Below are 72,089 nucleotides of genomic sequence, written 5' to 3' on the forward strand. Positions count from 1 at the left end.
CCAATGCAACAGTGTGGGAGGTGATGCCTTTTGGGAGGTGCTTGGATCACTAGGGCTCTGCCCTCATGAATGGAATCTTGCCATTGCAAAAAGGGCTTATGGGAATGGGTTCACTCTCTCTTGCCCTTCCGTCTTCCTCCTCTGGCACATGTGGATGAAGTAAGAAGTCCGCACCAGATGCCAGCACCTTGGATCATGGACTTCCCAGTCTCCAGGACTGTGAGAGAATCACTTTCTGTTCTGTATAAATGACCCTGTCTCAGGTATTCTGCTATGGCAGCACGCAACAGACTAAGACACCAGCCCTCCACATGTGTCCACCTGGGCCCCCACCTCACTTGGTGTGACCCAGCTACCTCCCTGGGTGAAGGGCAGCATCTGTAGTAGGGTGGGGGCAGGGAGGGCAAACTGGGCAGGACCAAGGCACCAGGGGAGAAGAACAGATGTCTGAGAAAACATCCTGGGAGTCAGCAGGAGGCAGGAGCACACATGCGTGAGGCTCCACATTCCTGGCAGGCTCCATTGTCTCCTTACACTTCACTTACAGAGCACAAGTTCAAAGGTAAAATTCTGAAGAATTTCAAGAGAGTAATTGTAGAGTGTTAAACCCTAACCTTCTGAGTGCTTGTCCTGTGCAACTGCACTGGCCCTGCATGCCCATGGTACAGGCCCTGCCTCTTCCCTCCTTCCCCTCCTTAACATCCTGCAGTGGCTCATATTCTTTTTCTTTTCCTTTTTTTTTTTTTTTTCAAAAAAGACATCCAACTGCTCTAACCTGGCTTTCACTTTTAGGCCTCCTAACATACTGTTCTCACTGCCTGAACATGTTTACTCCCTCCTCAAATGTCCCTTGGCCTAAGTCTTATTCATCGTTGAGATCTCGATTTCAACACCACTTTCTCCAGGAAACATTCTGCGACTCTTTTGTTTAAATGCCTCACTTATTTGGTCCCACAGCACAAAGATCAAATGCAGAAGGAACTGCACATGGAAAGGCCAGCCACACACATCACAAAAAGAGGACTGAAGTCAGCACACAACTTGAAAGCTGGACTACAGGCCTTTCATCAAGAATGGCTGGAGTGACCCTGGGGACTTGGTAGGATATAGGATGGAAACTTTTGTGATTATGCTGTTATTAATACATACAGAGGTATAATTGCCAATGGTCCACACTTCTGTTTACTTGCCACATGAGCCCTCTAATTATCCTGGGATTTTATCTTCATTACCATGGCACATGCTAAATACTCAGTTCATATTTGCTGCTGAATCAATGAATAAAATAATTATATTTAATAGTTATATGCTCAGGTTATTGTAGCACCCTAAGAATGTCAATTATCCATTCTAATATCAGGGTTTCCTCAAGAAATAGAATTATTCTCTAAAACAGAGGATCTTTACTGGAGTTCCCCAGGGACTCCTAGGGAATCCGTGAATTGGTTTGGGGTAGAAGGACTACAAATCCCAAAGACTGAATACTAAATTTCATGGGTACATGTAGTTTGGGGAGGGAGATGATTAAAGTTTTCAGTATTTTTGAATGTATTTTAACTGGCCAAAGGTAATCCTTTTTTTTTTTTTTTTTTTTTTTTTTTTTTGAGACGGAGTCTCGCTCTGTAGCCCAGGCTGGAGTGCAGTGGCCGGATCTCAGCTCACTGCAAGCTCCGCCTCCCGGGTTCACGCCATTCTCCGGCCTCAGCCTCCCGAGTAGCTGGGACTACAGGCGCTGCCACCTCGCCCGGCTATTTTTTGTATTTCTTAGTAGAGACGGGGTTTCACCGTGTTAGCCAGGATGGTCTCGATCTCCTGACCTCGTGATCCGCCCATCTCGGCCTCCCAAAGTGCTGGGATTACAGGCTTGAGCCACCGCGCCCGGCCTTTTTTTTTAGACAGAGTCTCACCCTGACACCCAGGCTAGAGTGCAGTGGCATAATCTCTGCTCACTGGGTTCAAGCGATTCTCAGCCTCCGGAGTAGCTAGAATTACAGGCACCCGCCACCATGTCTGGCTGACTTTTGTAATTTTAGTAGACATGGGGTTTTGCCATGTTGGCCAGGCTGGTCTTGAATTCTTGACTTCAAGTGATCTGCCTGCCTCAGCCTCCCACAGCGCTGAGATTACAGACCGCCACACCCAATCAACAAATCCTTTTCTTTGTTTTTCTTTTTTAACTTTTATTACAGGTCAAGGGGTACATGTGCAGGTTTGTTATATATGTAGATTGTGTGTCACTGGGGTTTGGTGTACAGATTATTTCATCACCCAAGTGATAAATGTAGTACCCAATAGGTAGTTTTTCAATCCTCACCCTTCTCCCACCCTCTGTCCTCAAGTAGGCCCAGTGTTTATCGTTTCCTTCTTTGGGTCGATGTGTACTCAGTGTTTAGCTCCCACTTACAAATAAGAACATTCAGTATTTGGTTTTCTGTTCTTGCATTGGTTTGCTTAGGATAATGGCCTCCAGCTGCATTCATGTTGCTGCAAAGAACATTCTCTCATGCTGTTTTATGGCTGTGTAGTATTCTATGGTATATATGTACTACCTTTTCTTTATCCAGTCCACCACTGATGGGCCTCTAGGCTGATTCCGTGTCTTTGCTTTTGTGAACAGGGCTGTGATGAACATATGCATGGATGTGTCTTTACAGTAGAACAATTTCTATTCCTTAAGGCATATACCCAGTAATGAGACTGTAGGGTTGAATGGTAGTTCTAAGTTCTTTGAGAAATCACCAGACTGCTTTCCACAATAGCTGAACTAATTTACATTCCCACCGGCAGTGGATAAGGGTTCTCTTTACTCCACAACCTTGCCAGCATGTTATTTTTTTAGTTTAACATTTTTTGATAGTAATCATTCTGACTCGTATGAGATGGCATCGCATTGTGGTTTTGATTTGCATTTCTCTCATGATTAGTGATGTTGAGCATTTTTTCATATGCTTGTTGGCTGCATGTATGTCTTCTTTGGAAAACTGTCTGTTCATATCCTTTAAAATAACAAATCTTCATTCTGAAACAGTAGTTTTTAAAGTGTTCTCCCAGAGGAATAGCATCAGTGTCATTTGGAGACTTTATCAGAAATGCAAATTTTCAGGTCCTACCTCAGACCTGCTAAATCAGAAACTCTGGGTGAAGGGCCCAACGATCTATGTGAAGTCTCCAGTCTTCTGTTGTACTTCCAAGTTTAAGGACCACTAAAGACTGAGAAATAGGCTGTTATGTTTCCAAATGTAGAAGTAAGAAGTGGGGATAAAAAATAAAAGGCAGAGAGAGAGAGAGAAAAGAAAAGACAAAGCATAGCAAATAGAAAACAAAAATAAGGCAGTAGCAATAAGTCAAAATAATCAGTATTCAAAATACTTGTGAGCATACTAAGATCACCAATCAAAAGACAGGGAGGCCTGGATTGATTAAAAGTGGCCCAAAGTAACACATTGTACCTGGTAAATAGATTCCATTTTTATTTGTGGATTAGACCTCAATAAAGCTGGTGGGGGAGAAAGTTTACAGAAACAAAAACACAACCATGAGTAAGTCTAGAAAGGAAAACTTACTAACATTTCCAAAGAGCTCCCACTTCATCGTCATGCAGCTACTAGAGTTTTACAGTTCTGCGAGGTCACGGGCTGGTCTAAGGTCATGAGCTGGTGGGGATCAGAGCAGGAGGAACCCTGGCTCCTTTCCCCCGCTCTGCCCTAAGCAGGGTCAGGTCTCTCTCCACCGTGCGGGTGCATGCAGCTTGGTCCAACCTGCGTGCTTGACTAACATCTCTTACCCTTTACTGCCCCCTAAAAGGAATATTCGTTTTTATGTATGGGTATATATGATCACCAAAGGCATTTGGTTTACTCTAGTAGGTTTTCATATGGCTTCAAACAGTAAGTCTTTTATTTATTTCTTTTCTTTTCTTTTTCTTTATCTTTTTTAGTTTCAACTGCAAGAAACAAGAGGATTGGGGAAAGGTCAAGAGGCCATTTGTCAAACAGCACGAGACAAGCAACAGGATGTGCAAAGTGAGATATGGCGGGGAGAGCCCCCACAGAGCCCAGGGGATGTGTGACATCATAATCACAGTCCTACATCTTCCTTGGTCTCCCCAGCTAGCCTGGCTATCTCTGCAGATAGGAAGAGAGCTGCCAAGTAGGGCTGGAAAGAGACGCTGGGCAGGTAGATCTTGCCGTAACAAGGAGAAGGAAGTCATGGATTTGACCTAAAAGCCGAGAAGGGAACATTCCCAAGAGACTTGGAGGTTCCATCTCTCAAGCGAGCTGAAATTAGCAGGGATTTCTCCTGCGGCTTCGCCGTGGTGTGGGGAAAAGGGAAGTGGTTTTGATGCAAGGGGCGGAGGGAGTGTTGGCGGTGGCGGGGGCAGGGGGGGCGGCAGCTCACTGACAGGTTAAAACCACCCCGGAGAGGCCCAGCTCTCTGAAGTTCGACATCAGAATATACATTCGAGTAAGGGTGGTCAATTATTTAATTTTTTGAGACTCTCTTTCCTTGTCTTTATACATGAGGACTAACAGAATTGTTAAGAAGATGACAGAAAACCACAGAGGAAAAAGCTGTAGTATAGTATAGTGGACACTCCATAAATATTAGTTCCCTTGGCTAGATTCGTCCCTTCTTTTTCCCAAGTGTACAGCAACATGGATTAACATTTATTTTGTGTTTCTAGATCTCCAGCAAATGTATTTAGAACTGTTCTATTAAATTTTCCTAGAAAATAAAGCATCTCTGGCGTTGAGGCTATCTAGGTAATCTACTTCACAGCATCTAAGTCTAGAAATTCAGAAACGTCTGCATGTGCGCCTCTCTCTGTAATGTCCTGATTCTTTTTTTTTTTTCTCATCCACTTTCCCATCAGTGGTTCAGATATTCTCTCTATATTTGTGTTTGCAAAGTTCTATTCCTGAACGGAATTTTCTCCCAGGAATTCCTGACCGAGGCCATCTGCTCTGCAGGCAGAAAGAGAAGCGACCGCAGGCTGATGCAGCCAGGAAGGCAGAGGCCGAGAGGAGGGAGCGTGGCATCAGAACAGAGCCGGCCGGGGTCTGGCTTCCTCCTCCAGGATCAAGGGAAATGTGGGGAGCATGGTGCAGAATCCGGGGCAGCTCATCGCCCTGCTCACTTGCTGGGGAACAGATAAAACGTGAGTAAGGGGGAGATTTTGTGGGCTGACACTCCCCAGAAATGCTGTGTGCACTTGAGCATGGTGGTTGATACTCAGTACTTTGAAGCAAGCACCGTGAGACTACTCAGCATTGGGAGAAGCTGTCCACGTAGACGTCCAGGAAGCAGCCCAGAGGATAGGGTGCCCCAGCAATACTGCAGAAACCCAACTACTGACGAGAATGAGTGAAAGAATGCACAGATTGGACATGTAAATAAACGGGTTTAATACTCTGGCAGCTCTTGAAAACTAATCCCTTTTTCTGAGTCTTCTCAGAAACCTCCGTTCTCATGGTCACTCGGCAACATGCTGCAGAAAAGACTTGGCCTCGGGACAGCCATGCCTGGCTGGGTTCAATCCCAGTCCCAGCTCGTGGCAGCTGGGTGATGGGGCAAATCATCTATCCTTCCTGGGCTTCAACCCTAATCCACAAAATGTAGGGGCTGAGGGAGGAAGGGGATGGGGTGGAGACCATGTGAATTAATGTATGAGGCCAGGTACAGTGGCTCACACCTGTAATCCCAGCACTTTGGGAGGCCAAGGCGGGCAGATCAGGAGGTCAGGAGATCAAGACCATCCTGGCTAACATGGCGAAAACCCATCTCTACTAAAAATACAAAAAATTAGCCAGGTGTGGTGGCACGTGCCTGTAGTCCCAGTTACTTGGGAGGCTGAGGCAGGAGAATTGTTTGAACCCTGGAGGCCAAAGTTGCAGTGAGCCAAGATCGTGCCACTGCACTCCAGTCTGGGCGACAGAGTGAGAATCCATCTCAAAATAATAATAAATGTATAAAAAGTGAAGTCCCTGGTACCTGTTAAATGTTCAATAGGTGGTGATTGTTGTCATTGGGCAAAAAGCACGTTTTGCCCTCTCCCTTGTCCTCTCCCTCTGCATGGAATCAATAGCCAAGTCCTTCCTAACCTCCATTCTCTTTGTTCCTCTCCCTCCCTTCCCTATTTCCTATTAGGCCTTTCTCACCATCCTCACAGGCAACACAGCAATAGCAGCTGTGAGTCTCCTGTCTGCCCAAGAAGGTGCCCCCTCATCAGCAAGCTGGCTCTCCTCATACCAGCTGGCAGGGGCCTCTCCCACCCCTGCGCTCCAAGCACACATTGCTTCCACATTCCTGTGACACCTGCCACAGTCCGCCTGGCATCGCGGTGTCTGAGCACCTGTCGTTGCATCTGTGCTGAATCAGGCACTGTGAGAGCAAGACCAGGCCCCGTGGACTTGGGTTCCCACTGGCACCTGGCAGGTTGCCCTGCATTGGGAAGTGCTCGTTCCAGCCTGAATGTGGACTTCAGGAAAGGGCAGCCCAACATAAGCTGCTTTCTTTGCACTTAGGACACCTGGAGAACAGCAAAGGCAGCAGGGAGCTCTCTCCGGTCCCTTTATCTGCCTAAAGACAGAGCCTCCGAAAGAGCCTCACCGGGGTTTCTCACCAACCAGGGAAGATTGAACATAAATCACAGGAGTGGTGTCTGGAGGCCACACTATGCCCAGACATAGACTGGTCACAGGCTGTGCCCTCTTCTTCCGAGGCCCTGTTCATCTTCCCCAGAATCATTTACTCTCCCCCAAGTTTCCTACATTCCCCCTCCACTCTCCCCTGTGAAGCAGGTATCTAAACACCTAGATCTCGCTGGGCTTGGGGGTGCTCACTTTTCCTTCCTGTGATGCCCGTGTGCACATAATACATTTGTCTCTCTTTTCTCCTGTTAATCTGTCTGCTGTCTATTTATTTCACAGACTCAGATCTCCGACTCTCAAGGGTAAAGGGAAAGTTCTCCCTCTCCTACAAATGTAATGACAAAAACAGCATGTACTGAATGGGTTAACAAATGAATGAAAAATTTTTATCCTACATAGTTCCTCCTATTAAGCCACCAAGAGGTGGGTGAATAAAGGCTACCTAAGCCCATTTCCTATGGGGCATATCCTCAAATAGCACATATCTATTGGTAAGTGTCCATGTCACCCTCTGAGCAGGACACCAAAACCACATTTTGTGATCTCTAGTTTTCTGGGATTTATAATATAAAAAGAAACCCGATGCCACATTCCAGGGCTATTACAAGTCAAATTCCAATGCTACAAACTCTAAAAGATCATAAAATACATCATAACAAAGATTACTTCCAATAAGAGAGTCTGGCTGGCTAAGGCTTTAAAATCTCTTGGTCTGTCAAATAGACACTTTGTTATAATTTGATTTCACTTGTGGCATTACTAGCAAACTTTGTAAATCCCAAGTATACTTTGGCAGGGGAGATGGATGGAATTGTTGGGAAAGCCGTAGGGTGGAAAACATTAACTAGAGCTTAAGAAAAAATGTACAAAGGAAATGAGGAAAGGATAGGCAAGATGGGGAATTCAGTGAGGTTTTGGTGGAATGGTGCTCGGTCCTGTGCCTGAGATCTTCCTCTTGGTGTGCTGCAGAACATTGACAACCCCCAAGATAATAGGGAGATCTGCGAAATCTAAGAAGCAAGGCAGGTTACTGGGGGAAATATTTGTGGACTGCCTTCTTCTAAGGTTATTCCTATTTTAAAGGACTTGAAAAAATACTAAATATGGGTTAACATCACAAAAGAATTTTCCTTTCCTCCCAATCTCTACTAATCTCAATCTCAATACCTACAATTGATTCCCTTCCTTCCAATCTCTAGTAATGATTGGCACAGAGTAGTTGCTCAACAAAATACTTTCAAACTGATTAAAGTTATATAAGATTACTTATAACTTCAGTGCTAATTCTTGCCACATGTATTTGTGTTTTACACATTTCAAAGTGAGATTAGTTTCACTTTCAAGATTGTGACACAAGGCAAAGGGCAGCTCTGTCTGACGTGATCATGTCAGGGGATCAGACAACCAGCTTTATGATGGATTTCCAACAGATCATTGTGAATCTCTTTCAGACACCCTGCCACACAGCTGCTGAAAAAGAAATATGAGCTGACAAAACATTCCTCACTTTACTTAAACAAGAAAAGGAAAGAGGCCACCATACACCAGGGCACAGTTGACAGACAATAAAATAGCAAAGGCCAGTTAATTATGGGGATTGGGTTTTTGCTGGGATGCAGATGGGAACGTGGTCACACCCAATAAACAGAGGCCTATGGTCTGGATTCTACAGGTAATTCTACAGAAAAGAAGATGAAAGGACCATCGACAGTTAATCAGTGTTGTGATTAAGAAAATGTAGACTTCCAGCCTGGGCAGCATAGACAGACCCTGTCTCTACAAAAAAAAAAAAAAAAAAAAAAATTTTAGGTTAGCCAGGCACCATGATGTGTGCTTGTAGTCCCAGTACTTGGGAGGCTGAGGTAGGAGGATCGTGTGAACCCAGGAGTTGGAGGCTGCAGTGAGCAAAGATTGCAGCACAGCGCTCCAGCCTGGGAGATAGACTGAGACTGTGTCTCTAAAACAACTAACTAAATAAAAGTAGATCCGCTACAAAGACTTGCTTTCTGAAGCTCAGTTAAAGCTTTGTAGGCACACATACACAAATCCTATGACACTCCTAAAACAGCGGTGTGCCCTAGGTATGTTAATAGAATAGTTAGGGTAAAGATTTACGTAGGAATATTTGCACAAATTAACTTCAGCTTCTGTTTAAACATATTCTTATTCAAATTTTCATATTGTGTACTTACGCTGCACCATATTCATAAAACGTCAAGGATTCTTACTCAATACTTCACGAAGGGCACTATATCTGGCACAAGACTCTGCCCCAAGGTGTTTTCACACAGCTGGAAACTGTGTTTCCTCTATGTACTAGGCTCCATATTGCTGAGGCTTTTGAAGCCGCCAGGGTTTTTGCCACAGGGGAGTCCCTGCTGAGCACCTGGGGATTCCCTGGGACAGTGAGAGTGCCAGGGAGCAGGAGACAATTAGAGCCGGACTCAGCGTAATAATCCCTCTTGGGGCCTTTGCTGTTTATTTTCTCACATTCCTCCTGCCGGCCACCTCATAGCTCACCTTCCCCCCAAGTCTCTGATACTCTTGACACAGAGCAGAACCAGCAGAACTGAATGGAAGGATGCAAATGAAACAGGCTGGAGGGGTTTGGGAATAGGCCCTGGGCAAGGCTGAAAGGTGGGATGGCTGAGAAGGGATTTAACGACAGTTCCAAGAGCTCCAAATGGGGCAGGGGAGGTGGTGTCCACAGGGAAGGAAATGAGAGGAACAGGTTTACATTCCAAGAGGACTGGATCAAGGAACGGCTTCCAGTCTTCTGGAACTTTTTGACAAAAGATGAGTGAGAGGGTCTGGTAGTCATGCTACACTGAGAGGCAGCCTCAGCTGTCTGAAGACAATCTTGAAAGTGAAACTAATCTCACTTTGAAATGTATAAAACACAAATATATGTGACAAGAATTAGCACAGAAGTTATAAGTAATCTTATATAACTTTAATCAGTTTGAAAGTATTTTATTGAGCAACTACTCTGTGCCAATCATTACTAGAGATTGGAAGGAAGGGAATCAATAGTAGGTATTGAGATTGAGATTAGTAGAGATTGGGAGGAAAGGACATCCAAATACTCATTTGGAGATGGAAGGTATTTGATGTACTTTCTCCCTCCCTACACTGAATGTTCCTTACTGCCAATCTCTCTCCACAGGGCTCACCTCCTATTGCATTTCTGGCCCTTGATTCTTTTTTTTTTTTTTTTTTTTTTTTTTTTTTTTGAGACAAGGTCTTTGCTGTGTCACCCAGGCTAGAGTGCAGTGTCACGATCACAGCTCACTGCAGCCTCAAACTCCCTGGTTCAAGTGATCTTCCCATCTCAGCCTCCTGAGTAGCTGGGAGTAGCTGAGTAGCTACAGGTGCTTGCTACCACATCTGGCTAATTTTTAAATTTTTAGTAGAGATGGAGTCTCACTATGTTGGCCAGGCTGATCTAAAACTCCTGGCCTCAAGCAATCCTGCCTCCTCAGCCTCCCAAAGTGCTGGGATTATAGGCATGAGCCACCATGTCTAGCTGCATTACTGGCTCTATGAGAGAGAAGGCAGAAGAAGACTGCCCTCTGAGAAAAAAAGTGAATAAAACACTTTTTAAATTTTTTAAAAGTTTTTAATGCCTGTTGTTTTACCATTATAGCTTCATTTATTCCCACCTTTAAAAGTTCCTGAAGTTTAAATACCCATAGATCAGAGGCAGTGTCCATTAGTAAGAATAAATGGCAGTTGGTTGCCATAGAAATATTTAGTTGAAATCATCTGAACACTTCAGATGCTCTAGCCTGGCCTTATGTTGTTCAGGGCCCGAGACTGGCTAGGCTGGGGCTTAGATTTCACTGAGAGGAACTTTCCCTTCTGGCTGGCTTAGCTTCCAGAACATGAGCCTGGCTAGGGATTTATACTGCCCTAGATCCAAAAACAAAATTAAAGGACAACAAACATATCGGGAAAATATTTGCAATCTGTGACAAAGGCAAATCACCTTAATATAAAAATAGCTTTGACAAATCAATAAAAGATGAATACCACAGAGAAAACCAACAATAACAATTTAAAAATAAAGCCAACAGAAACATAAAGAGATAATTTGTAAGCGAGGAAATACAACATGATAAAATTGCAAACGATAAAAACACTTCACATTCACAAGTAATTAAAGAAAAGCAAAATAAAGCAATCATGAGATCCTTTTTCACTTATCAAATTAGCAAACATTTTGTTTCCTTTTTTTTAGTGATGAAATTCAGTATTGGCAGGAGTTCAGAAAATGAATCTCTTTTATACATTGGTAGGAGTGTAAACTGGCAAAGCCTTTCTGGAGGGACATTTGGAATATTTATTAGTGGCTCTTCAAAGCAGTATTTCTCATTACATACACCACAGAGAATTGGTCAGGTAAGCTGTGGTGCATCCACATGGCACCATTAAAACGTTGCAGAAGAAAGATTCAGTGATGTTGAGAAAAGTAGATTACAAGTTCATATATTCAGTATGAGTATAGTTTTTGTTTTTGTTTTTTTAATGTATAGAAGGACGTGAAGAACCAGATTCTTAGTCATATAAAATTACTATTTGAAATTTACTTTGCTTCCATGAATGAACCTACTTAAAAATTTATTTATTTATTTATTGAGATGGAGTTTCACTCTTGTTGCCCAGGACGGAGTGCAATGGCGCGATCTTGGTTCACTGCAACCTCCATCTCCCAGGTTCAAGTGATTCTTCTGCCTCAGCCTCCGGAGTAGCTGGGATTACAGGTATGAGCCACCACACCTGGCTAATTTTGTATTTTTAGTAGAGACGGGATTTCTCCATGTTTGTCAGGCTGGTCTCGAACTCCCGACCTCAGATGATTCGCCTGCCTCGGCCTCCCAAAGTGCTAGGATTACAGGAGCGAGCCACTGTGCCAGCTTAAAAATTTAATAGGAAGACTTTCCCTAGTGGTAATGACTTTGTTCTATGAATTTTCTTTTCTTTTTTCTTTTCTTTTTTTTTTTTTTTTGATGGAATCTCACTCTGTCGCCAGGCTGGAGTGCAGTGGCATGACCTTGGCTCACTGCAACCTCCGCCTCCCAGGTTCAAGCGATTCTCTTGCCTCAGCCTCCCAAGTAGCTGGGAACACAGGTGCGCACAACCACGCCCAGCTAATTTTTGTATGTTTTTAGTAGAAACAGTGTTTCACCACCTTGGCCAGGCTGGTCTCTGTCTCTTGACCTCATGCTGCGCCCACGTCAGCCTCCCAAAGTGCTGGGATTACAGGCGTGAGTCACCGCGCCAGGCCCTATGAATACTTATTAAACTCCTCCTACAAGCCAGGCGCCACTCTAGGTGAAAGAGACAGAAGTGAATAAGGCAAACATCTAGCTTTTATGTCCCTTTTTGTAGGGAACACAAGAATAAGTAAAACCAACAGAAATAAGAGGGTGACAGTTTCATGAAGAAAATACAGTAAATTTACTGGGATAGAGATGGTAAGGAGGTCGGGGGCAACATCAGGTACAATGATGGATCTGACGAAATGATATTTGAGTTGGGCCAGAGTGAGAAGGATTCCAGGCAGACGGGAGAACAGGGGCCAAAGCCCTGGGGTGGGAAGAGCATTGAAATACTTATGGAGCAGAAATAAGTTCAGTGTGGTGAGAGTCTGTGTGTGAAGACAGCAAGAGGGGAAGAAATGGAGTCAGAGTTCGGCAGGCCCCACATCACCTACGCTCTTAAGTCAAGGGAAGGCAATGGGAAACCATTGGAGGACTTTACTAAAATTCGATAAAATGCATTCTTAAGGATACAACACAAAATCCAAACTTTCGGTAATAATTTATGGCTAAAAGTTAACTTTAGGTATATAATCTTCTTTTACAAAACAATTCTGTGGGACAGAGCTGCTACCGAGGCTCAGAGAAATTGAGTGGCCTGACCACAGTCACACAGCTGACAGGTAGCAGGATTGGGACTAGAGCCTGGAGCTCCTGCACCCTACGTCAGTTACTAGGAATGACTAGAAAAGCCGCACTGCCACACTGAGTGTAAGCCGACATGGCAGCTCAAATGCACACATTAGCATTACCGAATGAGTGAGCCAATGGAGCCAGTGAGTTCTCCCATCACCACCTCCCCTTAGCATTGGCTTTGAAGATGGTAACCGAGAAACTCAGACTGGGTTGCCCCATGTTATTGCACCAGGACAAGAGACTCTGAGACACTGGTTGCAACATTTGGCGTCTGCTTCGGATGTCTGTAAGCCTTTTGAGAGATGAGCCTGGGTGTGCGGTGGCAGGCTGCCTTTTGAAAGAGCCACACGGTCCTGCCTCCCCAGACACCTTCCTGGAGGAGGATTGAGCATTATCCCAAAAATGAAGGGTGGCCTTGAGCTGTCCCATCAGGCCCCAGCAATACCCAGCTCCTCATCAGGATGGGTGCAAGTGTTTGTTTTCGACTTTAACCTTCTCTTTCACCCTTTGCTCTTTGTTTCCAGGGCGAAGCCAGTCAAGCTGAGCCATCTCAGCAGAGCCTTTTCCAGTGGCTGCAGAAGCCACCTCACAACAGCCACTGGCCGGTGCTTCTTCCTCTCTGCGTGGGATGTTGCCTCTTACTCCTCTCGCAGTCCACCTGGCTCTCCTCAGCTTGGGCAGCCACGCTGGGGCAGCATCGCATACCCTCAGTGGTCAGTTTTATCTCTCAGTTCCCAAAACGCTGCTCTTGGTTAGCTGGACCTTTCCCAGTCTGGGCTTTGCAGCATGGACTTACATTTTCTCTGGACAGTCCAACTGTTCTTCCGCAGGGTCCTTCATACACGTGGCTCTTTGAGATTTGAGTTTGATTCTTTTTTTTTTTCTAAAGATGGGGTTTCAATCTATCACCCAGGCTAGAGTGCAGTGGCACGGTCATAGCTCGCTGCAGCCGCCAACTCATGGGTTCAAGCAATCCTCCCATTTCAACCTCCTGAGTAGCTGGGACTATAAGTAGGTGCCATCTCACCCAGCTAATTTAAAAACTCTTTTTGTTTTTTTGTAGAATGAGGTTTTGCTTTGTTGCCCAAGCTGCTCTCAAACTCCTGGCCTCAAGCGAACTCCTGCCTCAGCCTCCCAAAGTACTGGGATTATAGGTGTGAGCCACTGCAGCCAGCTTCCAGACTCCTTCAATGAGGAGGTAAGTTATGTGAGGTACCTGGAGTAGTCAAACGTATCAAGACGGAAAGTTGAATGGTGGTTGTTGGGGCTCAGGGGAAGGGGGAATGGGGAGTTGTTGTTTAATGGGTATAGAATTTCAGTTTTGCAAAGTGAAAAAAAGTTCTGGAGATCCATGGAACAATAAGGTGAATATACTTAGTGAACACTACTGAACTGGACACTTAAAAAATAGTTAAACCAACCTGGCCGACGTGGCGAAACCCCATCTTTACTAAAAAGACAAAAAACTTTAGCCAGGCACAGTGGCTCACACCTGTAATCCCAGCTACTCAGGAGGCTGAGGTGGGAGAATCGCTTGAACCCAGGAGGCAGAGGTTGCAGTGAGCCGAGATTACACTATTGCACTCCAGCCTGGGTGACAGGGTAAGACCCTGTCTCAAAAAAAAAAAAAAGAAAAAAATAAGAGGTTAAGATGACCAATTTTTTGTTACGTGTTTTTTTAAACTATGGTTTTGAAAAAAAGCAGATAAAGAGTAGGCCTGATCTGCCCACAGTTTGCTGCCCTCCTCTCTGCCCACCTTCCCGCTTGAACACATGGAGCTCTCCTTCCCTGTGTGTAAGATTGTTATTTGGTAATGAGACGCCTTACCTGCCACTTAATGTCATCAGATAACTGAGAGTCCACTACCTTGAAGTCTCCATGAAGACACAGTCCATCTCCTCAACACACTCCACTGATGCCTCCAACCCCACTGACCTTGGAAACCCTTCCTGTCAAAGTCACAGATGACTTCCACTTTGCCAAATACAATGGTTGTTTTCTGGTCTTTCTCTCAACTTCTCTCTTGGACACAGTTGACTTCCTTCTTGAAATATACTCTTGTTTTGGTTTCAGAACCACCTCAATGTCCTGGTTTTTGCCTAACTTAATAAACGTTTGGATCCCTCTGCTCGTTCCACTTCTTCTCAAATGACTAACTGTTGATGTAGCCCAAGGCTCTATCCTTGGCCTGCTTCTCTTTTCCCTCAGCATTTTCTCTCTAGAGCATCTCATCTATCCCTGAGACTTACAGATAAGTCAACAAGATATTTCCCAGATCTGTGCTTTCAGCCTGGATCTTCCCACTGAGTTCTAAATTATGCCTCCAACTGCCTTCTTGACCTCTCCACTTGGATGTCTGTATCAACCCATTAAGAATTTTCAATTCATTGGGGGTATAAACATGAAATTGGTTCATGTTTTTCCATAAATGCCCTGATTATGCTAGTCTCAATACTCAAGAATCTTGGGATAGTTCAGTCCAATTCCACAATGTTACTGAGGATTATTATTATTGAGATTATTATTATTATTATTGTTATTGTTATTATTGAGACGGAGTCTTGCTTAGCTGTCCAGGCTGGAGTGCAGTGGTGTGATCTCGACTCACTGCAACCACCGTCTCCCAGGTTCAAGCAATTCTCCTATCTCAGCCTCCCAAGTAGCTGGGATTATAGGCACCCGTCATCATGCCTAGCTAATTGTTGTATTTTAGTAGAGATGGGGTTTCACCATGTTGGCCAGGCTGGTCTTGAACTCCTGACCTCAGGTAATCCACCCGCCTTGGCCTCCCAAAGTGCTAGAATTATAGGTGTGAGCCACTGCACCCAGCCAATGTTGAGATTATTACAGTAGTCTCATTCTATATTTTAAAATCTCAGTACTATTTATACTTAAATATTATCTCAATGGTCAATTCTTTGTCTAGGACAGGAAATTGTCAAATAGGCCTAAAACACCTTGATATATCAGAAAGCAAGGAATCGATCAAAAAATCTTAGGGCCATGCCAAAAGAATCCAGGAGCCAACATGAAGTCTCCCTTTGTCTAAAGATGGAAATGTTTGAACAATAAAAATAACAACTGCTGTGGATTAAACACATTAAACTCCTTAAATGTTTACGTTCACAATGAAACTTTAAAAAACTCTCTCATTTGTCCTCTTTTAAGGATGACTAGGCAACCAATACATTATTTTGAAAACTTGTAAACAAAAGGAAAAAATAAATGTTTCCAGTATAAAATGAGCCCCAGGACAACCCAGTGAAGAGGGAAATGTATCTTTACAGAAGTATTTCAGCTAATAAAGGAAGAAGGATTAAATTGGAATATCACATTTTTTGGAACCTCTGGTGAAATCATTGTTCTTGGCAATAATCACCAATAATGGCTAAAAAGACAACTGTAGAAAAAAGCATAAGGGGAGAGCTTCACAATATTGGATTTATCAAGGATTTCCTCAGTATGATACCAAAAGAACAGTCAACAAAAGTAAAAATAGACAAATGGGACTACATCAAAATTAAAAGCTTCTGTGTATCAAAAGACAATCAACAGAATGAAAAAATAACCCACAGAATGGTAGAACATATTTGCAATTCATACAAGGGTTATAAGGGGTTAGGATCCAGAATACATAAAGAATTCCTACAACTCAACAAAAACAAAAAGTTCAATTAAAAAAATGGGCAAAAGACTCAGACATTTCTCTAAATATGATATACAAATGGCCAACAAGCATATGAAAGACGCTCAGCGTCACCGTCACTGATCATTAGGAAAATGCAAATCAAAACCACAATAAAATATAACCTCACACCTGGGAGGATGGCTAATCAAAAAACAAAAAATGTGTAGCAATTAAACAAAAATAAAACAAGTGTTGGAGCAGAGGCAGAGAAATTGGAACGCTTGCACGTTGCTGGTGGAATTGTAAAATGGTGCAGCTGCTGTGGAACACAGTTTGAAGTTTCCTCAAAATATGAGAAATAGAATGACCTTAGGATCCAGTCCTTTGATTTCTAGGTATATACCCACAAGAATTAAATGAACGATCTTGAAGCGATATTTGCACACCCATGTTTATAGCAGCATTATAGTCAAAAGGTGTAAACGGCCAAAGACTGGGCAGATTGATGGATGAATGGATAAACAAACCTGGTACACGCATACAATGGAGGCCCTGAAAGTGAAGGGAATTCTGATGCATGCTACGACATGAACCCTGAGAACACTATGATAGTGGAACAAACCAGTCACCAAAAGACAAATATTGTGTGATTCCACTTACATGAAGTACCTAGAGTAGTCCGATTCATAGAGACAGAAAGTAGAACGGTGATTGCCAGGTGCTGGAATGGGGGCAATGAGGAGCTTTTGTTTAATGGGTGCAGAGCTTTAGTTTTGCAAGATGGAAAGGTTCTGGAGAGGGATGGTGGTGATGGTTGCACAACAGTGTGAAGATACAAAAGCTACTGAACCGTACACTTGAAAATACTTAAGATTATACATTTTAAGTATGTGGTTTTATTTTATTTTATTTTTTGCCACAATAAAAAGAAAGAAATAACCTGTAACATAATCTTGCCAAAAAAAAAAAAAAAATTAAATCTGATCAAGCCTCTTGATCTAACTACCCAATTTATAGAAAATGTGGGACAGAGGAACATGTTACCAAGGTCACTTGGAAGCAATCAGCAAAACCCAGACTGTAGGAAACTCTACAGGAAAAACAACCAAATTTCTTTAATAAATTGCAAGAAAATAAAGTAGAAGGCAGAAGAAACCACAGATTAAAGGATTCTTTTTTTTTTTTTTTGAGATGGAGTCTCGCACTGTCGCCCAGGCTGGAGTGCAGTGGCGCGATCGCGGCTCACTGCAAGCTCTGCCTCCCGGGTTCATGCCATTCTCCTGCCTCAGCCTCCCGAGTCGCTGGGACTACAGGTGCCCGCCACCATGCCTGGCTCATTTTTTGTATTTTTAGTAGAGACGGGGTTTCACCATGTTAGCCAGGATGGTCTCGATCTCCTGACCTTGTGATCCGCCCACCTCGGCCTCCCAAAGTGCTGGAATTATAGGCGTGAGTCACGGCGCCCGGCCCACAGTTTCACTCTTGTTGCCTAGGCTGGAGTGCAATGGCACCATCTCAGCTCACTGCAACCTCTGCCTCCCGGGTTCAAGCGAGTCTCCCGCTTCAGCCTTCCTAGTAGCTGGGATTACAGGCATGCATCACCACACCTACCTGGCTAATTTTGTATTTTTAGTAGAGACGGGGTTTCTCCATGTTGGTCAGGCTGGTCTTGAACTCCCGACCTCAGGTGATCCACCTGCCTTGGCCTCCCAAAGTGCTGGGATTACAGGCGTGAGCTACCACGCCCAGCCAAGGACTCTGAAAAGATATAAACATCAAGTGCAATGTATAGAACTTATTTGGATTCCTAATCAAACTATACAAAATTATGGTACAATCTGGGAACATCTGATAATATTCAGGAATATAATGGCTATTTTAAGTCCTTATCTTTTGGTGGTATATACGAAAATATTTATGGTAAAATAGTCTGACATCTGAGACTTGCTTAAAAATAATTGGGATGGGGAAGTTGGAGGGTAAGTATGGACCAGCAAAACTGGCTGAGTTGGTCATTATTGAAGGTTGGTGGGAGGAGTCACCACACTATTCTTTCTGTTTTGTGAAATAGAACCCCTCTTTTGGCTGTCTGTCTTACATCTTTCTCCACATCTGGGCAGCATCAGCCAATGTCTGCACAACTTTTAGACAGAAGACAATCACAACTGGGGACGGAGTTGAGGTCTGGTTGGGCATACCCACTCTGCAGTTGCTTATCTGGGAGTCTGTCCCTTCATTTATTGAATGAATCAATGAATGAATGAATGAATGATATTTTTCAAAGCTGCGCACTGTGTTTGAAATAATCTATAATAAAAAGTTTTGTTTTTAAAATAGTAACCTTTGATCCTACTTGAAGTCAGCCTCCTCTTCAAGGAGTATGTATCTCATACTCCTTGCTGTGTATCTTGACAGCACCTTGACATAGGAGACAAAGGCATGGAGGGTACACACTTTGCCCCTCCAGCTCCCCTGGACCTACCCTCCTGGGTCGCAGCAGAAGGTGGAACAGAGTAGTGGGGACAGCTCCTTGCTGGGCTGCCCGGAGCGGGGAGGCAGTCTCCTCTCCCTGGATCGCTGTAGCCTTGTGGGCTACAGACACAAACAGTCTGACTATTTGTGAGGCAGGGGTCACATGCTGGGTCTCTCCTGGACCAATCTCTGGGTTTTCTAGATGATCTAGCTCCCCATATCATCGTGGGTACCCCTGGCCATGTGTTTGATATGCTTAACCGGAGATACCTGTCTCCCAAATACATCAAGATGTTTGTACTGGACAAAGCTGATGAAATGTTAAGCCGTGGATTCAAGGACCAGATCTATGACATATTCCAAAAGCTTCACAGCAACACCCAGGTAGTTTTGCCGTCAGCTACAATGCCTTCTGATGTGCTTGAGGTGACCAAGAAGTTCATGAGGGACCCCATTCGGATTCTTGTCAAGAAGGAAGAGTTGACCCTGGAGGGTATCCGCCAATTCTACATCAACGTAGAACGAGAAGAGGGGAAGCTGGACACACTGCGTGACTTGTATGAAACCCTGACCATCACCCAGGCAGTCATCTTCCTCAACACCCAAAGGAAGGTGGACTGGCTCACCGAGAAGATGCATGCTCGAGATTTCACTGTCTCGGCCATGCATGGAGATACAGACTGAAAAGAACGAGACATGATCATGAGGGAGTTTGGTTCTGGCTCTAGCAGAGTTTTGATTACCACTGACCTGCTGGCCAGAGGCAGTGATGTGCAGCAGGTTTCTTTAGTCATCAACTACGACCTTCCCACAAATAGGGAAAACATTTCCACAGAACGAGCCGAGGTGGACAGTTTGGCCGTAAAGGTGTGGCTATTAACATGGTGACAGAAGAAGACAAGAGGACTCTTCGAGACATCGAGACCTTCTACAACACCTCCATGAGGAAATGCGCCTCAATGTTGCTGACTTCTTCTGAGGTGCTGTCCTGCTTCCTAGCCCCAGCCAGAGTTCAATCTTGGGGGCCTGAGGAGCAGCAGGGGTGGGAGAGGGAAGGAAGCCAAGGGATGGACATCTTGTCATTTTTTTTTTTTCTTTGAATAAATGTCACTTTTTGAGGCAAAAAAAAGAACAAATTATTCCAAAAGAAAAAGTTGCTCATATGGAGAGCATAAAACACACTGTAGCATATATTCTATAAAATATGGTATGGTAGGTTGTTACACTGATGGTCCTCAATACATCACATCTCCCTGAACTCATCTCCTTGCATAGTTCCCTCTCACTTTGATGCTAGGTTTGGCGGTGTGACTTGCTTCAATCAATGAGATATTGGCAAGACTGATGCAAGCAGAGGCTTGAAAAGCAATTTACAATGGGACCTACTCTCTCCAGCTGGTAGGGATTCTTCCTTCAATACGTAGACAGCCCAAGTTAGCCTCCTAGAGGGCGAAAGAACACGTGGAGGGAGACTCAGCCAGCCCAGCCATCCTAGCCAAGACCTGGCCACATGATTGAGCACTACCAACAGCGCTCAGAGCACAGATCAGCTGTCCTAGCTTAGCACAGTCCAAATTACTAACCCATAAATTAGCGAGCAAAGGAATAGCTGCTTCAAGCCACTATATTTTGAGATCAGGGGTAGGTAAATGGCATTACTGTTGCTTTTGTTTCCCTCTCCGTGACTCTCACCCTCACTGCTGCCTGCCAGGCCAGGTAGTGGTTGTGAGGGAGGAGGATCTGGGAGAAGATCTGGGAGAAGACCTGGCTGATGACAGAAATAGCCTCATTGGGAATAAACTGCACTCCATCTGCACATCCCGATGGTCCTATCAGTTGCTAATAATCAAAAGCCAAAAGCCTTTCACTGTGAACTTAATGGAATCTTCTCTAAAACCCTTTCCACGTACCTGAACACTACCTGGGTCACTGCTGTAGGCTATAAAAGAACTTTACGAGCCCAGCTATGTGCAGAGAAAGAGACCCTTTAAATACTTTTTAGTCCATACATGCTAGCCTGTTATCTTTCCTCAAAGCAATCCATTCTCACCAACATATAGGAAAGAACTGAGTCCCAAACTCATTCTTATGACCATATAATTTTTCTCTATGAAAATATTACTCAGCTCCTTCATGGGGTTGGGGGAGGGGAATGGGATGTCTCTATCCATTTCATTGCACTTGCTATCATTCTTGATAGATGAGTACCTAAATGAAAGTACTCACCTATTATCAACAGGGCATATGTATTGAGCTAGTGGTTTAATAGAAGAGATGGATTTTTGCTGCTATCCTCTCTCCTTTGTGATCAACACATGTATGTAGAGAAAGCTCTGAGGCACTTTATTCTAAGCAAGTGTGCTGAACAGTAACACCTGCCACTTGGGCTTAGGGAGGCATCAAGAAACAGAAAATCAGACAGACGTGATTTGCATAATGGTTCCAGAATTTAGGGTTTGATTTTGGGCAAGCTACTGAACCTCTCTGAGTCTCATCTAGAAAATGAGGCTGAAGCTATGCTCCTCACTGGGTTCAGGCAAGAATCCCTAAGGTGCTGTGTTTAAATCAGGGCCCATGATAAATGGTCTTAGTATCTGTTGGGCTCACTCCACTTTCCCTTTAGTCACCATATGCATTGTGGGAGCTAAAGGCATCACTTCAGTTCTGATGTTTTGTGTGACCACAGGCCAGAACCCAAGAAAAAACAGAACATGATTATTGGTGGCTATAATCAAGAATGAAAGGATCCCTTATTCTAGAAGTTTGCAGTGTCAGATGGAGCTCACTGATTCAGACTGACAGCTACAACTGGGCAAACCAGCCCGAGACAAATAACAAATGTGTTAATTAGTGAAATGTAATGAATAAAGAAATGGTGCAAGAGTTTTTGGTGTGGTTGTGTGACGAATGACCCGTGCATGGCAGGTCCAGACAGGATGGGTTTTGGGGGTGGGGGAAGGAGAGAACCATCATCCTGGTCCCAGTTTACTGGGAAAGGTTCTGTGAGCGAAGTGTGATTTTAGAATTATTTGAATATTGGTAGGAGGGGGCTTTTGGAGTGAAGTGGGCGATCCAGGTAGAGGGTGTGGCCCGAGACATATTTCAAGGGACAGTCAGAGTAGAAGGAAGCAAACGCCAAGCCACACACGATATTATTCAAAATCAGTAGTGAAGGAGCAAATCGCAGACGGGGTCTGCGATTTTCTGAAAAGTTGGCAAATTGAGTCTTTCAGAAATGCACAAATATGTTTCCTCTAACATGGGTATCAGTTCAGTTGAGGGCCCAGATTTAGAGTGAGGTGCAGGGGGCTTGGAGCCCTTACAAAGGGGACCAGCAGTTGAGGCCTGCATGAGGAAAAGACAAAAGGACGGGGCTAGTTTACTGGGGACAGCACATGGTGTAGGAGAGACCAGGTACCTTCTTATTTTCTCGATGAGGGCTCTGGAAAACATGTAGTTGCTTCTTCTGCTCCTGTGAATGGCAGAGTGGAAGAAAGGACTTCAGCGTCAGCAGAAGAACATAGAAGAGACAAGGAAAAATCAGTGTCTCATAGGACATGCAGCAAAAGCACAGTTTAATCAGAGGCCCACGAAATTTCAATCCTAGGAGTTCTTTCCAGACAGGAGAAATCCGTTCTGTCTTCATGCCTCATTTGTTCATAATCCCTCAGTTTATGACATTCAATAAGTGGACATTTACAAGACAAATTCATAATACAGACTATAACCTTAGCATACTCAACACCCAAGGATTTGCCATGATACATTGTTCAGGTCCCCTTGAGCTTAAACTTTCAGGAAACCGGCTCGCTCCCCCTGGAATTTTCTACTGGATTTCCCATAGACTGCTGCAGTTCTGCTCTCTCTTCCGCTCAGACAGATCTTTGCGTTTCTTCAAACCAGGAACTGCCTTTCAAGGGGGCTCACACAAACTGCAACTGAGCTGCTGGAGAGGCATGCCCCTATCACAGAATGTGGAGGAGGGAGATTGGAGGTGGACGGGTTCTGCAGCAGCTAGGAGCAAACATATTCACACTCACAATTTTGGGGGGTCAATTCTTAAAATATATTATATAGATGTTACAGCAGAGACTGCTGTATGTTCACCAAATTCTGTCTCTCTTTCCTCCCAGCATACAGTGAGTCGACATCTTTCAGTTTATCTTGCAGCCAGTTGGAGCTGTATGGTGAATCTTGGGGAAGTAGGAATGATGTGTGGTGCTTCCAAGCCTGGCTCTTAAAAAAACTCCTGCAAGATCCTCCATGTTCTCTCTCTTTCTTCCTTTGACTACTGGCCAGATCCAGAAGATCTAGTGAAGGACAATAAGCCCTTGGGGACAGCAGACCTGACCATCTGGGTCTGGTCAGCAGCTAAGGGAAAAAAGAGGACTATAAAGCCCAAGGCGACAGAAGAGCTCTAGCTGGAAGGAGACCGAGCCCTGAGTACGTGCATGGAACACCCCTTCCCCCACCAACTCACACGGGACGACCATAAGAGAAAAATAAACTTTGATTGTGTAGGGCCACTGAGGTGGAGGAGGCTGTTTGTTATAGTACTTGGTCTACCCTGGCTAATCCACATGGAGATTAGAGACCGCCTTCTGTCTGGGCTCTATACACCAGTGTGTGCGAAAATGGGTGCCTTAGGGGAGGGCTTAGCCAAGCGGCCTGAGCTATGAGGCCAGAAATGATCAATGGAAATGAATAGATGTTTAAAGAAATTAGGGGTAGCATCAGGTGAAAAAGTAAGGTAACGCTTCAAAATCTATTCCACGCCAAGAGAATTCACTATGGAAATAATATTATTTTCAACAAATGGTGCTAGGACAACTGAATATCCACATGCAAAAGAATAAAGTTGGATCTTTCCCTTACACTGTACATGAAAATTCCTCCAAATATATCATAGATCTAAATATAAAAGCTAAAACTACAAAACTCCTAGAAGAAAACAGGAGTAAGTCTTTGTGGACTTGGGTTAGGCAAAACCTTCTTAGATATATAATGCTGAAAGCACCACAACAACAAAAATAAACTGGACTTCCATCAAAATTAAAAACCTTTGTGATTCAAAGGACACAATCAAGAAAGTGAAGACAAGCCACACAATGGGAGAAAATAATTACAAATCATATATTTCATAAGCAACTTGAATCCAGAAGTGTTACAGCTCAACAATAAAAAAGACAACTCGATTTACAAATGAGCAAATAATTGGAATGAAAATTTCTCCGAAGATATACAGATGGCCAACAAGCCCAGGAAAAGATGCTCTACATTACTAGTCATTAAGAAAATACAAATCAAAACCACAATGAGATACCATCTCACACCCACTAGGATGCCTAAAATAAAGAAATCAGATAACAAATATTGGTGAGGGTGTAGAGAGATTGGAACCTTTGTACATTGCTGGTGGAAATGTAAAATGGTGCAGCCTCTTTGGAAAATATTTTGCAGTTCTTCAAATAGTTAAACACACAGTTAGCATATTATCCCCGCAATTTCACTCCTAGGTAGGTGAATACTCAACATAAATGAAAACTTACGCCCACAAAAAATCTTGTACACGAATATTCATAGCAGCATTTATTCATAATAGTCAAAAAGTTGAAACAATCCAAATATCCATCAACTGATGAAAGGACCAAAAAAGGTAGTATATCCAACCACAGGAATATGCAGCAATAAAAAAGAATGAAGTATGTACTGACAAATGCGGCAACATGGATGAACCTTGAACACATTATGTTACGTGTAAGAAGTGGGTCAGAAAAGGCCATCTATTGTATGGTGCCATTTACATGAAATGTCCAGATAGACAAATCTCTGGAGACTAAAAGAAGACTAGTGGTTGCCTCATTCTTGGAGGGGAGAGGAGAGGAGAGGGAAGACTAGGGGGAAATGGGGAGTGACTGCTAATGGGCACAGGGTTTCTTTTTTCCTTTTTTTTTTTTTTTTTTGAGACAGCGTCTCGCTCTGTCACCCAGGCTGGAGTGCGGTGGCCCGATCTCAGCTCACTGCAAGCTCCGCCTCCCGGGTTCACGCCATTCTCCTGCCTCAGCCTCCTGAGTAGCTGGGACTACAGACGCCCGCCACCGCGCCTGGCTAGTTTTTTGTATTTTTTAGTAGAGACAGGGTTTCACCGTGTTAGCCAGGATGGTCTCGATCTCCTGACCTCGTGATCCGCCCGTCTCGGCCTCCCAAAGTGCTGGGATTACAGGCTTGAGCCACCGCACCCGGCCTTTCTTTTTTTTTTTTTTTTTGGCGACGGAGTCTCGCTGTGTTACCCAGGCTTCAGTGCAATGGCGCCATCTCAGCTCACTGCAACCTCTGCCACCCGGGTTCAAGCGATTCTCCTGCCTCAGCCTCCCAAGTAGCTGGGATTATAGGCATGAGCCACCATGCCTGGCTAATTTTTGTATTTTTAGTAGAAACACGGTTTCACCGTGTTGGCCAGGCTGGTCTCCAACTCCTGACCTCAGGTGATCCGACTGCCTCAGCCTCCCAAAGTGCTGGGATTACAGGCGTGAGCCACTGCACCCAGTCCCAGGGTTTCTTTTTAGGGTGTTGAGCATATTCTAAAATTGACTGTGGTGTGAGCTGCACAATATCGTGAATATACTAAAATTCATTGTACACTTTAAATAAGTGAATTATATGGTCTGTGAATTGTATCTTAATAAAGCCGTTAATCTTTTCTGAATTATTTTCTATTTCATTATATAATGAAATATTTCCAACTACAGAATGTCATAATGCCCCAGTACACAACAATTGCGCTGCAAATGAAGGGCCGATATTATGGTCCAGCACACATTGCTCAGGATAGCTGTCCTCAGAGGCCACCAAGCTGGACTGCCCACAGCACCCCAAGGCCCATGGAAACTTAAGCAAATCTATTCCTAAGAAACTTCTGAGGGTCTTTTGCAGTGATGTGCTGGTAAATGTTTAATTGCTGACTCTGGTGGGGGTGGGGGAAAAAAAAAAGGAAAGAAGCCAAAGCCCCGAACTGCAGCGTTTACCGATTTCCCTAATGCAAGCACTCCCACCCTGGCCAATTTCAAGCTACCAATGTGAAGCCACGGAGCATAGGGTTGAGGAAGAGATGGCTGGTAAGATTCCATCTATAATATTGCCACCATACAGATTTAACAGATATAAGTAACCTCAAAAGCAAAGCAAATAGTAAAACAAGTAATAATTAGGAGTTTTGAGCATTTAATACTTTTATTTTTAATATGATTTATTTAATTGGAAGGTTGTATAATTTTTAGTAATGGATGTGTTTATCAGCCACTTGGTAAATTTCCTGAAAACTTAACAATTGGCTCTATGAGCTGGTCTCCAGCGACCACTGGGTCTCTAAGTTTATTTCAGTCTGTGGCTGGTTACAGGAAGAGAAGGAACAAATGAGCAAAGTTTCTGTCTCTTCTTACACTCCCATGTCAAACATGCCTTTCCCTTGAATCAACAGAACTCCGATGCCTCCCTAATCCAGAATCAGGCAATTCCCGGAAGACTGTAAATTGATTGGGAGTTTCCTTTTTCTTCTTATTTAAATGAAATTTCTGGCTTTATGGTTCTACTCAGCATATTCACCTTCATCCCCTAATATTCTGCCCCATCCCAGGTCCATGCCCAAATAAAAATAACAAGGGAACAAGAAGAGGGCAGGCAGGGGCTCCAGCTCATTTAATACCTTCTGTATATTCTTCAGAAGGATGATGCTCAGGTCCCTTCGCTTCACAATCAATGAATTTTGAAGTTACAAGTAATTTGGCTTGAATCTATCACCTCCCCACCCAGAGTCAAACGAACCAAGAGAGTGGCAATTCCGTGCAAAAGGTCTGCAGACATTTTCAGGCTGTTGGCCCTAAAAGCTTGAGGTAATATGTTTAGAACAGAATTCAGGTTTGTTTTGTTTGTCTCTTTGGTTTGTCAAAACAAATTGAACCTTTAAGTACAGAGCGAGGGCTGCTCATAGCCTCCTAGGAAGACAGGGGTACAGGGGCCTCTCCCTTCTTCTCCTAGTGAGCTGGTGCCCATCCCGGACCCCCAGGGAGGATGAAGCAGTCCTACCTCGATGCCCCCAGAGCTCTTTGTTTACTTTTCCATTACTGCACTCTGTCAATAAATACTTACTGAGAACCCAGTATGTGCTAGGTAGCTGGATATACTGTCATGACATGAACAAGTGTCCGTCCTCAGGGGCCCTGGAAGTCTATTGGGAGAGTTCATCACTTTGAAGCCTGGCTCCTCATGCACCTCACATACAGGTTGAAGTCAGCTACATGAGGAGTCCGTACCACACACCGTGACGGGTTTCCAGAGCACTATCGTGGGTACTCAGAAAAGTTCGCTGAATGAATGAAATGGATCTATAGAGGAGGCTATTCCTTGGGCCCAGGTCTCTGAAAGCTCTTCATGAAAGATCTATCCTAAAGGCACCTGAAAGTCTTTAATCTCCCAGAATCCAGACACAAATATCCCAACTGAAATCTTCCCCATGACTTACTCACGTATCCTTAAGCCACAGATTGACTTCATAGCCACAGATCCGTGAATGAATACGTGAATCAGTAACAAGAGCAGCTTAAATTTCTGGGTCAGAGACACCCTGAAGAGAGAGCAAAGTGATTGTTTACAAGACATGTTAAGATTCCTGGAGGCTGCAGGAAGAAGGCGGCTACTGGGAGGGGGTCTATTTTCAACCAGCCATTGCCTAAGAACTTAAGAAGAGGGTTTTTTGTTGTTGCTGTTGTTGTTAATTGAAAGAAAAAAGGGGAACCAAAGAACAGATGGGTATTTTCCAAACCCTTTCAGCCATGCCCATATATCATCTGCATCACTGTAAATATATGGGACACAAAGTCAAACACCCGTGAAGAGAGGCATAAACACTCAGAGCCCATGTATGCACTCGCACATGTGCAGTCACCGATGACCTGGAGAACCACGGGGCTCTTTGGATTCTAACAAATGAGCTTTGGAAAAGAGAAAAGTATTTCATAGGCAACACTGAATAGCAATTTTACAGGCCTAGTTAGTATAAACCCACTGGACTTTTATTAATTAGGTGCATTCTCTTGTAACATTTAAAATGATCTCCTTGATGTCTGATTGTGCACAAATCAAATGGGACCTGCCTATTTTGGAGCATAGGTTATCTGATGTAGTGAATGCCTCCTTTTGTCTATAGAGAAATATTCTGGAAAGGTCGTTGTATATGTCCTGTCCAAAGTTGCTTTAAATCAAATAGGAAAAACAATTAGAAAACAAGAATCTATCCACATAATGCATCACATGACTCTACAAACCACTAGATGACTATAGCAATAGTAACTGCTTCACTTGTACAAGGAAGTACTATCTTCATGGTCATTCAAGAGATGGAGCTTTAGGTACTGCAGCTTTGCGTCCATGGGATCACAGAATGAGTTAGAAGGCATCTTACAGGTCTCTTTTAGAGACAGGAGGGCTTAGAATTAGAGGAGAGTTGAATATAGGGGACAATTCACAAAATAAGCAAGGAAACTGAGTATTGTATAGGCAAGGAAACTAAGGCCTGCAAAGATTTTGACAATCATATGGGGTCCATCAGGATCCTTAATTAAATTATAGGTGTTTGCCTTTGCAAATCTACTCTCCATTTTTCTTCTGCTGTTTGTTCTAGGAGGCCGATCTGCATGGGCTACGTCAGTGGTTCTCAAAGTGTGGTCCCCAGACCACCTCGGAACTTGTTAAAAATGCAGATTCTCAGGCCTCACCAGAACCTACTGAATCTGAAACGTTGGGGTGGGGTCCAGCAATCTGTGTTGTACGACGCCTTCCAGGGAGTGCTGATGTGTGCTGATGTTAGAGAGCCCTGGACGACGTCAGACAGGCCGATTAGCCACGGGCTTCCCTCTCGGCCTTGGCAGGTGAGGAACACTGGCAGGAGATCCCAGATAGGAGTGAGTTCAGGATTGTTTTTTTCCCCAGGTTCGTTCCCTGTGGGATTGTCTAGGACTGGCTGCAGCAGGGCACCAATGTCACTGTACTTCCCAAGGCAGCCACTGAACAATGTGGCCCCTTCCTTCCAGAGCCAGGACCCACTCCCTCTCCTCACCCTGTAGGTCTGGCGATGGTAACAGTCCCAGTTACTTGCTCCAGAACGCTGCTCTCTTCCTCATGGTTCCCCTACACTCCACTCTTATCTTGGTAAAGTGTCCCTATATTTGGCCCTCCTCTAATTCTAATTTAGATGTGCCATCTGGGATATTCCCCTGGTTCACATCCAGATAGAAAGCTGCTTGTCTGGGTCATGGGAATGGAGCCTGGTGTGGCCCCACAAGACTTCTCTCAGATGGGATAAGAATCTATCTTATCCCAAATGGCCCTGGGATATTCCTAAATGCCATATTTATAGCAAAAACTCATAAAACGTATTGATAACAAATATGACCATGACATTTATTGTGTCATTCCCAAGACAAAATGTGTTTCTCCCCATAGATGGCCTATGTTGAGTTTATTTTTTTCTTCCTCTCCCCTCTCATTGGCAGGTACCATGTGGCAAATAACTTGGCTTACCCTGGCTCAAGACCCTCTCCAAGAGCCCTGATCGGTCTTTATCTCCTAAACCCTTGGCTCACAAACTCTTTTCCCTTAAATCCACCCTGCCTCTTCTTGTTTGTTTTCATATTATGATAAAATACACATACTCTACATTTTACCATCTTGATTATCTTCAAGTGTACAGTTCAGTAGCATTAAGTACATTCACATTGTTGTGTTATCATCCACCACCATCCACCCACAGAACTCTTTTCCTCTCGTAAAACTGAAACTCTGTATCCATTCAACAACGCCTCACTTCCCCTCCCTAATCCCCGGCCCTGGGAACCACCATTCTACTTTCTGTCTCTATGTACTTGATGACTAAGTACCTCGATATGAGTGGAATCTACTGTATTTGTCTTTTGGTAACTGGCTAATTTAACTTTGCATCATATTCTCAAGGTTCATGCATGGTGTAGCAAGTGTCAGAATTTCCTTGTAAGGGTAAATAATGTTTCATTGCATGCATGTATCCCATTTTGTTTATTCATTCACTGTTGATGGGTACTTGGGTTGGTCGCTTCACGTTTTAGCTATTATGAATAATGCTACTACAAACGTGTGCACAAATATCTCCCTGAGATTCTGCTTTCAGTTATTTGGGGTATACACCTAGAAGTGGAATTGCTAGATCATATGGTAGCTCTATTTTCAATTTTTCGAGGAACCATCATACTGTTTCCTGATAGTGGATGCATCATTTTACGTTCCCACCAACAGTGCACACGAGTTCCAATTGCTCCACATCCTCACCAACACATGTTAATTATTTTTTATAGTAGCCATCCTAATGAGTGTGAAATGGTATCTCACCGTGGTTCCGTTTTTATAAATCTGCCAGGTTACAATGCTATTTCCTCCACCTAGGATGCCATCCCTATGTGCCTATTAAATATCTTGCCAGTTGAAATCAATCTCCTCCAGCTTCCTATTATTTTAACACGTTGTGCTTTTATTCTAACACCTACACCCCCTCCCTTATGCTGTCACTGTTTTGTTTTGTTTTGTTTTGTTTTGTTTTCATTTGCCTGTCTGCTCAATTTGGATGCAAGTTTGAGGACAGATGTCTTGGATTGTTCATCTTCGTATCTCCCAGTGTGTATTTAGCCCAAGGCAGTACACAGTGTAGGCTCTGAAATCCCAATTGACTTGAAATACTGAAGGCCATCCACTTAGTGGAAAACCCAAAACCAGACCCAGGTTTTGGGCCTCACTCTTAGTTCAGTGCTCTTTCTGCTGGTGAGGGACATTAGAACCACATTAAAAATAAACATGTGGACCCTTTTCACAAGATGGCGCCGAAAGCGAAGAAGGAAGCTCCTGCCCCTCCTAAAGCCGAAGCCAAAGCGAAGGCTTTAAAGGCCAAGAAGGCAGTGTTGAAAGGTGTCCACAGCCACAAAAAAAAGAAGATCCGCACGTCACCCACCTTCCGGCGGCCCAAGACACTGCGACTCCGGAGGCAGCCCAAATATCCTCGGAAGAGCGCCCCCAGGAGAAACAAGCTTGACCACTATGCTATCATCAAGTTTCCGCTGACTACTGAGTCTGCCATGAAGAAGATAGAAGACAACAACACACTTGTGTTCATTGTGGATGTTAAAGCCAACAAGCACCAGATTAAACAGGCTGTGAAGAAGCTCTATGACATTGATGTGGCCAAGGTCAACACCCTGATTCGGCCTGATGGAGAGAAAAAGGCGTATGTTCGTCTGGCTCCTGATTACGACGCTTTGGATGTTGCCAACAAAATTGGGATCATCTAAACTGAGTCCAGCTGCGTAATTCTAAATATATATATATATATATATCTTTTCGACATAAAAAAAATAAATAAACATGTCATGTTTGAAAAAGATATGTGACTTCCTGATGTTGATTACTCACTTTCAATTTCTTCCTAACGTATTCACACACACACACAAACACCAACATTGTGCTTTCAAGCCCACAAAGTTCATGCTGTGGTCCACGAAGATCAGAGTAACGGGCTTTCTGGCAATCAGCTCTAAATTGGTGCCACATCCTGCACTAATGGCCCTGCCTTTAGACCAGATGGAGGCAGATGTTTTGTGGTTTTCCTCATTGTCGCTTGCCCTGGTGTGTTTTGTTTTCATCCCGATGTGTTTCAGTGCGCTTCCCCTCCTTTGAGGAATGAATGCGCATGTATTGTCTATCCTGATAAAGATGTCTGTGTTCTCACAGAAAATTCAGAAGCGAAATTAAAGGGCAGGAAGTCGATCTCGCCTGGTGTTAAAGTCTTTTGCGATACTGTAAGGAACTGGCCCAAGCATCTTCCATTCATCTCCCATTTTCCTTTAATCTGGGGAATGGGTTCATTCATTGTTTTGCATTCATGTCAACTCTTCATGGTTTTATCCACAGGGCTTTCCCAGAGATTAGGATTCAGCCCCTGATCCAGCGGCCAACATCCTGCTGACAAGACTGCCATAAGCTCCAAGGACCACTCAGATCTTGAAGAAAGCAGCTCTTCTTATCACATCAGGGAAGAGGCCCCTGTTTGGCACTAAAGCACCAAGTGGGATGTGGTGAGATCACAGGATAAAGGTTACTTCCTGTCTTCAGTCTCTTTGATTTCTTTAAAGACTCTCCAGAGGGAAGTAGATAGAGGTGGAAAAGCCCACATTCTTCCTTTTAAAGGACTTCTCAGGGAACTCACCACTCTTAGCCGCTGTCCGGGTTTGAGTTAGTCATCTTACTGTTAGTTCCACACACCCTTTGAATAGGCCTGTGACTGTGTTAGAGGTCACACGGACAACCTAAAGAACTTGCATTCAACCGTTTCCTTCCTAATTGACATTGCTGGGCCTCAGTGGCAGGGCCATGTGTCAACAGCCAAAACATCTCCATTGTGTTCGTACTTGTAAGTTAATGAATCAATGGCTGTTGATTCTGGAGGCATATCTTGATCCTTTAGGTGGGTGCTCCTGCCCTCCCTGCCACCCTAATTTCCTGTCAGTGCTTGTCCCAGTGGGAATACCACACATCTCATCTCATCTGTGTCTTGGAGAGATAGGGCATGACAGGGATTTTCCGGGACTGTGCTGCCATTTTCCATGAAAAACATCCAGGCGTTCCCTTGTTAGGCATTACTTCCTTTGATCACCAGGCTCCCTCCTAGTCAGGGGTACTTTTCTCAGTCAATTTCAAGCCTCAAGGTCATAGATTCCTTGATAAACACTTGCCTCTCCTTGTAGCTGCTTCTTGCCCTCATTTCTGAGGACTAGACCCCAAGCCAGAAGACAAACATGGGGGGCGGTTGCCATCATTTGATTCAAAAATACACTGAAGTGGGAGTCCAATCTGAGAGTTAAGGTTTACTCTCTGTACCTTCATTCACTGGTGTGTCCATACCACTATAGTAAGACCATACCACCCCCGTGGGACAAGAAGAGGAGAGAGGCAATTATGGAACAGGGTTTAAGGGTAAAGGCTTTAGAATCACACTGCCCAGGCTTCTTACTTGTCTCTGCCATTGCTTGTGTGACCTCAGGCAAGTCTAAAAGTCAGCTTGTTCATCTGTAAAATGGAGATATCCCATTTAATCTCCATAAAAATCATGTAAAGCTAATTCAGCTAAAACATTTAGTGAAGTATTAGGCACAGAGTAAGTAGAGGATGTTGTTTTTATCTCATATGAAGTCATTAGTCACCTGAAAGAGTGTGTATATATGACCTGGCATGGTTATAAGAAGTCATTTCCAGAGCCCTCTTCCGTAGGCAGCTTTGATCACTGAAGCATCAAGCAGTACGCGTCACGTTTATTTTCAACCCCCCAAGTGTTTGCTGTTCTTGTTTTACACATCCAGTTCCTCTGTTGCCCAAACCTACCCTTGTCCAGAGGCTCCCTGTCCACCCCATTCAGAATCTGATGGCTGAAACTACATCAGTGGGGAAGCTATTCTAAGATGTGAATTAATTCAGTTAGAGCATGTGCTGGCCCCAGTGTGAGACATTAGGGGCACAACCTTGAGCCAGGCAGACATGGTCTCTGAGCTTATGGTTTGGATTAGAGAGTAGTATAGTTCCCTCTGCTTCAGCCACAGCAGCTTCTTTACCGTCTCCTGAATATGTCAAGCACATTTCTGCCCCAGAGCCTTTGCAATGCCTGCTTCCACACTTGAACATTACGCTCCCAGACACCTTCAAGACGTGTTCCCTCCATTCCTTCAAACCTCGAATCAAATGTTCTCTTGTTGTCATTTGTGGGTTCTCCATGTGATGAGCCCCTGGTCAGCTGTGGCAGTGTTCTGGTTAAGTCACCTCTGAGGCTACACCTGTGTCTGCACCAGCATTCCTCCCGCATACTTCAGAAATGTCTCCTTGGCCATTGAAACCACCTCCACAATCTTCCTGTCTTCCCTGGAATCTCTTCGGTAAGAAAGGTGATTTCCCTGTGACCCCACCCTGACTAAGTATGTTCCACCCACGATGCGTTCCCTCAAATACACCTTCCTTGTGGCTGGCACCAAGTGAATTGTCTGCTGTTTGCCCTTGGTTCCTCCGCATGTCTGTGGGCCGATTTATCAGTATGCTTCCAGAGGTCAAGAACTATCTGTTTATTTATACAAGTGTCATTACCAGGTAAATGCATAAATAAGCCAAACGAGAAAACACAGATAAACTTAGCGCCTATCCCAGAGAAGTGACAATGGAGAGTAGTTACTGGTATTAAAGGACAGATTGTTTTCAGCGATGCAGTTTTTCTTTGAGAAGTAGTGTGTGAATGTGGTATTCAAGGTGAATCCTCTCCCCAGCCACTTGTATCCCCATTTGCAGGTGGCCACTGTTGCCTGTTGCATGTGTTCTTTTTTTTTTCAGAGGTTTTGTAATGAACTTAAGTAGGGGTTTCACTATGGAAGACAAATTACTACAATCTGCTTCATAGTCACATGTGGAAATGACTCTTTCCTTCTCTCCTCATCCCAGCCAATGCCTTTCTTCACTTTCCCGTTGAGTTATTTCAATCCAAAGGAGAAAATAAATCAATGTAACAAAAAGAGTTTAAACGAATGTACCCTCCCCACTGTGGACAACTTTATAAGGAACTGCACTTAGCTGAGAGCAGCAGGGTCCTCATAGCTGCTGAGATGTTAGCCTGAAGCCAATTCCTCTATAAGACCATGTCTGCCTGGCTCAAGGTTGTGCCCCTAATGTCTCACACTGGGGCCAGCACATGCTCTAACTGAATTAATTCACATCTTAGAATAGCTTCCCCACTGACGTAGTTTCAGCCATCAGATTCTGAATGGGGTGGACAGAGAGCCTCTGGACGAGGGTAGGTTTGGGCAACAGAGGAACTGGATGTATAAAACAAGAATAGCAAACACTTGGGGGGTTGAGAATACACCTGACAGGTCCTGCTTGATGCTCCAGTGATCAAAGCTGCCTATGGAAGAGGGCTCTGGAAATGACTTCTTATAACCATACCAGGTTATATAAGTGCACTCTTTCAGTGCATATATATAATTTCTTCACTAATGAAAAGGTATATGGAATTATAATATTGGATATAATTATGTATTTTAAAGTCTATTATAGGCTGGGCATAGTGGCTCGCATCTGTAATCCCAGCACTTTGGGAGGCCGAGGTGGGTGGATCACCCAAGGTCAGGAGTTCGAGACCAGCCAGGCCAACGTGGCAAAAGCCCATCTCTACCAAAAAATACAAAAATTAGCTGGGCATGGTGGGCGCCTGTAATCCCGTTTACTCGAGAGGCTGAGGCAGGAGAATCACTTGAACTCAAGAGACGGAGGTTGCAGTGAGCCGAGATTGCACCACTGCATTTCAGCCTGGGTGACAGAATGAGAGACCCTGTCTCAAAAATAAATAAATAAGTAAGTAAGTAAATAAATAAATAAATAAATAAAGTCTATTGTAGGAAAAAAATCCATCTACACTAGATACCAGTAAATATATATATATATAAAAGATATATGAATATATGTATACTTATATATAAAGTATATGTATATTTTAAGGTAGTAGGACTATGATTTTTTTTGGGGGGGGTGGGGATGCAGTCTCGCTCTGTTGCCCAGGCTGGAGTGCAGTGGTGCAATCTCAGCTCACTGCAACCTCCACCTCCCGGGTTCAAGCGATTCTCCCACCTCAGCCTCCCAAGTAGCTGGGACTACAGGTGCATACCACCATACCCAGCTAATTTTTGTATTTTTAGTAGAGGTGGGATTGGCCAGGCCAGTCTTGAATTCCTGAGCTCAGGTGATCTGCCTCCCTGGGCCTCCCAAAGTGCTGGGATTACAGGCATGAGCCACCACGCCCAGCCTAATTTTTATATTTAAATTTTATTTTTTGTATTTTTATAATGAAAAATATAGAATATACTTTACAATTTATAATATTTTATTTGATTTAATTTATCTGGCTCTCACTCTTCATGTGTATTTAAATATTAATTATACTGCATTAAGAAAAGAAAAGTAATAAACTCTTTGATTCAAATACATTCAGCAAATAAAATCCATTCCCTTCTTGTCTAGATGTCTATTTCTTGGGAGCACAGACGGCACCATACAAAGTGGTGATTCTCTTGCTTGCCTGAATATTGGGATCACCTGGAGATGTTTAGAAAAAGACTAATGTTTAAGTTCCAAGAGCAGAGATTTTGATGTAGTTGCTCTGCAGTGTGGCCTGGTTTGGGATTTTTTACAAATCTCCCAAGTAATTGTAATTTGCATTGAAGGTTGAAAACCTCTGATTTAAAAAAGAAAACAGGAATGAACAACATTGAGAATTCATCAGAATAAAGCATCTAAGAGAGTATCTTTATAGAATACAATCCACCTTGTTTTGCAGTTCAAAAATGAAAAATGGCCCAGAATTAAATAGTTTATTGAAAATAATAATGATCCCCGCTACTTAATATGTGCCTGGCGACTTTACATCTGTCATCTGTAATCATCGTAAGAACACTGAAAGGTAAATAGCATGAGGCCCATCTTTTAAAATTAAATAGTTACATAGTTATTTATTTATTTACTTCCTTCCAACTTTTATTTTAGGTTCAGGGGGTACCTATGTGCAGATTTGTTACATGGGTGAATTGCATGTTGCTGGGTTTTGCTGTGCAAATTATTTCATCACCCAGATAGTGAGCATAGTCCCTGATTAGGTAGTTTTTCAATCCTTACCTTCCTTCTACCCTCCAGCTTCAAGTAGGCCCCAGTGCCTATGGTTCCCTTCTTCATGTCCATATGTACTTAGTGTCTAGCTCCCACTTATGAATGAGAACATGCGGTGTCTGGTTTTCTGTTCCTGCATTAATTTGCTTAGGATAATGGCCTCCAGCTGCAACCATGTTGCTGCAAAGAACATGATCTCGTTCTTTTTCATGGCTGTGTAGTATTCCATGGTGTATATGTACCCCATTTTCTTTATCCAGTTCACTGTTGATGGGCATCTGGGTTGATCTCCTGTCTTCGCTATTGTGAACAGTGCTGCAGTGAACACATGCGTGCATGTGTCTTTATGATGAGTGATTTTTTTTTTTTTTTTTTTTTTGAGACAGAGTCTCACTCTGTCACCCAGGCTGGAGCACAGTGGTGCACTCTTGGCTCACTGCAACCTCCACCTCCCAGGTTCAAGTGATTCTCCTGCCTCAGCCTCCTGAGTAGCTAGGATTACAGGCATGTGCCACCACACCCGGCTAATTTTTGTATTTTTAGTAGAGCCGTGGTTTTAACATGTTGGTCAGGCTGGTCTTGAACTCCTGACCTCGTGAGTGATGAGTGATTTATATTCCTTTGAGTATATATATACCCAGTAATGGGACTGCCGGGTCAAATGGTAGTTCCGTTTTAATTCTTTGAGAAATCTCCAAACTGCTCTCCACAGTGGCTGAACTAATTTACATTCCCACCAGCTGTATAAGTGCTCTCTTTTCACTGTAATCTCTGCTATTTTTGGAGTTTTTAATAGTAACCTTTCTGACTGGTGTGAGATGGTATCTCACCATGGTTTTGATATGCATTTCTCTAATGATCAGAGATGTGGAGCAATTTTTCATATGCTTGTTGCCCATGATTATGTCTTCTTGCATGAGACCCACTTTAAAGATGAGACTTAGAGAAGTTAAGTAATTTGCCCAAGGATATGCAGCTCTACTAGAAGGAGTTGGAGACTTAAACACAGCTCAGATGCAAAGCCTGCGCTTAGCCACTACCCCACATTGCTTTCATCTAAAAAAAAGATGTAACTGTCGTGCAGAACAATGCATAGAGTATGATTTAACTTTTGTGAAAACAAACAGCCCTCAGTGTGCAGGCATCAAAAAAAGTCTGAATGGATGTTCATCAAACAGCTGACACCCTTCTTGGGGGCGGGCCTACCACTTTTTACTTTAAATACTTAAAATATTTCTGTTGTCTGAGTTTTTTTGTTTTGCAATGAACATGAATTTCATTTGTAATTTATCATTTATAAAAAGTATACATTGCACTAATTACCAATTATTACTAAATTGGAATACTGGTAAGAAACCAATTATTACCAATTGGAGATAACCATCACTACTAGTTACCAATACTAGTTACCTCCATTACCAATACGGAGGTAACTATCACTACTAGTGTGTTGGTTAAGGGCAAATGTCTAGAGCCAGGCCAAGCGGGCAGCATTCCTGTCTCCCTTTACTGCCACTTCCCTAAACCTTTGAGCCCTTTACTGCCACTTCCCTAAACCTTTGAGCCCTTTTCTGTCAACCAGGGAGAATCACAGTACCCACCTGAGAAATTTTGTGAGGAATAGATATCCTCACAAAAGGGATATTACCTATATTAGATTACTTATCATCATTGTAGTAATAATCCATGAAGTTCTTTTCACTGAAATATCTTTAAATTTCTTATTTAAACCTGGCAGCCATCCTATGGTAACTCCCATTTTTGCCAATGGGAAACCAAGGTCTAAATCATCCAATACATGAATGGCTATTAAACACAGCTCAGAAGATTCTTAATTTCAAACCTTTCCTTGTGCCAGCCAGTCCTGCTCCAACTCTCTGGGTTCTCAGGAGGTTCCTGATTTGGACAATGACTATGTCATTTTTTTTTTTTTTTTTTTTAGACAGAGTCTCACTCTGTCACCCAGGCTGGAGTGCAGGGGCACCATCTTGGCTCACTGCAACCTCTGCCTCCTGGGTTCAAGTGATTCTCCTGCCTCAGCCTCCCGAGTAGCTGCGATTACAGGCGCCTGCAACCACACACCAGCTAGTTTTTGTATTTTTGGTGGAGATGGGCTTTTGCCATGTTGGTCAGGCTCGTCTCGAACTCCAGGCCTCAGGGGTTTGCTGCAGGGGGGCTCAACCCTGGTTTTGATCAAATCTCATTTATAAAACCCTCCTCAGCCACCCTCATCATTTCACCAGAAGTGGCCCCCGGAGACCAACAACCCACCTTGTGATTTCTAAACATGAGGGTAGGCCCGGGACAAAAGCAGGGACGTGCTTTTGTTTCGAGCATGAAAGAGAACAAACAAGCTTTGCAGACGGCTTGGCCCTGGACAGTAAGGATGGGGAAGCCACGGAGACATGTGTTAAGTTAGCAGGAGTTGATGTGAGCCAGATGTGATTGTATGGGCAAGACCCAGGGGAAAGTGCCTGGTTTTCAACACTCCTTAAAACCCTGCAACTTCTCATGTAAAAGACCCGACATGTAACCACTACTTCTGACATCTCCTGAGGAACGCCCGCTTCCTGGAGGAAGTCAGTTGCAAATTAAAGGAGGAAGGAGAAATTGATCTTCCTCTGCAGGAAGCAGGGAGATCCTCGACGTCTCCACGGCCCTTTCATTTGAACACGTAGCTGTGGAAACCGGGGTTTAGGTCGAGTTAATTAGCAGCATCTACGTAGGAGAAAGTTCCCAAGCAGGATGCCGAAGTGGAAGGCGCAGCTGGCCGAGTGCACGTAGGGACTCAGCTGTCCTGCTGGGCCTCGAAGGCAAGTGAGATATGGGATCCAGATTACAACGTGGTGCTGGCATCCCAGACAGAAAAACAGACACGTTCGAGAAAACACGTGCCTTCTCTCTCACACACACAGGGGATGGGAACACAAAACACAAGACCCTGCCCTATAGACCAGATACCTTAATGATAAGAAAAAGATACACATCCTTGTAAGAGTGGATCAGAGAACATTGAAAAGTTAGCAGCCCTCTTACATCCATTTAGGACATCTTGGACAAGCGTGAAATTGAAGGGCCAGTCCGTTTTTTATTTTAATAAAGTGAGAAACATAGTTAGTTAAGGGAGAGTGTGTGTAAAGGAAGATGAAATCTTTGTGAGCATGAAGGACGTTATCAGAGATTCTGTGAACATAGGAGTCTCTGTGAATGAAAGAGCTCATCAAGGAAAGAGGTCAAGGCCTAGGAGCAGGTTCCTGGGATAAGAGAATGAAGCAAGAATCAGAAACGGGGGCAATGAGAGAGAGGGTGACACAGGGAAGAGGTGAGAGGCGGCAGTTGGCATTTAGGGTGGAGCTCATGTGGACCAGGTGACCTTCGGCTGTGTCCTGTATCTTCTCCCCCTGAATCTGGGGTAGCTTCTTAAATTCTCTCTAAGGATCCGGAATTCTTTTTTTTTTCTTTTTTTTCCCTTTTAATTTTACTTTAGATCCAGGGGGTACATGTGCAGATTTGTTACGTGAGGATATTACATGACGCTGAGGTTTAGGCTTCTAATGATCCCACTACCCAAGTAATGAGCATAGTACCCAACAGGTAATTTTTCAACCCTTAATCCCCTCTCTCCATCTCCCATTTTGGAATCCCCAGTGTCTATTGATCTCATTTTTGTGTCCGTGTGTACTCAATGTTTACCTCCCACTTACAAGTGAGAAGATGTGATTTTTGGCTTACTGTTTCTGCATTAGTTCACTTAGGATAACGGCCTCCAGCTCCATCCATGTTGCTGCAAAGGATGTGATCTTGTTCTTTTGTTATGGCTGCATGGATGCAGAATTCTGAAGAACTCAGCAAGGTTGAGTAACGTGATCAGCTTGCACAGTCATTAGAGGGGATAGAGATGGAATTCCAACTCAGTTCTGCCTGATGCCAAACCCCACCACCATGTTGTTAACCAAGGCGGAGAGGAAGCCTGAGACAGCTTAAGTAAACAGCCTAAGAAAGTTGAGAGCAATGTGCAAGTATTAAGTCAGCCTGTGAGTGACCCTGTCAACGACCCTGATATTTTAAGAGGGACTGGCTTGTGTTGGGCCATGCGTGTTCTACGTGACACAGTGGCTGGGTAGGATATTTTAATATTTTGGCATATCGTCTTTCTGGGTGTGGTGCACTATTGTTACACATGCCGCACACCCAGACAACATTGTATGAGGGTTGCTGCTTACCTGGAAACTCCGGGCACCAGGATTTGAACTGCAATCATGAAGGGGTCCACCCTGCACAGGTATCTTGCTACAATAATAGCTGGAGGCTGTCCTTAACCCAGGACTTTATGAAGATAACAAAAGGAGGTATCAAGAGGGTTTGAACCCATGCTATGAAATAAGACCAATCCAGTTCATTTCCTGTTAACTTCTAATTTTATGCAACAAACCACACATGGTATAGAAAGGCATTTTGGCATAAACCCCCAAATTCTTCTCACTAAAGAATACGAAAAACTCAGCCTGGAATGGCTAAGGAAATGTTCTCTGTTCCAGTCTTGGCTGAATTCTTCTTCATCTTAGGTCTCCAAGTTCTAGTGATTCTGCTAAGCATATTCCACAATTATCTGGTTCTACCTCTCTAGTAAGGCCTCTGTCTCTACACCAGAACTTATTCAGATTTCACTTTGACCATCAAATATTTAGCAATCATATTCTTAAGGAGATTTGTTTCTCCTTCCCTTGGGGTTAACCAAAATGCTTGTTGTTTGTGGCGTCTACTTTTTGCAAAAAGCTTCTCCATATTTTTGAGGCCTATCCTATCTGAGAACCCAAAGTTCTGGCTACTTGTATTTGATTTCTTCCTAATTTGTGTGGTCAGGAGGGAATATGTTCAGCTTCTTTTGACAAGAAGAGTGACCTTTTTATATGGGACTCCTCTCCCATCAAAAACAGGAATGCCAAACCAAGCATGGTGGCATGTACCTGTAGTCCCGGACACCTGGGAGCCTGGGGCTTGAGCCAAGGAGCTTGAGGCCAGCTGCAACATGGCGAGACCCTGTCTTGGAAACAATGACAACAAAAGAAATGCTGGGCCACTTCTTGTGTAGCCCTATTACAAATCCTCTGGGTGTAGCAGCTCAGGGCGTTACTGTTAACCATTTTATCCTCAGTATTGTGTGGGCTGCACTGAGACACACTGCTGTATCTTAAAAGGGTCTGGGTTCTTAAAAAGGAACCATTTAGGTTTTGATGATAGTGGAATTAAATGTAGCACGTTTAATTGAACTAAAATGCAAACACCTTTTATGTGCGATGGTACGTTGGAAGCGTCACATACAGGCTTTCATTTCATCCTCAGAATATCTTTATGAGTGGGTATTCTATGCCCATCTTACAGATGAAGAAACTGAGACCCCAAGAAATGAGGTGACTTGTGCAAAGTCAAAGCCACACAGTCACTAGGACTAGATGTTGGATTTTTTTTTAACTGAGGTAGAATCATCGAACATAAAATGTACCATCTTAACTGTTTTCAAGGGTACAATACAACAGTGTTAACTATATGCATATTGTGCAACAATTGCCAGAACTTTTTCGTCTTGCAAAACTGAAACTGTACCATTAAACCACAACTCCTCCTTTCTTTTTTTTCCCAGTTCCTGGCAACCACCATTCCACTTTATGTTTCCATGAATTGGATTGCCCTAGGTACCTTGTCTAAGTGGAATCATGAGCATTTGTCTTTCTGTGACTCGCTTATTTCACTCAGCATAACATCCACAAGATCCATCCATGTTATAGCACATGTCAGAGTTTCCTGTTTTTTTAAGGCTGAATTATACTCCATTGTATGGATAGACCACATTTTCTTTCTAGACCTAGGATTTTAATACAAGTTTGTGATTCTCCAAATCCCAAACTCTTTTCAGGTGAGTAAACTATGCTACTTTGTCAGTGCTTTAAAGATAATTTAAAGGCAAATGTCACATTATACATAAAACGAATGTGAGCTGAGACAGTGGTGTCCCAGCTCTGTGTTCTTAACTTTCCAAGCTCAGAGATGCAGAGACAGGGAACTGAGAAGGTCTTTCTCTGACTTACACATTGCTAAGGGGAGCGCTTGTCTTTCTTGTTGGATAGAGAACAGCTCAGGGCTCCTCCATGCACCTTGCATGGCCTAGAACTGCCTCCCACCACCCTCCTAGCCCAAGACACATCCCGGCCTTCCCTCTTCTGTAAGTCACGCACCAAGGGCTGCAGGACATTGCCAACCAAATACAAATAGGTCTGAGACCTCAAACTCCCCACCCTTCCCTCAACCAGCCTTGCCTGTTGCCCAACTTCTCTGTCCTGGTGAGCTTTTCCAGTCCCCACCGCTTCCGCAAGCCTGCAGCCTCGGTAATCCATGCCGCCTCTCCAGTTTTCATCACACCCCGTCAGCTGCCAAAGACAGCAGCTTCCTTCTCTGCAGCCTGCCTGACAGTTGAGCATACCCTTCCCTTCCCCAGAATCCCATCCACATCTCATGACCAGACCTCTAGGCTTTGCAGTTTGCAACATTGTTCTTTATATCTACCCCCAATCTCCACTAGAGGCTGGTGTTGAATGAGCTGCAGCCATTTCTCCTGCTTGACTATGTTACTCCACTCCACTGGGTACCTTCGGAATCATCTTATCAAATCAAAGTCAGTGCTGTCCTGCTTGGATTTTTCTTCTGGCTGCTAACCCACTGTTTCCCTCTTTACCTACACCCTCCTTGGGCAGCTTGGTTCTGATCAAGAGTACTCACTAGGCCAGGTGCAGTGGCTCACACGGAGGTGGGAGCATCACTTGTGTTCAGGAGTTCAAGACCAGCCTGGGCAACATACAGAGACCACCTCCCCCACCGCAAATTCTACAAAAAAAAGAAAAAAGAAATTAGCCAAGCGTGGTGGCATGTACCTGTGGTCCCAGCTACTCAGGAGGCTGAGGTGGAAGGATTGCTTAAATCTGGGAGGTCAAGGCTGCAGGGAGCCATGACAGTGTCACTGCACTCCAGCCTGGCTGACAGAGTGTGACTCTGTATCAAAAAAAAAAAAAAAAAGGTTTTTCAGTGCCTCCCACCCCGCTCTACAGTCTCAAATCCACATGCTTTGCTTTGAACTTCCAGCAACCCCTGGACATTCACCTAAACCCACTTCTAGACCTGGGACTCCTTTCTCTTCCACTGCTGCTGTGAATCTCTCCTTTCCTCTCCTCCCTCCCTCTGTTGCAATTTGTAACCCAGATTAATTCCACCCATTGTCTCATTTGTATCTCTGAGCAGTTGGAGTTCAATATAACTAATGTTTCTTTGTAAATATCTCCATAAATTGTGTATATATTCATCTTTCTTTTTATGCAAATTCTTTGGAGAATGAACTAGGCCTACCTATTCCCAAATGGGTCCCTCACCCTCACTGCTTATAGTATTCCATAAACAAATTATTCTGTAAGCAAATCAGAAGGGAGAGGATTATTTTTTCTTTTTCATTATTTTTTTAAAAATAGAAGCTCTCACTATGTTGCTCAGGCTGGTCTTAAACTCCTGGCCTCAAGCATTCCTTCAGCCTCAGCCTCCCAAAATGCTGGGATTACAAGTGTGAGCCACCTTGCCTGGCCAGGGGGGATTCAGGATAACATAAGAGCTGCTATCCAGCCAAACTGAGTTGAATGGGGCCATAATGGGGAAGAGGAGAATTGAAGGATATGGGGATAGTGTTCAGATGCCGTAAGCCCCTGAGAAAGGTGCAGTGTCTTTGAAGAAAAGGCCTTAACACAGATCCCAGATGAGTTTGGAGGATGTCACGTTGATACCGAACGGAAGTGCTGGGAAGGGAAGAGCGTGGTCCCTTTAAATGATATGGAAGCGCGGAAGGGAAGTGCTGAATAGAGGAGGGCATGGTCCCTGGCTAGGGCTCCACCCCCACGGACCTAGGTGAGGACAGGCATTTCCTGCCAAAATGTTGCATTTCCCAAGACCACCCTGCCCTGCCACACCCCCATCCTGTGCCTATAAAAACACCCTGGAGACCCTAGCAGGCAGACACAGGTGCCTTCTGAAGTGGAGAGGAACACGTCAGTGGAGGCACACACAGGTGGCTGGACCTGTGTGTGGAGGAACGCATGGACAGGCACCAGCAGGCCACCAACCGGCAGAATGACAGGGAGTATGGCTGGGGCAGTTGGAGGAGAGCCCAGGCTGCTGAGTGGCCCCACTCCAGGGGAAAACCATCTCCCTTCTGGCTCCCCCATCTGTTGAGAGCTCCTTCCACTCCATAAAACCTTGCACGCATTCTCCAACACCAAGGCGGGAACACCGGGATACAGAAAGCCCTCTGTTGTTGCGATAAGGGTCTAACTGAGCTGACTAACACAGGCCGCCTACGGACAGCTAAACGAAAAGAGCACCCGGTAATACACGCCCACTGGGTCTGTAAACATTGATCCCTACACCCTGCTGTGGGGTTGGAGCCTCCACAGCCTGCCCGTCTGTATGCTCGCCTAGAGGTTTGAGCAGCGGGGCACTGAAGAAGCGAGCCACTCCCCCATTGCACACCTTGTGAGGGGGCAAGGGAACTTTGCTGATTTCAACGTCTGACATCTACCTTCAGGTTCGGCACCTGAGTAGGAGGGAGGACCCACAGCAGTAGGCCTCAGGGCACCCCGTGATTGGGCCTGCACGTCAGCGTGATTCCAAAGGAGGCTTCTCTTCTGCAGTGTGCCGGCGCCACCTGCCCCTACCTAGGACGCATATAAGTGGCTGAGAGGCCAGCCGCGGGGATGCCACATGCAGGACACTACAACCAGGGGGAAGCCTGGCCATCAGCAGGGATTGAGGGCAGCACACTGGGCCTGGGAGGTGAGGTCCAGCTCTTTGAAGACAACAGCAACTACAGAACAGAAACAGACTTGCCCCCACATTGTCAGCCCTGATCCCACCTGGAAGAAGGAGAAAGGGAGGGGCCTGAATTGACGGGGGCCTGCTCCAAAACGACAGATTTCAAACTGCAAGGGACTAAGTTGCTTGTATTGGCAGGGTTCAGGTTTCTACCTTGAAGGGTAATAGAGCCTGGGAGCTGGGCTGACTTAGATACCAAGTCTGTGGAATTCCTCCCCTCCTACAAAATATGCACCCTGCAAACAGCCACAGGCCTGGGTGGCTTTTGAATTTGGCCCTTTGGCAGGGGCTTTAGAGGTGACCTAGGTGGAGCCCATCACCTTTAGTGGCAAGGCCCCAGGCCCCAAGGAGGAGCGGGGAAGCGGCCACAGAGCCCACTCCCCTGCACCGCAGCCAGTGCCTCCCATCACCTTCACAGCTGCGAGGCTCTGTTCTCTTCTGAGGCCACCGGAAGGAGAAAGAGGAAAGATTAACATGGTCTGATATGACAGCACAGGTTTCAATGAAGGGACTCAGTAATTCCAAATATTGTAATCTCTGTGTATGTTAAGAGGGCTAAGGTGATATGGGATGAGAGAAGGAAGATAATCCATTGTTTATTTTTACGTCAAAATCAAGGTGGGACCAAGTGGAGCAGAGATGTAGAAAGCTTTGTGTCCTTGCTAGGCTTAGATCCAGGTGACTCGGAGGTGAAGGTGGGACACCCTGGGGCCCCTGCCCTGGGAGCCATGAAATAGTGGGGTCCTTGCTGAGCATTTCTAGAGCTAGAGGGTTAAAAGCTTCAATCATTAGCTGGGCACAGTGACTCATGCCTGTAATCCCAGCACTTTGGGAGGCCGAGGCAGGTGGATCACCTGAGATCAGGAGTTTGAGACCATCCTGACTAACATGGTGAAACCCCGTCTCTACTAAAAATACAAAAATTAGCCAGGTGTGGCGGCGGGCACCTGTAGTCCCAGCTACTTGGGAGGCTGAGGCAGGAGAATCGCTTGAGCCCGGGAGGCGGAGGTTGCAGTGAACTCAGATCACGCCACCACACTCCAGCCTGCGTGACTGAGCGAGACTCCCTTTCAGAAAAGCAAAAAACAAAAAAAAACTTCAGTCATTCTTTACTCTAAAAACATTTGCTTTGCCTTTTATACAAAGGGTGATTGCAAAAAGTTTACACCCGTTTGCACCCTTATCTAACACCTTCTCACAGTAACGGAGAAGAAGCAATCCCAACTTGTTCTTAACTTGTCTGAGAGTACAGCCCTAGCCAAACTCCTCCTCAGCTCCCGAGCCAAGAATAAAATATTTTCACGTTGAATTTAGGAGTCAAGGATCATCATTCTGCCGTGGTTAAGAATTCACCTTCCATATGTTAATGCTTCATTTCCCTCAGAGAATCAACTATGTGTGGCGCAGAAGCAGAGAAACGTGTTTAAATGCTTATGATGAATAATCTCATAAGCTTATTATAAGTGTGTTTATGCCAAGTGATAAGCGAAAGCCAATACCTCTTTATACAGTGTCTGCATAGGTACCCATGATGTTTAAGGAGCGCTTATTGAATAAAAAGCATCTCAGTGATTATAGCCAAATGTCTCTATCAATTCCATTGCATATAATTTGGGGACCATTACGCTAATCAATTCTGCCGTAATACTTGGAGTATTGCTGCTCTTACATTACGAGATGATACTTTTCCAGTTTGTGCATGCACCCAGTCAAACTGTTCCTTGATGGCCTTTTAGGGGTGGGATTGGGAGTGGGAGAGAAGGGAAGGTTGTGGAGACCTGGGGCCTCTGGCTGTGGGGTGATCATGCCCTTGTGCTTATGTCCATCCTAAACAGTCAAAAATGTGTCCTGCCACAGGTCAGGCCTGGAGCCAGGAAGGGATATGTGCTCAGTGGTTTTATGTGTGCACGGGGCTGGGGATGAGGGAGTGAAGGTGAAGGCTCATAGCTTTCTGCTCACAGTCCTGCAGGCCACGTGACATCCATGCAGATGAGGGCATTCAGCACCATTTCCTTGCATTGAATATTAAAGAATAGCTATTAGTTCCCTAAGATCGTTTTGAAGGTAACAGCAATAATAATGTCCTTGTGAATGTCGTGTTATGCCCTGCACTTCACACACACTTTCTTATTCAGTGCTTCTGCACACCATAGGAGGAGGTATGAAAAGCCCCCTTTTACAGATTAGGAGTCTCTCTGGGCAGTGTATAAAAATGCAAGTGGAGACTTGCCCCTTATATATATGCATGTTTGCTTTCTTTATAACATGAACGTCATGCCTGTTATATGCCAGGAACTCTTCAATGCTTGATGCATGCTAATTTGTTTACTCTTCATCATGGCCCTGAGACCGGTTACTTGCCCAGGACTGTGGCCCTTTAGTGACCGGTGTCTGTCTGTGCCAAACCCTCATTCTACCCCCACCATGCTACGCTGCTTCTCTGTGGGTTAGCCATGCCAGGTCACATGCAGCAGCATGTCCCTCTCCTTCATAGCCATAACCACCTGAAAAGTAGGTAATTACTGGTCCACTCCTTCTCCAGCCATGTACTCCACAACAGCAAAGACCAGACCTGCTACTTACTACAGTCTCCAGGACTCAACACAATACCTGACAGATGGCAGGCCCTCAAAAATGAAAGACTGCACTTTGGGAGGCCGAGGCGGGAGGATTGCTTGAGGCCAGGAGTTCGAAACTAACCTGAGCAACAAAATGAGATCCTATCTCTACCAAAAATAGAAATATTAGCCCGGCGTGGTAGCATGAACCTGTAGTCCCAGCTACTCAGGAGGCTGAGGTGGGAGGATAGCTCGAGTCCAGGAGTTCAAGGCTGCAGTGAGGCATGATGGTGCCACTGCAGTCCAGTCTGGGCTACAGAATGAGACCCTGTCTCTATTGAAAAACAAACAAACTAAATGGTTGAATTCAAGGATCTGCTTTAGTCATCTGTAATATGCGTAGAACTGAGCTGACTAAATGGACAGTTTTATAACTAATTTTAGTAGTTTTAAATTAATACACGCTAAGTATGAGATATTGCAAAGATCTGAAATAATCTAAAACTATAATTTCGTGAAATAGCAATTGAGATGACATCTAGTCAACTGAGAGCAATTGAGATAACATCTATATTCAATGCCCTGTGTTTTTCTCATTTAATTATTGTGACAGCTCTATGAAGTAGGCATAATCTTGCCAATTTCACCTTTTTCCCCCAACTTCAGATGCAACAGCTTTGGGTTCATCATAATCCTGGGTTCAGGCTACACTATCATTGTTCCAAGCATGGTCCTCTCTCATTCATCTTTTATTCATTTCTTCATATTTTAAATAATAAAATGAACCGACTGCCCAACCCCAAAACTAGAACATGAACGGTAACCTGCATCTGCACAGAGGATCCTCCCACTCTACTCCCTTCCTCTTCCCAAGTGCAACCACCATACAGCATTTTGTAGTTCCTCATTTTTTTCTACTGTATGCCTAAATACTTTATTGTTTCAGTTATTTTGGACTTACTTATTTATCTGTTGACTCAGCGTTGTATTCCTTACACCCATCTATTTGTCACATGTAGCTGAAGTTCATTGATTTCCTCTGCTGTGAAATCGAATTTCCATACCATCTGTTGACGGGTGTTTTAGTTGCTTTGCATCCTTTGATATTGTGAAAAACTCTTTGTCTATTTTACAGAGGAAGAAACACAGGCACGGAGAAGTTAAATAAGTCACGTAAGATCTTACAGCCCACGAGTGGCTGGATCAGGGTTTCAACCTCGATTTCTCTAGCTCTAAAAACATGACTCTCACTACCATACAACCCGTATCAGTCCTGCTGTGATGAAAAGAGCGTGGAAAGTAAAGAGCACATTTTCCTTCTTCGCTTTACTGGTTCATTTTACTGGAAAGTTACTCCACCCACTCTTTGCCTACTAGAGAAGAAAAACTTGTTGAGTTAATTAGCCTTTCAAAGAAAACTGTTTATCCTCTTAAATGCATTTACTTTCCACTCCTCCCCATTTTAAAAAGTAGCATTGCTGAGTACAGTACTTCATCTCCAAAACCGTATGTCTGGTTTGGCTTTACACCTAGATTATGTTTAGGCTTTGGTTTTGTGCTTGCAATAGAACTAGCTGTATGTGCATGTGTTTTCTTTTTAGTCAAAAGTTCTAAAGAGGAAAATGATGGAACAATAAAGCAATATGTTAGCTTCTACAGCCTGTTATAATGTTCCAAGAGGCAGGAGAACTAAACTGTCCTCTTCAGATTATAAATAGGCTTTATGTGGAAAATAGATCAGTAAAATAAAAGAAGCTCTGAGCATATAAAACCACAGATCATAATTTTACAACAGAAATGATTTCACTTATGTGCAAAGGAATTTTCCAGAGGAAATGCTTAGGTATTTGGAGTTTAGGAAAAAATTGGAAGGAATGCATCATATCTTTGCATTTATACAGTTTGTGCTGAAAAAAACAGGTATTTCTGTACTTCAGGGCACTAAACAATGTAAACTTTGGATTTATGTGGATTTTAGATGTAGACGAGATTGAGGTCTGGTTTCTACAAGGTTATGTCCCCTACTCCTGCCTGGCTCCAGAAACTTCACTGTCCCTCTTCTCCCCGCTTGCTTCCTTATAACAGACCATTCTGGAATAGCCCATTTCTTCCACAGCTATTTCTCATTTCTCTTTTCAGCCTCCTGTGCATGTGGATTTGGAGTGTAGATGCTTTTATTGTTTTCTTAAAAATATCGGTCAGGCTGGTCCAAGTGCAGTGGTGTTTACCAGTTCAGATTTCTATGTTCCTTTTCCACTCCTACTGCTTCACCTGACTAGCCTAATTTTTTATTATTTTTTATTATTTTTGAGACGGAGTTTCGTTCTTGTTGCCCAGGCTGAAATGCAGTGGCATGATCTCGGCTCACTGCAGCCTCTGCCTCCTGGGTTCAAGCGATTCTCCTGTCTCAGCCTCCCAAGTAACTGGGATTACAGGCGCATGCCACCATGCCCGGCTAATTTTTGTATTTTTAGTAGAGACGGATCGGGAGGTCAGGAGTTTGAGACCAGCCTGGCCAACATGGTGAAACCCCATCTCTACTAAAAGTACAAAAATTAGCTGGGCGTGGTGGCAGGCACCTGTAATCCCAGCTACTCGGGCGGCTGAGGCAGGAGAATTGCTTGAACCTAGGAGACAGAGGTTGCAGTGAGCCGATACGGTGCCACTGCACTCCAGCCTGGGTGACAGAGTGAGACTCCGTCTCAAAAAAAAAAAAAAAAAAAAAAAGGCACTTAAATGATGGAAGCTTACTCCCCAAGGAAATTGGAGGATGTGGTGCTAAACCTGCCCCTCCAAATATCCTACTCTAGGAGTGGTGGAGCTGGGGCATCTATGCATTAACTGCCCACGGTGATTGTTTGAGGACTGTTCATGAGGAGGAAAGGGGGAGCCAGTGCCTGAGCTGTGTAGGTGTCCACAGCTGGGGGTGGTTAGGTTAGCTGGAACTTGGCTGGAACACCCTGAGAGCCCTGAGAGACATGGGCGGTCCCAGAGTATCAGCTCTCCTGCTTTATTCACTTAACGTTAATTACAACACAAACACTTCCGTGTTGCTACACAGTCTTTATACTTAGGAGATTAATTTCTGCACAATATTTCATAATAGAATCATAATTTAATTAATTCTAATATTGGATATTTAGGTCGTTTCAAAATGGAATGAGTGAGTTGGCAAGAAATAACTCTTTTCATTCCAAATACTAAAAGCAGGAGCTGTGTACCAGGGACTGGCAATGTCTTGTGTTTTTAAAGATATTGGAAGTCTTCCAGTCCAGTCCTACGAACGAAGCAGCACACCACAGGTGGGTGAGAATCATGCACCCTGAGAATTCTGAGCAAGTGACCTATGCAACATGTGCTCTGTTATTTAGGATGACACTTTAATTGCTGGTCTGTGATCATGCAGTAGCTGTACTTTACTCTTCAGAATTTTTAAGGTCTATAAATTTTGTGTATCAACACTTTGCATCAGGGCCATGATAGTTGAGAAGCACATAGATAGCTATCCAATCATTTTGTGCCAAGAAGTAATAATGAAGCAAGAGCCTGGGATTTTGCTATGGTTAACCACTAAGCAACTGTGTCATCTGGAGGAGGCTTTCGTGTGTCTCTGTGCCCCACCTATAAATCAAGGTATGTAGCAGACCAGTCTGCAGCTTCTCCTACAACCATTTCCACCCTTCCCCTTCTTCCTTGCTGACACAAATCTGATGCAGATGCCAGGTGGAGAGTCCCTGTTCCCAGGGAATCAGGTCTGAGAAACCCCAGGGGATGCTGGGCTTGAGTCACTTGCCGTCATTCTATTCTTCTGTGCCACATACTCATGTTCCCAGCCTCCTTTGTAGTTAGGCACTGCCAAATTAAAAAATAATAATTCTTACACAACCTAACAGTTTCCATGGGCTATTCTTTAAGTACTTTATGTATTAACTCATATCATTCTCACAACCACCCCAAAAGCTAAGTGTATTATTATCATCCTGTTTGACTGAGAAGGAAGTCCTGGAACAGAGGTTCTCAAGGTCACATGGCTATAGTAGATGTTGGAACAAGGACTCTTATCCAGGCTTGTCTGGCTCCAAGATCCATGCTCCTGTGTTATAGTTAGACTATGCAGGCTTGTCGTCACGTAACCAGAAGCATATCTAAGCATTATCCCTGCATTAGCAAAGGCTGGCCTTGGGAGACATTGACTTTTTCACATAGTCTTACTCATGAGCAGCAGGAATGACCTCCTGGCTTTGGATCATCAACATTAACAGATTCCTCTTAAAAGCCTCATTCTTCATTCTAAACATTAGTCAAAATCACACTACTGAAAAGGTAGCAGGTAGGAATGGCTTTCTTTCCTTCCTTCCTTCCTTCTTTCTTTCCTTCCTTCCTTCCTTCCTTGCCTCCCTCCCTCCCTCCCTCCTTCCTTTCTTCCTTCCTTCCTTCTTTCTCTCCCTCCCTCCCTCCTTCCTTCCTTCTTTCCCTCCCTCCCTCCCTCCCTCCTTCCTTTCTTCCTTCCTTCCTTCTTTCTCTCCCTCCCTCCCTCCTTCCTTCCTTCTTTCTCTCCCTCCCTCCCTCCTTCCTTCCTTCTTTTTCCCTCCCTCCCTCCCTCCCTCCCTCCCTCCCTCCCTCCCTCCCTCCCTCCTTCCTTCCTTCCTTCCTTCCTTCCTTCCTTCCTTCCTTCCTTCCTTCCTTCTTCTTTCCTTCTTTCTTTGAGAGGAGCTACCCTCTTGTTGCCCAGGCTGGAATGCAATGGCACGATCTCAGCTCACTGCAACCCGGCCGCCCGGATTCAAGCAATTCTCCTGCCCCTTGTGAGCAGCTGGAACTACAGGTGCCTGCCACCACACCTGGCTAATTTTTTGTATTTTTAGCGAAGACGGGGGGTTTCACCATGTGGACCAGGCTGGTCTCGAACTCCTGACCTCAGGTGATCCACCTGCCTTGGCCTCCCAAGTGCTGGGATTATAGGCATGAGCCATCATGCCCGGCCTTTCCTCCTCTTTTAAGGCTAGTTTGTATAGTGTTAGCCCGCATGCAAATTGCTTTCCCTCCAGTTCCACTCTGTGTTGCGCACGCACACATGCATATGCCCCCAAACACCCTGCACCCTCCACTGAGTGCCCCATATTAAATGGTGCTCCAGGACAGGTTATCCTTCCACATACTCAGTCCTCAGCTTCTTTCTTGAAGAAACATTTCCTCAAACCTCACCCCAACCTGCTCTCAACTCTTCAGGTCACTGACTTTCATTTCTTTAGTCTTTACCTTTGATCCTCATTTTGAGGCCTAACATACACTGTAAACTTCCAGGCTAGAAATATGGGTTCTCTTGACAGAGCATTTTTATTTTCTGTTTAAGCGATCAGATCACCCCTCTCCCAATTCCATGGGACCTTTAGCTGTCGCATACTTTGGCCTCAACTCTCAAAGCAGCATCCTCAACTCTAGTATCAGAGATTCCAGGCAATGGCTCCTTAACTCTGCTATTTTTATTTATATATTTATTAGAGACAGGGTCATCAGGTTCCTCACCCTTGGCCTTGACCTCCTGGCCTCAGGGGATCCTCCTGCCTCAGCCTCCTGAGTAGCTGGGATTACAGGCACGAGCCACCATGCCCTTTTCGTTATTAGGGACACAGTCTTCTCTAGCCAGCACCACTCATACAGTACCAGTCAGCACCACTACTGTAGAGTAAGTAGCTTGTAAACAAACAAGCAAATAAATAGACTATATATGTATTTCATATACGTTTATATATAAATATATTTTTATATATACACATTTATACATAAATACATATTTCATATGTATTGTTTCACCTGAGGCCCTGGTAACCCCAGCTATAGTACTTGGAACAAAATCCCTGAGGATTTACTCGAGAAAGCACCCTCAGATCTCTTTGAGAAATTATACAAGATTACTGTTTCCAGAACAATGCTTATAGGTAAACATTGTCCCAGGTTTCAAATGGGAGAGGGCTATATTACAGAAGCTATAAACTCTTCAGTTCAACCCCTCCTGGACATGACTGTGGACGTTCAGAAAAGAAATCCAAGAAGGCTGAAGAGTCAACGTCAATTCACTAAGTGCAAGTCAGGCCAGGCTGACCTTGTTTCCATTTTTGGGAGGGTTGGTAAGTTAGAGAAGCAAACCTTACCCTCAGCTCTCAATACCCTGGTGTGTAACAATTAGTGGAAAAGGGGGAGGGAAGGGTTATAACCAGTCTCCAGAAATTATACATATCTTCAACCTATATTAATCTGTTTCGGCCCTTCAAAATGTAAAACAGAAAGCTCCAAATTGAGCAATTGTTACATTCAAATACTCCTTAGAGGGCTTTGTATAGAAGAAGGATTAGATTTCAGAGGGCAGAGCCAGGATAAGTGTGTGCGAATTACAGGGAGGCAGTTTTGTACCCCAAATAGGGGGAAAACTGTCTAACACTTAGAACAGTGTTTCTTAAACCTGAGTCATGTACAGACTCCCTCATAGAAAAAATTCTTGCAAATTTCCACAGTTTACAAATTGTTTTTGTATAACAGTTCTTAATTATGGACAAACATACAACTAGGTATAAAGTTCTTATGCTTACAGTTATACACATTTACAAATTAAGTTTATAAACTGAATTTATAAATGTAAACATTAAAGACAAGCAAAGCTACAATGTCAACAGTATTTAAATAAACAACCTTCTTTTAATGGGACAGATGATGTTTTGCTGAAGCAAAATCATCATTCAGAGCATGAATATGGTATCGATGGCTTTTGCCTTGGGCAGGTGTAGGCTGCTGTATGAATTGTGATAACCCAAACCAAACCCATTTCTTTTTCTGAACCATAGAGAAATCTTCATTTATGAGGCATGCTACGACGTTACTTGCCTTCACTAAAATTGACATCATGGTTACCTATTAGGACCAATTCTGTTCTTTTTAAATTCACCCCCAATTAAAGTGGATCTACTATCCTAACACATAAACAAAAATGAACACTGAAAGATACCTTCCGGTAGCCCTCAGATAAAAAGTGGTTACTACATTCGCCAAAACTCATAGAAAATATAATCAGAGTGAACCCTAATGGGAAGGCTGGACTTTAGTTAACAATGATGTATCGATTTTGGCTTACCAATCGTGATGAATGTACAACACTAACGTAAGATGTTAAAAACAGAAGAAATTGGAAGCCAAGCATAGTAGTGTGCACCTGTAGTCCTAGCTACTCAGGAGGCTGAGGCAAGAGGATGGCTTAAGCCCAGGAATTTGAGGCTGGAGTGTGAACTGCCACTGTACTCCAGCCTAGGCAACGTATTAAGACCTCATCTCTAAAAAGAAAAAAAAAGGGGGGGGGAGAGGAAATTAGGTATGGAGGGCCAGGGGGTATATGAGAATTCTCTGTGCTTTTTGTTCAATTTCTCTGTAAACCTAAAATCGCTCAGGAAAAGAAAAAGCCTACTAATTTTTAAGAAAGTGGTCACCATAAAGTGCTTATGTATTAGTTCTTTCTAGATTATTGTCCACATGAAAAGACAACTACTTCTAGATCTTGTATGCAACTCTTGGACCTCCAAGAATGTATCTCAGGGTCTGTGCCGTAGTTTTTAAAATGCTGAGATTGGGAGTTCAAGAATGGAACGAGGTATTCTAAAAAGTTGTTAGAACTTCTTGACTCAAAGTGTTCCAGAAAATGCCTAGAAGGTCATCTTTTAGAGAAGTTCTTCTGGGGATTTTTGCTTTTGGAGAGAGGTCAGAGCACATGATCTCTAATTCCAAGATTATATAATTCTACTTGGTGTTTTTTTTTTTTTTTTTTTTTTTTTTTTTTTTAAGATTTAGTTTGAATTCATTTGTTTTTACTGCGACTTTTCACAGACTGTGCAATGGCCCAATGTCAGAACCATGACGTGATGAAATTTGTAGCTTTCTAAGGTTTTTCTTATTCCCATAATCCTGTTCAAATAGCAACAATTTCATTTAGGCCAACCAATTGTTAATTTTGGGTCCTGGGAAAGGATAACTAATAAACCTCACATCATTCCAGTGAACCCAGATTGCATTCCTTTCTGATGGCTTATCACATTGCACTCTGGGTTAAACACCATAGTTACAGCTCCATTTACATCTTTGGGTAATCCATTTTCTAACTGTTCTCTTAAAGAAAACCTAGAAAACGTTTCTATTTCTTTATTCCCTTTGGAAAATATTTCCTTGCAGGAATCTAAGGCTAGAATTGATCTGTAAAAGGACTCTTGTAATTCTATACTTTTTAAAACCACTGTTGGAATTTTATTGAATTCCTATGTGTACATCTTTGTTTAGTTTTAGCAGACAACACTGTCATGGTAGAATTGTAACATCATAGGCATTGAGTAGGTCAAATCTTTTGGTGTTGGGTCCAAAGATTTGATTCCTCCAATTGGGGTAGTATTGCTGAACTGCGGTAGAAATGTTTTCCATTAGCAAGTAAAGAAGCTGGGTCCTCGTCATAAATGTGGGTAGCTGAGGGAGGAGTGCAGTCCATGTTTTCTGATTTCCAGCCTGTCTTTCTCTGCTAGGCAGCATTCTCGCCCTATCCCATTACATCAGACCACTCACACCTCTGACCTGGAACTTCCAGAAAGAACGGCTGGCTCAGAGGCATGGCTTCTTATCACCACCCACTGTCTGCTCCAAGAACTGCATGAGCATTTCAAACCCACCAGGGCAGGTGACTCTCCCAACCGCAGAAAGAGGAAACGTATTAGAATAGAAAGAAAGAATAAAATGGAAGAACAAATGAGCATCTGAGGAATACACCTGAAAAATGAGTCACCAAGGGAAACCCGTTTCTATCTTTATTTTGATGTTTCCAAAAGGAAACCCTTATTTATAAAATATCACAACCAAAGTCCAATAGTCTGAAATGAGATGTTTTCAATATAAAAACAGGATCTACTCATTGCTCTCAAATAGAATGAAAAACAGTAGTTTGATAGCATTCCTATGGAGACATGTAAACTTATTTACTTTTTCTTATTGTTACCCCAGTGTGTTCCTGTGTGAAAGCTATTATAAAATTAGGCCAGGCATGGTGGCTCACGCCTGTAATCCCAACACTTTGGGAGGCTGAAGCAGGAGGATCGCTTGAGCCCAGGGGTTCAAAACCAGCCTGGGCAACATGGCAAAACCCTGTCTTTACAAAAAATACAAAAAAAAAAAAAAAAGCCGGGTGTGGTGGCACCTGCCTGTATTCCCAGCTACTTGGGAGGCTGAGGCAGGAGGATCGCTTGAGCCTAGGAATTTGAAGTTGCAGTGAGCCATGATTGTACCACCGCACTACAGCTTGGACAACAGAGTGAGACCTTGTCTCCAAATTAATTAATTAAGCTATGACAAGGTTAGCATCAATATATATTTGAAAATAGCAGCAGTCTTAAAACAGACAAAACATGCCTCCTTGGTGTGTTGAGATTCTACTTCTTTTTTCATTTTACTGCTAATTCTTTTTTTTTTTTTTTTTTATACTTTCACCAGCTTCAGGAAAGGGTGGGTTAGAGTCAGGGGCTTCCTGAAGCTTTTCAGAACAAGAATTCTAATGAAGCAGTGTGTTCAGAGGGGGTCCCCTGAGAATCATGTTTTGGAACATACCGACCTCATGTAGTATTATCTTTGCTACATTTTGCAGTTTCGTGTGAAACTTATTTTTGGTCTTTAACAAAGCATGCCCATGTTTATCTTAAAAATGCTGAAAAAGTTTAATAGTTTAAAACAAAACTTTTTAAAATAATTAAATATACAATGAATGCTGAAACATAAAAGTCAGACAGAATGTTACCTTAACAAGAAAGGGCTTCCTAAAGATCAAAAGATTGTTGTTTGTTTTATTTGCTAAAGACAAATAGCAAGTACTTTCACTTTAGGGGATTCAGATTGCTATTGAAGGAGCCTAGGCATTTTTATTGCCCCACCCCCACATAGATAAAGGCTTCCTCTACCTCATTCATAGAGTGGGAAACTTGCTTATTGATACTAAAAACATTGACTGTGCATTTAGAAAAATGGAATGCTGACATTTGATTAAAGATAGCATAGGAGTCAAGCCAATGGCATTTCTGAGCATATCTTTCAAGCTTACTTAAAATTAGAGGGGAAATAGACACTACCTTGGGCTTTGCCTTATTCTGTGTATGGGTAGTAAGTAATTAGTGCAGCACTGAACGGAAATGAATTGTACTGAACGCCAGTGCTACCAAGTTCCACCCCCACTCATGTTGAATGGGATTTGTTTGTTTGTTTTAATTTTTTGTAGAGACAGGGTCTCACTATGTTGAACAGGCTGGTCTCAAACCCCTGGCCTCAAGGAATCCCCCTGCCTTGGCCTCCCAAAGTGCTGGGATTACAGGCATGAGCCACCACACCCAGGTTTAAGCTGATTTTAATGCTACCTTTAATACAGAAGAGAAGAAATAGGCTTTTCAAGAATAAAAGCCCTCTTTCCCTCTAAATATTTCCAGATTTGAGTTTTCTTAAAGTCGGTGATATTAAGTCAGCAACGGACTGCTATGTCAGAATAGGACAAGATGAAAATGTACCCGCAGTCCAATCTGTAGTGGCCTATACGAGATGGGTTTGTATAATGGTGGTCCCTTTCTTTATGGGGCTGTTTGTAATAAGGCAAAGCCACTTTGGATGATGCAATATCCGGTCATTTCCATCTGCAGCTCTCACATGGGCCCTGTATAGTCCTGCAAAGAGAAATAACAGTTCTTGTCTAGTGTTACCTCGAAATAGCTTCAAAATGTTTGCTGTTTTTTATAAAAACTTCAACAAATGTCTATTGTGCACACGGCTAGATCATGATTTCTGGTTTTGGTTTTGTTTTCACCTCATTGTTGGTGGGTTCTCTACCCAGGCAGTAAAGTTTTCATGAGCTTGAGCTCTAGAATCAGATAAACTGACTCTCACTTACTTATGTGATCTGAGCAGATTAATGAAGCTTTGTAAGCCTCATTTGCTCATTTGCAAAATGGCAAATATTAGTAGTCCTTCACTTGGAAGGTTGTTGTGAGGATTTAACACGTGTAAGGAGCTCGGCACTGGGCCTGGGATTCAGATAGAATCCATCAAATAGTAACTGTTGTTATAATAAACAAGGACATGTATCAAGTCCTTAAATCAGTTACAAGGAACCTAAAAGACTTTCCGCAGGGGTTGAGGGAATTCTAACACCACTTCTCTTTTCAGCTCACTTCCTTTCTTTTATCAGCACATGGAATTACATGGCTGTTCTCACCAGCGTGCATGTTTGTAAGCAGTCTACAGCTCATGTTGTGAGGGCACAAGATGGAAGAAGGTCATGAAACAGACAGAGTGACCCTAATCCATATAGAAATGACAAAATATTCATGCAGAACCTATCACTCTTTCAGACTCTAATGAAATTCGGCTGAAGGAAATTACAGTGTGTGATAAATGATATTGCATGATTTCAGGAAATCTTACCAGAAAACCCCAAAAAGCTCTCAAGGTTGGGTAATGCAAAGATTCTAAATGCCAGATACTTCCCAGATCCCCAGATCATGGCTTTGGATTGTACTGAATCAGCAAATTATTTTGTTTTGCTTAATTTACTTTAATGGGAGGCAGTATGGCAGAGTGGTGACATGAGGCGGCTCAATTGTTATTGTGGTTTTAAAAACTGTTTCATAATTTTGCTATCAATAATTGCTTGTGATTGTTGAGTAGCATTCCGTAATTACATGCTCATAAGGACGGTGGGAAAGGCAGTGCATGTGTATTTGAGATAATAAAAGATTTTAACGTATCAGAGGGCTGGAGGTAGTGGCTCATGCCTGTAATCCCATCACTTTAGGAGGCTGAGATGGGCGAATCACTTGAGGTCAGGAGTTTGAAACCAGACTGGCCAATACAGCAAAACCCTGTCTCTACTAAAAATACAAAAATTAGCTGGTGTGGTGGCGCGTGCCTGTAGTCCCAACTACTCGGGAGGCTGAAGCAGAAGAATGGCTTGAGCCTGGGAGGTGGAGTTTGCAATGAGCCGAGATCACACCATTGAACTCCAGCCTGGGTGACAGAGCGAGACTCCATCTCACAAAAAAAAAAAAAAATCACAGTAGGAGACCACGACTTTCTAAGGGAGGAGTCAGAAAATAGGAATAGTATTTATATAGACTAATTCTGTTATGTCAGGCTTCTAAAAGAATTGTTTGAAGAAAGATTTGGGTTTCGATGAGAAAGAGAATGTATGAAAGCTCTAATTTATGATCTATTCAATATGTTTTATATATAGATTTTTATTTGATTTCCAATGAACTGAAAAGATAATTTTAGAAAATCCTTCATTTCCTCCACAGCATGTTAACGTTAATATTTAGACTGAGTTGATGAGTGTTTTCCCAGCATTGATTTCATAGCTCCTTGTCAGTTCTGGACATAAAGGACAAGCTTTGATCTGAAATGCGGCTGATTCAGTATGAGGGCAGAGTGTGCTACGGAGACGGTTTTATGACATCTCTGTTGGGATGTTCTTTATAGTTACATCCTGACCTGCCGAATTATTACTAAGTAGACAGTCATAGCTCCAATCCCATAACTCGACCACAAAAATAGAATTCTAGCCTCTTTTAATACGAACGTTATCTAGATAGGACTATATCTAGGTCTTTCCTGACAAGTTATATGATTTAGTGCTTTGTTTCTATGAACTAAAGTTAGAAACTCAGAGTGACTCACTTTTCTTTTTTGTACGCATCTAAGTGTACAAGGAAATCAGACTGCTTCTGGTGTTGCTTTCTTTAAAAGAAAAAAAAAAGGCATGCTCATTGCTGAGTATCCTTTTTAGGTCAGCAATTCTTAAGTGCAGGACTTATTGGTATCCGAGCGGAAAGGCCTGAAGCTCTGATTTATCACGACTCCCTGTGAGTGGAGTTCTTCCACGGCTGGAGAAAGGAAAACATTTGTTGTACTAATACTGAATGTGCTTCCTGTGTAAAATAACCTTTAACTCTGTGGAGATCCCCCATTTTAATGACCAGGGACGTAGTGGAAGAAGAAGGAAATCCAAATTCCCCACAGGCAGCCTCTTCCTCAACAGCAGGACAGGCTGCAGCCCTCCTCACGACAGAAATGCCTACGGAGGTAATGCTCCGCTCAGCTCTCTTTCGCCTGTCTGAAGACACGACTACATGAATTGTCCTCAAATGTGTGTGACATTTTGACCTGTGAAGAACACTGGGCGACAGCAGTCAGGTATTGTGAGGGAGCTGGACCAGGGGGAAGAGGGCCGACCTCTCACGCCAGCTTCAGTTCTGGGCAATGCCGGGAACCTGGCCAATGGCAGAACCAGCCCTCAAACCCCAAGCCAGACTTCAAGTTTCTAAATCACCCTCTCTTTACTGTAGAAACACTGTTAAGCCTGCAGTTACTGCCCTGGCCATGAGAGCACCTCTTTCTCTGCAAAACTTGAAGGGTATTCCCTACGCTGGAGGGGAAAACCCAGCGGTGGTCAACATGATTAACAAGCCTTTCAAGTCTCTTTGGATTTCTGTTTGTTTTTTGAGACAGGGCCTTGCTCTGTTGTCCAGGCTGGAATGCAGTGGTGCAATCCTAGCTCACTGCAACCTCAGTCTCCTGGGCTCAAGCAATCCTACCTCCTCAGCCTCCCAAGTAGCTGGGACTACAGGCATGCACCACTATGCTCAGCTAATTTTTAAATTTTTTGTAGAGACAAGATCTATGTTGCCCAGTCTGGTCTCAAACTCCTGGACTCAAGCAATCCTCCCACCTCGGCCTCCCAAAGTACTGGAATGACAGGTGTGAGCCACTCTGCCCGGCCTCTTTGGGTTTTTGAAAGCCTCTATAGTAGCCCAGCTCTCTGAGTTCTGTGGAAAGTGCATCCATGAGATGGGGAAACAGGAGAGTTGGCACATGCTTTCAGAGCTTCCCGAGCACCCTGGCACTGCAGTGTCTTAGTGAGGGACATGATCATGTTCTGGCTCAGCACCTTTATAGTGATCCTGTATTCCCAGCTGCAGTTAGCCACAGACAGACACAAGAGCTTTCCACAGGCAATCAATGGTACACCTACCCCCAAGCTCACTTGCAGATGACTTCTTTTCAAAAGATACACTGACTTTTAAAAGACAACTGAGCTGTTTGAGAGAGAGAAGGAGGAAAGTAAAGAGAACTGGCTATTTTTATAGCCATTCTCTCTCCTTGCCTTCCTCCCTCTCTGCACTTACATCTGCAACTCCCTCAAGCCAGATCTCCCAATTCATCTTGATTTTCATGTCTTGGCTCTTCCTCTCTAAGAATGAATGATTTGTCTCAGTGAGTGCACACAAACCTTAACAATACAAGAATCTTGTATTTCACATGTCTTACATGTCTTAGACTGTATCAGTGGGTCATGAAACTCCAGCTAAGTCTGACATGGCTGTGGCATGGTAGAAGGAATGTTACCTGGTACCTTAGCAGGTATTTGATATTTACTTATCAACCTGTGTTTGATATTTGATGTTTGTTGATGAAAGTGGAACACTGGTTAGGAATCATGAAAGTCAGGCTCTGTCAAGATCTTACTGCTGATTTGATGGCAATTTTTGTCAGTCTCTTGATAAATATCTTCTTAGAGTATCAATTTCATTTGAGGGTAAATAACCTTAAAGTTTTGTCTTCTGTTGTTGATGAAACCAACCAAGGATCTATTAGGCATTCTTGAAATGTAAAATATGTGTAAATTTTGTGCTAGCCGTCAACAGTTTAGAATCATGCCCAACTACTGCCCCTCCTTCCTCGCCCTCTGTCAATATCCACCTTCTTCTGTTTTTAGGGATTTTTTTCAGTGGAGAACTATGAAGTGCTGTTCCATGACAGCTATTTTCCTTTTAGCTCCTGTTTCTTTCCTAAAGTACTTTTTTCTTTACAGGAATTTCCCCATGCCCAAGGCTTTGGTTAAGGCCTCTATGCACATGTCTCATTTATGTATCTCCTCCAGGCACCAAGCCTGTCTTTCAGCAGTCTACTTGAGATTTCCTTTTGAATATCTCAAAGGTGCAAACTCAGCATGTCGAAAGTAAGAACTCATATTGTCTCTCCCAAATCTGGTACCTTTCCAGTGTTCCATAGCTGAGTAAATGCCACTACACCCATTAATGCACAAATTAGAAACTTTAGTCATCCTTGGCCATGTGTGGTGGCTCACACCTGTAATCCTAGCACTTTGAGAGGCCAAGGCAAGAGGACTGCTTGAGGCCAGGAACTCAAAACCAGCCTGAGCAACATAGCAAGACCTCATCTCTACCAAAAAAAAAAAAAAAATTAAAAATTAGCTGGACATGATACCAGCTACTTGGGAAGCTGAGGCAGTAGGACCACTTGAGCCCAGGAGTTCGAGGTTAAAGTGAGCCATGATTGCACCACTGCATTCCAGCCTAGGCAACAGAACAAGACCCTGTTTCTAAAAAAAAAAAAAAAAAAAAAAAAAACAAGGCCGGGCGCGGTGGCTCATGCCTGTAATCCCAGCACTTTGGGAGGCCAAGGTGGGCAGATCATGAGGTCAGGAGATCGAGACCATCCTGGCTAACACGGTGAAACCCCATCTCTACTAAAAATACAAAAAATTAGCCGGGCATGGTGGCAGGTGCCTGTAGTCCCAGCTACTCGGGAGGCTGAGGCAGGAGAATGGCATGAACCCGGTAGGTGGAGCTTGCAGTGAGCCGAGATCATGCCACTGTACTCCAGCCTGGTAGACAGTGAGACTCTGTCTCAAAAAAAAAAAAAAAAAAGTCATCCTTGACATCATTCTCACATTCCCTATGGCCAATTCATCACCAAATCTTGTCATTGACTTCTGAGTTGCTCTCAAATCCCCATCCTCAAGCTACTCTCCTCTGTTGTAGCCTTCTCACTGTTCTTCTGGCCCCTCTACCTGCAAGAACCTGCATGTTCAGGGCCGTTGCCAACCTCAGACAGCCTTGTTTTTCTGCTGCAGCCACACTGCCTTTCTTCTAGCCCCGCAGAGTCACCAGGCACCATCATATCACAGGACCTTTGCCTGTATCTATTCTCACTCCCTTCTTCACTCAGTTAACTTCTACTCATCAGACCAGAGAAGCCTTTTCTGACCTCACTGACTCCTCTATGAGGATCATTTATTTCTCTTCTGTGGCACCTGCAAAGCTACAGTTTTATTTCGGTTTATTTGATCATTTGATTAAGGTGTGCTCCTCCAAGACTGAAACTCCACGAGGACGGGAACCATGTCTGGCAAGCATTGTGCTCCAAGAAGCTAACACAGTAAACACTTTAGTTTGTAAATATTTGCTAAACCAATGAATAGTTCTTCACTACCCCCCTCCCAAAAAAAGGGAACTATTGACAAATGCAACAAAAATAATGAGTTAATACACATGAAAGCATTTTGTGAATCTAAACTGCTGTTCAACGCTAGGCACAATGGCTCATGCCTGTAATCCCAGCACTTTCGGAGGCCGAGGTGGGAGGATCACTTGAGTACAGGAGTTCAAGACCAGCCTGGGCAACACAGCGAAACCTGTCTCTACAAAAAATAGAAAATTAGCCAGCTGTGGTGGCATGAACCTATAGTCCCACCTACTCAAGAGGCTGAAGTGGAAGAATCACTTGAGCTTGGGAGGTCAAGGCTACAGTGAGCTACAATTGAGCAACTGCACTCCAGCCGGGGTGACAGCGTGAGACTCTGTCTCAAAAAAAAAAAAAGCCCAGTGTGGTGGCACATGCCTATAGACCGAGCTAATCCGGAGGCTGATGTGGAGGGATCACTTGAGCTTGGGAGGTTGAGGATACAGTGAGCTACAATCGAGCAACTGCACTCCAGTTGGGGTGACAGCGTGAGACTCTGCCTCAAAAAAAAAAAAAAAAAAAAGCCCAATGTGGTGGCGTGCAGCTATAGTCCTAGCTACTCAGGAGGCTGAGGCGGGAGGATAGCTTGAGCCAGGAACTCAAGGTTACAGTGAGCTATGATTGCGCCACTGTACTGTGGCCTGGGTGACAGGGCAAGACAGTCTCAAAACAAACAAACAAAATGCTATTCAAGTATTAGGTTCTGTTTGAAGTGACTAATTGGGATCCTATTTTTCAAATATCAAGTGTACATCACTTGAATACAGTGTGCAGATTTATGAAGACAAAATGCAAATGAGCATTTGGAGTCAAGCCCTCCAGACTCTAACAGAACTGCTGACCTTCTAATGGCTGCTATACCCAGACATTCAAATAAAAGAGGTGTTTGTATCCATGCACATAAACTCTCCGTATCTGTTAACTACTAGAATTCGTTTCCTGCATTTGCATGACTTTTGTCCTAACAAAATAAATACATTTTTCACAGTGTCTCCCTCCAAAAACAAATCTTCCAGAGAATTAATGGCATGGCACTGGGAGTGCCAACAATGAAAATAACAAAAGGATGACACTCTTTTAATTTTACTTTTAGAATCCAAGACTTTGGTTTAAATAACAATATGAGTAACAACATTACATTTAAAAAGAAATTCCAAGAAGTATGGTTTTCCAAATGAATTTTCAGTTGAAGGGGAAATCTTTTAAAGTTGTCTTTAATCAGTGATTAATCTCTTCTTGCTGGTCATTAATTTAAACCTATGCTTAAAGACAAAAAACAGATTTCTCCATGTACCTGATACAAAATGATCAGTAGTCATTTGAAAAACATGACTGAACACTTACTCTGTTACACTGTTCTGGCACATTTCACAGGGGAAATACTGTGTTTTGATAAACATCATTTTTGGATGCAAAGAATACCTGACCAAAGAGTATAAGTTAAACAAAAAAGGCATTTATGTTTCTTCTATAGCAATCCAGGTGCCTAACTCTAGACTGCTCAGTGAAGTTATCAAGGACATAGGTTCTTCCTCTCTCATTTCTCAATGTTTGTGTTTGTTACCTTATGATTTCAAGATGGTTCTCACAGCTCCAGACCTCATAACTACAATCAAAGATAGTGGTGGTGATGGAAGGGGAGAAAGAGGCAAGGGTAAAATGTGAATTTATTTTACAGAGGCTCCCTTATTTTATCATGGAAGTTTTTGTAATGCTCCCAAAATTCAAGGCAGGATAAATAAAAGGCATTCACTTCAAGACACACTGTAGTAAAATGCAGACAAAGAGACAATCTTAAAGTAGCCAGAGGGAAAAAAATACATATCACCTATAAGGGAACAATAGAGGCCGGGCGCGGTGGCTCAAGCCTGTAATCCCAGCACTTTGGGAGGCCGAGACGGGCGGATCACGAGGTCAGGAGATCGAGACCATCCTGGCTAACACGGTGAAACCCCGTCTCTACTAAAAAATACAAAAAATTAGCCGGGCGAGGTGGCGGGCGCCTGTAGTCCCAGCTACTTGGGAGGCTGAGGCAGGAGAATGGCGTGAACCCGGGAGGCGGAGCTTGCAGTGAGCCGAGATCGCGCCACTGCACTCCAGCCTGGGGCACAGAGCAAGACTCCGTCTCAAAAAAAAAAAAAAAAAAAAGGGAACAATAGACTTTTGGCACATTTATCAATGGCAACAATAACAGCCAGAGGCACCAGAATCCTTTGAGCATGGGAGGCACAGGCTGCTCTGTCCCCCAGGCTGGAGTGCAGTGGCAAGATCTCGGCTCACTGCAACCTCTGCCTCCCAGGTTCAAGCGACTCCCCTGCCTGCCTGGGATTACAGGCACACACTACCAAGCCTGGCTAATTTTTTTTTTTTTTTTTTTTTTTTTTTGGTATTTTTAGTAGAGACGGGGTTTCACTATGTTGGTCAGGCTGGTCTCAAACTCCTTACCTCATGATCTGCCCACCTCAGCCTCCCAAAGTGCTGGGATTACAGGCATGAGCCACCATGCCCGGCCAACTAGAGGAACTTTTGCACCACAATATACGTACAAAAATATTTGTATTACCACTGTTTATATTAGCAAACCCTGGAAACAATCCAAGGAATCAGTAGAATTGGATTTTTTAAAAGAGGGTATGTTTATACAAGGGAATATTATACAACAGGAAAAATGAATGAACTGAAAAACATTTTGAGTAAAATGTCACAGACAAATATACCTTTTTGTTTTTACAAAGCTTAAAACCAGACAGAACTAAGATACGTTATGTTACAAAGAAATTAAGAACTATAAATAGTAAATAAATAAATACAAATCTCTTTTCATACATCAGGGCCAGATGTTTCAATGTCATTTATTATTTTTTAATATTATTTTTTACAGATGGGGCCACGCTATGTAGCTCAGTCTGGTCTTGAACTTTTGGACTCAAGTGATCCTTCTGCCTCAGCTTTCCAAATAGCTGGGATTACAGACTAAGCCACTACACCTGGTTCAATGTTTTTAAAATCAAATCATTCTAGACCATAGAAAAAGACAGAAAGTTCCACATTTAATTGTAGAAAGCCAGCAAAATGTTAATCTGAATATCTGATTAAAAAATAGTACAATGAAGGAAAATACAGAATGACCTCACTTAAGACTATAACTGCAAAAATTCTGGATACAATTTTAAGAAACAATATTTCAGAATAAAAAAATATAAACTAGTAGGGTTAGTCTAGGAATACAGGGATGGTTTCCATATTAAGAAGCCCGTCAACATAACTGCTTATGGGCATGCCAGAAAATTAGTGGGGGAAAAATAGTGATTATATAAATAGATGATTAAAAGGCATTTGAAAAAGTTGAGCAGTCATCCCAATTAAAAACTCTCCATAACATCTGACTAGAAGATGTTTTAGTCAGCAGAAGCTATCTCGTCTTACAAACAGCCCCAAACCTTATTGGCTTGACCCAGTAAGTTATTTTTCCTCATGTCATAATCCAGTGTGGGACAACAATGGAGCTCTCCTACCCACAGTCATTCAAAGACCTGAGCTCTTTCCATTAGTAGCTCTTCCATCTAGAAAGGTGTCCCAAGACCTCTGCATCTGACTGGTAGAGAAAGGAAGGCAGTGTGGAGAATGTGGGAAGCTCAGGGTTAGTACTGGAAATGTAATCTCTCTTTTCCACCCACATTCTTCTGATCAAAATTCAGTTAGGTTAGGTCTACATAACCACAAGCAAGACTGGAAAATGTAGTTCATCTGTGTTCTCAGGAGAAAAGGAAAACGTATGGGTGAGCATCTAGCCAGTCTCTGCCACAGAAAGTTACCACCTAAAATATTAAAGACCTTACCAAAAAACTAATAACATATTATCATCCCAAAGAGTGAAACACTAAATATACTTACACTGAAATCAGGAAAAAGACTGGGACATTCACTATCGCCATTACTTATTCAACATTATTTTGGAGGTTGTAGCAGGTACAGTAAGATAAGGAAATAAATTTGGGAAAGAAGACATTAAATTATCTTTTTGCTGATAATATGCCAACATATTTACAAGCTCTAAGATATGCTTTTAAAAAGAATATATGTTTAATTAATACGGCTGGACACAAGATACATACACAAAGGTACGTAAATATGTGAATATACATATGCGTATACATTGTTCGCCATATGTTCTCTTAGTTTGCTTCTATCTAAATAACTCTTGGGGTTTACACAAGCTCTCAATGTCAGCTGTGAAACCTACAGACTATTGCTTATGGCAGAAAAATGCACTCACCTTGTGAGCTACGCTCTTACATAACCATGTACTCCACTTTTACCAGATGAGTTGTTTACCAATTTCTAGTTGTGCTTGCTCCTAAACATTTTTATGACAGTTGTACTGTTATTATAAACCAAGTAACTTGAACAAATATTACTGAAGCCAATACAGAATAATGTGATAAGAATGAATTTTTGTTTTCATAGACACTGTTGTCTGCTTTAGAAAGAGTCAATAAAGACGGGTTGCAAACAATGCTGTTGGTTTGGGCATAACAATTGTAAAGCACGAGGAGAAAATTTTAAGATTTTGTATTTGCATTTTTCTACAAGTCTTATTAAGTTCTTGAACCACATTAGAGAAATCCAAACTGAAAACTGTATATGATGCATTATTGATGTAGTTTATGCAAGAAAGATATCATGGTACTCCAAATCAGTAGATCCATACTTAAGAGGACCTTGTCCTACATCACATTATAGATAAATGAATATATATATGCACACACACACATTTTATGTTAAAATATTTTAAATATGTATTATTACCACAGCATAACCTACGCTATCCTGATGAAAGTTAGGCTACGTTACATTACAGTAATAAAAAAGTAAAACCAAAAAAACCCTTAAGTCTCAGTGACTTAAAACCACAGACTCTTTATCTGGGTGACATCCACGGCCACTGTCTTCTATATGAAGACATTCTAGCTACTTAACCCTTTCGGTACTTCTACATCAGCATATACTTCTATTTATCACTATGGCAGGGAAGATATGGAGAATCATGCTCCAACTTCTCAATGCTTCTGTGCAGGAATGAAGTACACACATCACTCCTACTTACATTTTCATTGGCTGGGATTAGTCACATGGCTATATCTAATTTTTTTTTTTTTTTTTTTTGGAGATAGAGTCTCGCTGTATCCTCTAGGCTGAAGTGCAGTGGTGAGATCTGGGCTCAATGCAACCTCCACCTCCCGGGTTCAAGTGATTATCATGCCTCAACCTCCCTAGTAGCTGGGATTACAGGCATCTGCCACCATGCCAGGATTTTTTTTTTTTTTTTTTTTTTTTTTGTATTTTTCAGTAGAGACAGGGTTTCACCATGTTGGCCAGGCTGGTCTTGAACTCCTGACTTCACGTGATCCACCTGCCTTGGCCTCCCAACTTACTGGGATTACAGGCATGACCCACTGTGCCTGGCTGGCTATATTTAATTTTAAGAGACAAGAAAAAGCGTCATCTTCTTGCATACTTGAAAGTAAGAGAGAAACCAAATATTGCTGAATGGAGATAAATGTCTATTGCATAGGTATAATTTTCTGGGATTTCTCAATCTTGCCAACTTAACAACGAAATATTGTGATATATTGTATTAGTGATCAAAATATTTGCTGCCCTTCAAGTTGAAAGAGTATTGATCCTGTCTCCTGGTTATTTCTTAGGTGTCAGGCTTGGCATTGTGACTTGAAGGGCCCTTCCTTGTGGAGAACATATGCATCCCAGATGCTTCAATGTCAGATATGGGCACTTCTTGCTTTGGCTTATAAAGTGTGGGGGAAGTGATGTGTGACACTTCCTGGCAGGAGCTTTAAGAATTAGTAGATGCTATACTTTGACTCCTCTCTACTACAAGACTGCAATGTGCCCGACAGCAATGGCTTCATTAGCCTGGGCCCCAGAGTGAGGGTGATGTGAAGCAGAGCTGCAGCCAGCTTGGGATGAGCACGTAGTATGAGCAGGAAATTTTCTGTTGTTATAAGCCACTGAGATTTTCAGGTTGTTTGTTACTGCAGTGTAATTGAGACAAAACTGACTAATACACATACCATCCTTACCGCATCTGTAGGAATGGCTACAGTAATAACCAAAAAGGAGTGAGAATGGAAAAACAGTCACATGCCGCATGATGACGTTTCAGCCAACAATGGACTGCACATACGATGGTGATCCCTTAAGATTATAATGACGCCGGGCGCGGTGGCTCACACCCAGCACTTTGGGAGACCGAGGCGGGCGGATCACGAGGTCAGGAGATCGAGACCATCCTGGCTAACACAGTGAAACCCCGTCTCTAAAAATACAAAAAAATTAGCCGGGCATAGTGGCGGACGCCTGTAGTCCCAGCTGCTCGGGAGGCTGAGGCAGGAGAACGGCGTGAACCCGGGAGGCGGAGCTTGCAGTGAGCCGAGATTGCGCCACTGCGCTCCAACCTGGGCGACAGATCGAGACTCCGTCTCGAAAAAAAAAAAAAAAAAAAAAAAAAAGATTATAATGAAACACCTTATTTTCACTGTTCCTTTTCCATGTTTAGATATATTTAAGTAAGCAAACACCACTGTATTACAGGGGCCTACAGGATTCCATACAGTAACATTCTTGCAGGTTTGTAACCTAGGAGCAACAGGCTAGACCATACAGCCAAGGTGTTAGTAGGCTATCCCACCTAGGTTTGTGTAAGAACACTACGACATTTTTCACAACGACAAAAATCACCTAATGCTGCATTTCTCTTGGCTCCAAACTCAGAATTCTGCAACTACGTTTGGTCACTGGACAGTGTTTTTTTATTTCATGACCACTCCAACCCTTGACCACACGGTAGCACCTAATGGCACTGCCTGGCACACCCCAACCACACAAGTTTTGGCAGCCCTGGTTGAACTCTGGCTAACTCGACCTTTTCAGATCTGTGACTTGTATGGCTGTCTACACCTGATTCTGATTCTTCACCTAGTTTCTCCGCCCCTACTTTCTCCACTTACTCCTACTCCTTCCCCACTCCCCATCCTTCTTGGGAAGCTCTCAGCCCTGGTTACTTACTGCAGTAAATAAATTAGACCAAGTGCTAATTGTGTCCTGGAGCTAATTTCACCCAGTTCCCACCACCACACTTTTCACACAGAGAAGCATAGTTCGATGAGCCCACTTACTCTGGAGATGGGGAGAATCACTTCAAGAGCAGGTAAGAGTGGAGGGGGGCGGGGTACTAGCCGAAAGGCTATTACGATGTTCCTAATAAAAGATGACAGCTCCAGAAAGATGGTGAATGGAGCTTACAGTCTAACAAGGACAAGCACATGTGAAAACAAGAGGTACAACAGTGTGTTACTGCTAGTGAGATACAATTACTCATATGTATGCATAAGCAATGAGGCATAAAGGGTCTATTTTCCCCAAGTAGGGAACGTAGGGCAGTGGAGAAGGTCAGGAAAGGTTCTGTAGAGGAAGTGATGCTTGACCTGACATGGGTTGATAGTGCATTCCAAAAAGAGGGGAGAGCAGGAAGAAATGTATAGGGGTATGAAATCAACATTAACAGAGAATTTCAAGTACCTTAATATGACTGGAGTAAAGAATTTAAGAGTGGTGTTAACAGATCACAGAAAGCCTGTTTCACATTCTAAAGAGTTATAAATTAATTCTGTAGGGCAGGCAAAGAGGAGCTATTCAGGGCTTTAAGGAAAGTAATCGATTTGAATTTTAGAAAACAAAAAACTTTGGCAGCGGTGTGCA

The 72,089-nt window shown here is 43.4% G+C and overlaps 3 protein-coding genes and 1 long non-coding RNA gene across 4 annotated transcripts; all 4 read left to right on the forward strand.

Annotated features, from left to right (window-relative positions):
* Positions 1–569: 569 nt before the first annotated feature.
* Positions 570–7,053, forward strand: LOC126940744 (uncharacterized). Its single transcript, XM_050766914.1, has 5 exons — positions 570–1,099; positions 3,938–4,022; positions 4,110–4,176; positions 4,940–5,158; positions 6,148–7,053. Exons 1-5 carry the CDS (start codon positions 933–935, stop codon positions 6,522–6,524), a joined length of 915 nt encoding a protein of 304 aa, XP_050622871.1. The 5' UTR covers positions 570–932; the 3' UTR covers positions 6,525–7,053.
* Positions 7,054–13,131: 6,078 nt separating this feature from the next.
* Positions 13,132–31,862, forward strand: LOC126940786 (uncharacterized). Its single transcript, XR_007720914.1, has 3 exons — positions 13,132–13,320; positions 13,671–13,805; positions 31,693–31,862. It is a non-coding gene; the product is annotated as an uncharacterized LOC126940786 (long non-coding RNA).
* On the forward strand, positions 18,904–19,781 carry LOC126940769 (eukaryotic initiation factor 4A-I-like). The gene has a single exon (XM_050766957.1). It carries the CDS (start codon positions 18,961–18,963, stop codon positions 19,390–19,392), a length of 432 nt encoding a protein of 143 aa, XP_050622914.1. The 5' UTR covers positions 18,904–18,960; the 3' UTR covers positions 19,393–19,781.
* Positions 30,603–31,073, forward strand: LOC126940761 (60S ribosomal protein L23a). The gene has a single exon (XM_050766945.1). It carries the CDS (start codon positions 30,603–30,605, stop codon positions 31,071–31,073), a length of 471 nt encoding a protein of 156 aa, XP_050622902.1.
* Positions 31,863–72,089: the final 40,227 nt, after the last annotated feature.

The sequence above is a fragment of the Macaca thibetana genome, chromosome 17 (assembly GCF_024542745.1).
Source record: "Macaca thibetana thibetana isolate TM-01 chromosome 17, ASM2454274v1, whole genome shotgun sequence".
In the NCBI taxonomy this organism is placed as follows: Eukaryota; Metazoa; Chordata; class Mammalia; order Primates; family Cercopithecidae; genus Macaca; species Macaca thibetana.

Bases quoted from the DNA above. Each gene is read 5' to 3' on its own strand.
- LOC126940761 (XM_050766945.1), top strand. From the start codon at position 30,603: ATGGCGCCGAAAGCGAAGAAGGAAGCTCCTGCCCCTCCTAAAGCCGAA.
- LOC126940769 (XM_050766957.1), top strand. From the start codon at position 18,961: ATGCTTAACCGGAGATACCTGTCTCCCAAATACATCAAGATGTTTGTA.
- LOC126940744 (XM_050766914.1), top strand. From the start codon at position 933: ATGCCTCACTTATTTGGTCCCACAGCACAAAGATCAAATGCAGAAGGA. The intron at 1,100-3,937 runs GTAGGATATAGG...TATCTTTTTTAG, and splicing joins GGAGTGACCCTGGGGACTTG to TTTCAACTGCAAGAAACAAG. The intron at 5,159-6,147 runs GTGAGTAAGGGG...ATTTCCTATTAG, and splicing joins TGCTGGGGAACAGATAAAAC to GCCTTTCTCACCATCCTCAC.